A 72089-nucleotide genomic window follows, 5' to 3' on the forward strand; every position below is an offset into this window, starting at 1 on the left:
CACCATCCTTGTTTCTCAAGGGCCTTGTTGCTCATAGAGTTTGTCTAATGTATCTCAGTCGTTTGGTGAACTGACAATGGTGGCAGAACCCAAATCCACTCTTTGGTCCCTCAAAAGTCATCATAATCCTGGTTATCTTAGTCTGAGTTGGAAAGTCTGGATTAATGTCTATAATTATGAATTATTCCTTCTAGAATATTTAAAATCTGAAAGCATGAGAGAAAAAGGATGTGGAATAATTCATCTGGATGTGGAAGTATTTATGCTGAAAATGGAATGCTGATTTCTGGATATAGAAGTGAAAGCCAACGTGAAATATGAGACTTTTCTGTACAGACTCAGCCAAGCAATTCACAAATGTGTTCATTCAGTCCATTCAGACATTGTATATCGACTATCTATGTCCATTTATATTTGAAAATGTGTTTTTTCTGCTTTTTTGTAATTGCCACCGTATTTGCATTTTAAAATGAATTTACAGCATATAAGTTCAATGCCTAACGTAAGATATATGCTCAGTAATCTTAGCTATTATTATAGAAAGTAGCAGAGTTTCTATCAAAAGAATTTAAGAAGAAAGGCAGACAAGGCAGAATGGTAAGTGAAGAAAATATCTACTGTATGCAGGGCACCCTGCTATGTCATTGCATATACATCATCTGAATTAATCTCTACAACCAAGTTAAGATGGTAATATCCTTATCTTCACAGGCAGAACAGTGCCTAAGCTAAGAGAAGTTACATAGTAGTTTTGTCTACCTTCTGATAGCATTAATGATTCAAACCCAGTTGAATTTTATTTGTAGGATTCTAAAATCCATGTCCCTCACACTGATACTAAGAGACTTAGGTAGTTCTCATTTAAGTATTAAATCGTGAATTTCCTAGAAAGTTGAAAAAAAAAAAAAAGATAAAATTACTGACTGAGAGAATCCTACCACTTTCCATGGAAATCATATTCTCTCCCCTGCCCTGTGAAATTCTGTGGGAATTAGTGAGGGGTCCTGGGCCCACTGTTTCTGTGGAATGGGAGGTACATAGTAACTGGAGTCTGCAGATCTCTAGAGATGTAAGTTACCCACTTAAAGCTTGGTCTGTATTTGAATGACCAGTGTTTCTCATTTATTTTTCTCAAGGACAGATGATTTAGGGTTAGGATTATAGATCAGAGCTAGAATTTAAGACAAAGTAATCAAGCAGCCTGTCTGAACAAGAAGAAATGGAAATGTAAGAAAATGGATTCAGAATCCAGACTAGAGGCAACAACCATGGCAATCTTTTCACGTGTGTAAGTGTACTATTCAATAAAGATTAAGAGGAAGACTGATCCAACTAGAGTGAACAGGTTCCAAAGATTAATTAATTTAATTCATTAATAAGGAAACTAGCACAAAATAAAGTTCATTCAAAGGATATTTGCAGAGCAGAGTATCTATAGGCATCACAGAAAGAATATTAGAAAACTTTGCTACTTTCAAATACAAAACTAGTCCATGTCCTATATGACAACAAAACTAATAATACCTTTTCTACTGGAAAAAGTAACAATTTCACAGTTTGGGCTATAATCAATAGTAAATGTCAAAACAAGCAAAAAACATTCCCATAGAGAAGTAAATAATCTTTGGGTGGGCTTGTAATACAATGCTTCTGGATGACTTTTTTTAAAAATTATTTTCTTAATTTTTTATAAACATATATTTTTATCCCCACGGTACAGGTCTGTGAATTGCCAGGTTTACACACTTCACAGCACTCACGATAGCACATACCCTCCCCAGTGTCCATAACCCCACCCCATTCTCCCAACCCCCTCCCCCCAGCAACCCTCAGTTTGTTTTGTGAGATTAAGAGTCACTTATGGTTTGTCTCCCTCCCAATCCCATCTTGTTTCATTTATTCTTCTCCTATCCCCTTAACCCCCCATGTTGCCTGTCTACTTCCTCATATCAGGGAGATCATATGATAGTTGTCTTTCTCCGATTGTCTTATTTCACTAAGCATGATACCCTCTAGTTCCATCCACGTCGTCACAAATGGCAAGATTTCATTTCTTTTGATAGCTGCATAGTATTCCATTGTGTATATATATATATAACCTCTTCTTTATCCATTTATCTGTTGATGGACATCTAGGTTCTTTCCATAGTTTGGTTTTGTAGACATTGCTGCTATAAACATTTGGGAGCACATGCCCCTTCAGATCACTACATTTGTATCTTTAGGGTAAATACCCAGTAGTGCAATTGCTGGGTCATAGGGTAGTTCTATTTTCAACATTTTGAGGAACCTCTATGCTGTTTTCCAGAGTGATTGCACCAGTTTGCATTCCCACCAACAGTGTAGGAGGGTTCCCCTTTTTCCACATCCTCGACAGCATCTGTCATTTCCTGACTTGTTGATTTTAGCCATTCTGACTGGTGTGAGGTGATATCTCATTGTGGTTTTGATTTGTATTTCCCTGATGCCGAGTGATATGGAGCACTTTTTCATGTGTCTGTTGGCCATCTGGATGTCTTCTTTGCAGAAATGTCTGTTCATGTCTTCTGCCCATTTCTTGATTGGATTATTTGTTCTTTGGGTGTTGAGTTTGATAAGTTCTTTATAGATTTTGGACAGTAGCCCTTTATCTGATATGTCATTTGCAAATATCTTCCCCCATTCTGTCAGTTGTCTTTTGGTTTTGTTAACTGTTTCCTTTGCTGTGCAAAAGCTTTTGATCTTGATGAAGGCCCAATAGTTCATTTTTGCCCTTGCTTCTCTTGCCTTTGGCGAAGTTCCTAGGAAGATGTTGCTGCGGCTGATGTCGAAGAGGTTGCTGCCTATGTTCTCCTCAAGGATTTTGATGGATTCCTTTCTCACATTGAGGTCCTTCATACATTTTGAGTCTATTTTTGTGTGTGGTGTAAGGAAGTGGTCCAATTTTATTTTTCTGCATGTGGCTGTCCAATTTTCCCAACACCATTTATTGAAGAGGCTGTCTTTTTTCCATTGGACATTCTTTCCTGCTTTGTCGAAGATTAGTTAACCATAGAGTGGAAGGTCTATCTCTGAGCTCTCTATTGTGTTCCATTGATCTATGTGTCTGTTTTTGTGCCAGTACCATGCTGTCTTAATGATGACAGCTTTGTAATAGAGCTTGAAGTCCGGAATTGTGATGCCACCAACTTTGGCTTTCTTTTTCAATATTCCTTTGGCTATTCGAGGTCTTTTCTGGTTCCATATAAATTTTAGGATTATTTGTTCCATTTCTTTGAAAAAAATGGATGGTGGATGACTTTGAAAAGACATGATGTTATCTTTTTTATTTCCCATATTAAATTAGCATTTAAAAATTACAATGAAGGACACCTGGGTGGCTAAGCCAGTTCAGATACCCACTCTCGATTTTGGCTCAGGTCATAATCTCAGGGTCCTGGATCAAGCCTTCTCCTGGCTCAGTGGGGACTCTGCTTGGGGATTTTTTTCCCCTTCTTCTTTGCCCCTCTCCCAGCTTGTGCTAACTCCCCCATCCCTCAAATAAATCTTTAAAAAATAAATAAATAAATAAATAAATAATAAAAAATAAATAAATCTTTAAAAAATAAATAAATAAAAAATAAAAATTGCGATCAACTAGAAATGAACAACAATTTCTTCTAGAATGCTCATGTCTTCCACCCTTCCAGACCTCCCACCTCCATATACATCTTTACTCTTTCCACTTGTGTTCATTAAGTTATTGTTCAACACATGTGGGCTTCTGTGTTTGCCAACAATCAACTGAAAGAAACTTAACATTTTCTAACAGTTATGATCAGGAAACATACAAATTTTATCTCATTTATATAGACTCTCATACTGAGAGGAAGGAAACCCAATATCAAAGAAGTATTTAATGCCAAGATCAGTTAGGAGATGTCAGAATTCAGATTTAAACCACATGTGTCTGATTGTCCAGTCTACAATCTTTCCACGGTGCTATACTATCTCTTAAGGTAGAAGTGGTTAAAGTGTTTAGCAAGACTGTCCTTGGTATCTATAGGAAGGGGGCAAAAAGAGAAAAAAAAAAAGCCTCACCCCAGTCCCTGCCCACCCACTCTATGCTAGAGGATAGTAGATACTGTCAGACTTTAATAACCACAGAAGAGTGTAATCAAATTGAAACCAGGTGCCACAAATGAACAGTTGTTGATCTGCTTTAAAACTTAGAATCGTTTCTCAGGAAACAGATGATATGAAGACTGAAAGTTGCATGCACTTAAAATGTTTGTTTCCCTCGGTAGAAAGATTGTTTACACTTTATTTCATGATTATCTGAAATATGTAGGCTTGCCTGACTTTATTATGAGTAAATATTAAATGCAGGTTAGTAGTCCCAAGAGAGAAGCTCATGAGTATTTTTCTGAATTATTCATTTGTTTTATACTTCAATCTTTCATGTCAGTAATGATCTATTGAAAGTTGTGCAGTTGTAACATCCTTTTCATTAATGTTTTCATATGACCAATATGGATTCTGTGTCCTTCTCTATTTTAGCATTATAATGTTCAAAGCTATCTATTAACATGTCACAGTTTTCCATTTGATTACAGGCCCCTCAGGAATAAGCATAAATGCAATGCCAAGTTCATATTAAGAGTATCGATTTTGTTCAAATGAACTGAACTGAAAGGTTTTTTTAGCTTTACCCCGAAGAATAAAATAGAGCTTAAAACCTGTCCAAGAGTAATCACAGAATTCAATAAATAAGGGTGGCTTTGTTAATAGGTTAGTTGATTGGTGAAATGCAAACATACCTGTATAATCTAGCAATTTTGTTAGGAGGTAATGAGGCTTAGTGAAAAGCACATGGGCTTCGAAGTCAGATTAGTTGCCAGTAATTAACTTGGACAAGTTACTTACATTCACTTGTTTGATCATCTGTGGTTATTTTTAATTTGCACTGTTTGCTGGGGCTGTGCTATGTTTTGGGGCAAAAGGGTGAGCAAGGGAGACCTTTTCTCTTGTCTGGGCTTTCCAGGGAAGCAGATGAAATCTATTTCTGTTGAGGAAGATACACCGTCGCAGAAGTGCAGTAAGTGTTCAAGACGTAGAAGCACAGGGGTCACATGACTTAGGCTAGGTAGATAGGGAAGACTTTCTGGAAAAAACACACAGCTGGGACTTGAGTATTGTAACTGGGATTAGAGGTTAAAGTGAGTGGAACAGACAGGGATTAGAGGTTAAACTGAGTGGAGGCCACATGGAAAGAGAGAAGGAAAATTTCACAGAGGATTCCATTCTTTTTCCCATTTCCATAGCCACTGCTTGTGGTGATTTTGCAGCCAACCCTATAACAGAAAACACAACCCACTTCCGGAACATGTTATGGTAAAGAATTTCCACTATACATGGCACCCTTATAGCGGCCATCTTCAATTTGAATTGAACTCATTTTATCTTTGGAAAAAAAAAAAAAAAAAAAAAACCTAAAAGCAAGATATAGCGCTATGGAGGAGAGCTGGAGGGAAAGTGCTTTACTCACAATAAATAATTTAGTTTTTACCTTAACCCGGTGGGGAAATTGACACAAAGAATCTAAACTTGCCTAAGGTCACATAGCTAGTAAGTGGCTGGGCTTGATTCAGATCCACACGGTCTATGTTCTTCATCACAATGAAAATCTTACAGTACTAATCATCCTCTGCATGTGGGTAAATGTAGACATTCAGTGCAATTGGGCAGCTCATTTGGACTTGGGGTCTGGGTAAGAGAGTCCCAGAGTTTATATGAAGATCTTAGCAATGAATTGACAAGATAGCTGAACAACCAGGGTCATGCTTATTTGCTCTGTTTTGGGTTCTGCTGCCTCCCCACCTGCCACCCTTAGAAGAGGCTTTATTCAGTGGACACAAGAGCCTCCCTGAAGGGCATGAAGGAGAAGAAGTAGTCTTCCTCTCTTCCTCTCTGCAATAATAGGGAGGCTCCCAGTGTTTTACTCGTGATAACCTATGAGGTCAGGACAACAAATTATTTTCCTTATACAAATGATAAAAAGCTCATAGTTTGAATACTTTTACTAAGATCAAAAAATAAACATGGTTCAGCTTTGGATTTTGAACTAGTTTAGTCCTAGTTGAACAGTCCTCTTCTCTGTGTATTTCCTAAGTCCTACAAAATGTTTCATATAAAAGATCTCCATCAGCAAAGAGTTTGTGGAACAAGATGTTATTTAATATGCCCTTACTTGTAGATTCACTATTAGTAAAGTCAAATTTCTGACAAGTCCAATAATAAATTTAAGTCTGTATTTTTAAGATCTGTTTACAAAGTGTCTGTTCCCTGCTCTCTGCATAAGGGGAGAACATGACTTCTCTCATGGAGTTTTAGGAGAAAGAATGGAGTTAGAAGAGAGAAAGCAAGGTTGTGGCCAGACTGTGCCCCTAAGGAGCAGTGTGACTTGGGTACATCCAGCCTGCTGCATACCCCTCAGTTTCTTATATTTAAAAGATGAATAATAATATCTAGTTGCTGAATTGTTTTGAGTTGGGCAGATTCTCAACAGCATGTCCTGGTACATCAAAGTCCTAAATGTATATTACCTCTCTCCCCCTCCTTTACCTTATTATTTCCTACCTTCCTCTTTCATTCTTTTCTTATGGCCACCTTTTTTCGCTTCCCTGCCTTGCCTGCTTTTGGCCCTATCCCCTGTCAATTAAATGCTAAAAGCGATTAGAGAAAAAAGGGACGATAACCAAAAATGGAATTCTTTTAAAGCAACCTTAATACTTTCTCTACAAAATCCTTGAAAGACTGGCCTAAAAGGAGAGAAGGCAGGCTGTACCTCTTTACCCTTGAAGATTCTTTCATTTCAACTATTTGGAAAGGGCTAACATGGCACCTCTCAGCTGTCGGCATGTTCTGCAGCAGTGAGCACAGCAATCCTGCTCTCTCTCTGGGACAGATCACAGGATCCCTAGCTGAGCCCTCCAGATTTATATTTTACCTGACCTAACTCTGGTGGAAGACTTTGTGTCCTTAAAATTGGTAAAATGGAGAGGTTTGGAAGCATGTAGCTTGGTAGGAAAGAACCTTAAAATAAAGGAGTCTGATAAGGGAGGTCAACTCATGAACAGAACTCAAAGGAAAAGTCTTTGAAAGCTACTGATTTTTACCCGCTTATGTTTGTCTTGGGTGGGGAGTGCTTCTCTCGGATCCTTGTTACATATATGTAAAATATGGATGGAAAAGTGCAATCACTATACGGGGAAGATTTTCACATGAGAGAGTCACACTGTCTAATGATCAGTAAACAACTGCCTTTAAATGTGCCAACACACCACCAGGTTGCCAGTGACTACTAGAGAGATGGTCCGGGCAACTGGAGTAACACGGGTAGGACTTAGTTTCTGGGCTAAGCCTAAAGTGACCACAGCTGAGACAAAGACACAAAAAGCAAAGACCATGGCAACCAACCTTGGTGTTACACAGATTTTCATGTGATCACTGGCTCTGTACCCTTGGCCAGTTGCTAACCGCTTTGGTCATCATGCCTGCTTCATAGAATATTTTCTAAATCCATGTAAAAGTGATCCACAGAATACTGGTAAAATCTAGCTATATTAGCTGGATTGAATGGAAAGGAAATATTCTAGTCAAAGTCTAGTCTAGAATGGAAAGGAAATATTCTAGTGAAAGATTCATCCACATGCCACCTTTACCTAATGGCCACTGCTTAAGTGTCCCTTGCAAGGGAGAGCCTAGTATTTCATTGTGACATACTACAATGTTACATTGTTACACATAGCTATAAGGAAAATAAACTCACAATTATTTAGGCCAATTTGAGCTAGGTATTTTAAATATGGACACTTAATTATCATTTACTTTTTTACTCTTTAAACAAGCTTTGAACAAAAATTCCATGTAACAGTTTGGTAAAAAACAAGATCATTTTTTGAGTGAGTCAGTCCTTAGAATGAGGAATTAATTTTACTGTTGCCCCTGTTGTTCCTATTAATAGTGAATACCTACATTGTGCTAGAAAATATACTAGATACAAAAAATGAAATATTGATTTTAAATTACTTTCTCAGGTTGCTGTTTGGACTAAGTATTAAAATACCTACTTTACAGATAAAGAAATTGAAATTCAAAATAAAAGTAACTAATTCAAGATCATTTGGCTAGGAAGAGCCAACCTGAGATGTGAAACCAAATATATCCCCAACTCTTTCATTTCAACAACCCTTCCTTTTGAATTTTCTTCTATCTTCCCCTTCACATTAGCAGCATGCCCACCTCGTGCCTCATGTGTAAGCGCATAAAAACTTGCCCTCCATACCAGAGTATTTCAAGATAACCTTTTCTGAAAGTCTGCTAATCTGCCCCACACCAGGAGGAAACTTCCAGATCCTCAGAGTTTAGAAAGGGGCATCCAACTCTTCAAGGGCAGTCATAGTTAATGGCAGCTGCTAATTACTGCTTCGGTGCCCTTCTGGATGAAAGGAACAAGGTCAAAGATTGCAAAGAAATTAAGACGATTTGCCAGTGGGACAAAAACTTAGGACAAAGTAAACCCAATGACCCAAGTGAAGACCATATGGAGCAATCCAAATACAATCCATGTGATGGATTTTTGTAAACACTGGCTACTGAGAGAAGGCGAGTGTGGTGATTCTTATTTACTCATTCACTCAAACATCATTTGCTTATGGCTTGTGGGAAGAGGACCAACATTTATTTGTTCCTTCATTCCTTTCTCAAATATTTACTGAACATTTACCATTACCAGGCAGTGTCCTAGGACCTGGAATAAAACAATTACCAAGATAAACAAGCTCCCCACTGCTGTGGGGCTAACACTCTAGTGAAGGGAAGACGGTCAATCAATTAGGATAAAATGGGAAAATGATCAGATAGTAATAACAGCTCTTAAAAGAATTAGAATAAGGTCATGTGGAGTGAGTATGTCGGGACTACTTTATGTGAGATACTCCCGGGAGTCTGGAAAAGGGCACTCCCTGGAAGGAGGCAGCCATGTGAATACTGGTTGAAGAAACTCCCAGTCAGAGGGAGCACCTCACACAAAGTCCCTATGGCAGGAGGAAGCAAGCCTGTGTGTTCAAAGAATTAAAAACAAAACAAAACAGTGTTTTGAGTGAAATAAGCAAAGGGGAAAGTTGATGAAGTCAGAAATGTGGGAAGGGCTGTGGGATGGGAACTTCACTTTTTCCTAAGACATGGTAAAGGATAGGGCTGGTGCTGTGGATGAACTGTTGGTCTATGGCGGTGAAAGCCAACAGACTGAACGAGAGAACCGGTGTACAGAAAAGGGTCAAGGACAAAGGCCTGGAGTTAGTCTACCATTCAGAAACAGCATAGAAGACTGAGCAGGAGAGATAGGAGGTAAGTCCATGAATTGTGATGATAGTGAAGCCAAGAGAAAGAAGTATTTTATTTGCTGTGGGGCGAGAAATCAGCCAGGCTGATCACTGCTGAGAGGAAAAGGGACAGAACAGCAAAGAGACCATAGGGAGGGATTGCTGACTTTGACATGAACAGTGTCTGAAGATGGTGGAGGTAGAAGCTTTGACTGGAATAGAAAATGTGAGAATATTAAGGGTAGGCAGACGCTATAGACATCTATTTTAAGAAATTTTCTTATTAAATAAAAAGGCCGAGTCTGGTCATAACTAGAAGAGAATGTAATAAAAGGAAAGATTTTTTTTTTCCCTAAACCGTAAGAATTATATGGCAGGGTTTTACTTTTGTCTGTTGATAATATCTGGAAAGGAAGAAGAAACCATTGATATTCAGGAGAAAGGGGTAATTTCAGGAGCAAAGGCTTGGAGATAATGAGAAGAAATGACATCTAAAGCACTGTGGAGGGGCTGGCCTTCAACAGTGCCTGTTCCACGGACAGCACTTTTGAAAGATGTAAGCTTCAAAGCCACCCTATGTGGGAGATGGTGTTCTCACCATTTTATACATAAATAAATTAAGGAATTTGATCACTAAGATCTTGCAGTTATCACTAATTCTCCCATCTCTGGATTCGACCTGCCCTCATCAGCTGGGACATTGAGTGTCCACTTCACGTGGGAAGGTTTAACATCAGTGACCTTCAACGATCTAGCCTCTGCCTGATCCCAGTGTGTCATCACGTGCCACTCTGCTAGGGCAGCCTTGTGGAGCCAATAACACCAGACAACTTGCCATTTAGAAACTGTATCTTGTTCTTCTGTAAATGCTGCCCTGGACACCCACATTCCTCTGTAGCAAACACACTGCCCATCTATCTTCCAACTGGTTGGTTCCTGTGTTTCTCTCAAGACAATTCAAGCATCCCTTCCTCTACCCAGGCATCCCTGACTCTTATTTATACTCCTTCAGTCTTTGTAATGTGATTGGACTTTTATATTCCTGTGTCCTCAAGTAAGCTGGAGGATCCTTGAGTTGGGAAACTTGTGCCCAGCCTAGGACTGGACATAAAATGGCCATTTGCTAAGTATTTGTGGAAAAAGGAAAAGAAAGATGATTCATGCTTAGCACCATGACTGATGTATTCATTTAAGTTATGCAAGTATTTGAAGAACAAGTTTATCAAAAAGCTTCACATTATTGCCATGGGGAAGTGAGCACTCCCACTCTTTTATTCTGTCCCATTTGAATATCCCAGGCTCAACCCCATCCAGGACAAGAAACTGGGAAGAGAAGAATGGGAGTAACCTTCAGGTAAGAGATGGGAATCAACATCCTAGCTCAGGTGCAAATTGTTTTGCTATACACATTCTTTGAAGAACACTGCCCCCCACTCCCCGCCCGGTCCTATGACCCAAGACAAATGTACAATGCATATTCAGCTGCTATTAAATGGAGTTCACAAGGATGAACATCACCATTTTTTTATCTTGAAAACACAAAATATGTTTAGCTTCAGTTGAGCTTCAATCGTTTTGTAATATAAAAGGAAATTAGGTAAATTGTCCAGCGAATGTTAATAACAATAATCTCTTTTGCTTGTATATTATCTGATTTTTTGGCATTTTTAAAGCAGTCTCATGTACCTATTCCTAAGTAATATTTCAGTAAATATGGGAATGAGAGTAAAGCAGTCTGAGTTCTACTCTTCATGAGGTCACTAACAACAGCCCTATAAGCTATACAGGGCAAGTTCTGTTGTTTCAGTTCTGCAGATTGAAGGATAGAGGCTGAGGTTGTACACATCTACAGCATAAGCTTTTCAACTTTGGGGGTAGAGCCTTTTCCAAATCAGAGGTTTATTTCACCAGAGTTGAGGAGAATCATTGACAGACCTTCCATAAGTGAAAGTAGGGAGTCCAAAGAGTGAAAGTAGGGAGTCCAAAGAGTCATGGTCCAAATGTGTGTTACCATTGCATGAAGTAGAAATGTTGGGTCCCTTAGACCTTAACATTATTGATGCATCTTCAAGAAAAAGTTCCAAAGGTTAAACAAAGGTCGTCATTCATGACAGTAGGAGAAAGGCTTTGTGGAATTAACACAATTGTACAATCTCCAGCAAGAAAAATTTGAGCTGTCTTGTACCACTTCTAAGTCCATAAATCTGTATTGCCCCCATTAAAGCACTGTAGACACAGAAGCAAAGACAGAAACCCAGGGAGTCCAGCAACCTTTTTATAGCAGAATCAATTAGGTGTGTGCTGTGCTTTTAAAATGCACCGCTTCATAATAAGGAGCTTAAGGGGTGAATAACAAGCTCATAAAATGTTAATAACTATAATGACTATAGCTCTGGCAACACCTTTAACAGTGTGGAAATGTCATGGGACCAGAGATAGTAAAATGCCCTTGGAAGAGTGCTGGGCATTCGGAGGGCTTGAGTAGACTGAAGAGGAACACTTTGATCACCCCCGCCCCTGCCTCAGCTCCCTTGGACTTGGTGGAATATAAGCTCTGGCCCGGTCCTTTGGAAGCAGCACCATGTCCCTATTGCTCCTAAATAAACAGATGGAATTGCTCAGTAGAGGAGCAGTGAGCCAGGAGTCAACATACCTGAGCCATGGTGCTGTAGTGCCACCAGCTCACTGGATGGATTTCAGAGGCTGGCTACTCTGAACCTCAGTATCATGTCTTTAAAAAAAAATTCAAAGCTTTCTTCATTCACTTTTTTTCAACACCGGGAGTTAAATGACACTATTATCCCATTTTGGCAGATGTCAAAGTGTTAACTGTTTAGCTGAGATCACATAACCAGCACCTAGAATCTCTGTGCTCCCCTGCTCCATGGTGCTGCCAACTGAGGGAGGTCTGAGCTTGTCTTGAGGGCAGAGAGTCTGTGATTCTGTGCACCACCAGTCACCAATCAAGGTTAAACCAGCATCTTCATTCAGAGTCTTGGGAAGAGTTTTTGTGAAAATAAGGTCCACTTAGCTACACCACACTAACAACTAGAATTTTTTAACTGTATAAGCATCTTGTTTGACTCAGAGATCCTATCTCATTACTCATTCTCAAAATTCAAATTAGGATTCTAAACCAATGTCTGACTGGCCCAGTGCTACTTTTAGTGGTAATATAAAACAAGTTTCATCGTATGGTAAGATGAAAATTCTATCTATTCCAAAAGTATACAAAGATTGCTTTTTTAGAACGCTCTCTGGCTTAGAATGCATAAGATAAAATCTAAGGCTGGACAAATTGATGTGTATCAGGGGAAGTAAACACCTGTTTTCAGGAACTATAGTCTCTCCTCAGCTGAGAAAACCTCTATGCTATCAAGGGCTTCTCTGCTTCATAAATACCTATGTACCCTGGAGTATGTAGCTCAAACAGGTCTGCTGTGTGGAACCTTCTCTGGCTGCAGGTCACCTGACTTCTCCCTTCATCAGCCTCTTCATATCTAGCACAGGCCTTGTGCTAGCAAGCTTTCAGGCAGTGTCTGTGAAAGGCAGTTTAGAACCAGTTAGGAGCACTGGAGCTAGAGTCTGATTGCTCTCACTTGGCGGATACTAGCCAGATACTAGCCCTATAACCTTTGCCAAGCGACGCACTCATTCTGTACTTCATTTTCTTTTATTTGCCTTGCTGTCTGGGAGAATAATAATACTTACTTTTGGTGGTTGTTGGTAGGACTAAACTGAGTTAATCCATTTACTTACAACCTGGAGCCCTTAGATGTTAATTATACTATGACAAGAACACGAGCTTTGGAATCTGAGTTCCATTTAAATCCCATCTCTGCCTTTGTTGCTTGTGTGGCCCTGGGTAAATCCTCTTCCTGCTCGAAATCTTAATTTCCTCTTTTGTGAATCAAGCAGACTATTCCTATTACTTATCTTGAGGGTCATTGTAAGATTTGTGGCTAGTGTGGATGATGTAGTATCTGAGAATGAGTTAGATAGGCAATGGCATTGGTGTTGGTGGCAGAGAGCGCCTGTGGTGTGGTGGGTGGTGGCAGCTTCAGTGATGGGAAGGCAGAGGTGGCGAGGTGATGGCGGTGAGGGGTGCAAGTATCGATGCCATAGTCTTGGTCAGCTCTTGTCTTGCTGGCATTGGGGCTGTGGTGCTGGTGAGGAATATGAGGTACTTAGATATCTATCTGCCAAGTTAGACTTACTCATCCAGGAGGGTAAGGGATTCTTTCTCACCTTGGTATTCTCCACATATGATCAGTAGGCCCAAGTACAAGCCATGTTAAGGATTTCATGCCAGTTGATAAGATTAGAAAGAGCCAGGCCTGGGCTGGACTGGGCAATCTGTGGGTCTGACCCTACTCTTGGATGCCCTGAAAGGAGTAGCACTTTGTATTCTGTATGGTTCCAAAGGGGAGGTTTGCAACACAATGTAACACATCTTTACCAAAGGTCAAGGTTGTTTAATCTGATCGATGTTTAACATAAAATATAGGAGTAGTGATGAAATTTCATGGAAGCCACATCAAAACAAGTTTCCAGACAGCAATGAGCATTGTAGGGCATACTTAATCATGTATATTAACAGCATATAGGTACTTTAAGGAGAGACTGCAGTGTCTTGCCCCCCAGAGTCTGTATCCTGTTAATGCCCAAAATAATATACCCTCAGCGTATGCATGGTGTCCTGGAAAGCTGTCAGGGTGGGGATGCACGGATGCCTAGCTCTCTCCTGCTGTCCTGCATTCGTAGGGCCACATAGCAACCCAGAAATCCAGCCTTCCCTTCACTATTGTGAGCCCTCCTGTTCTCTCTGCCTTGATCAGACCTGGCTGGACCTTGGGGTCTGTAACCAAACAAGGCTGGGAAAAACTGGGCCACGTTTTAGCTATGCCCCGGAAAAATACAAGCCATGGCATAATTCTGGCAAGCCTAAAGACATGCCAACAGATAAAGGTAAATGGGAAAACCCAAAATTATACTTTTAAATTGAAACATTTGCCTTTTCAGCAAGGAAGGCAAAACTCCTGGCTGCACCTAAAATATTACTTTTTGTCAAAGGTAACAGTCAGAGAAATGATGGTAACAGATTATGAGCATGCACGCCCCGGTATTTACTCCAAATACATGAGCAGAAATATGATGTAGACCGTGAATCTTTTGTATAATGTGCTCTCAAAGATATCAGCTATAAAAGTGGGTGTGTGTTTACATATCTATACAAAATATTTGAACAGAAAGTAGCACTAGTGTTTAAAAATTTAATATTGGCTACAATGGGCCTTTCTTAAAATATAAAATGAACTTCTCAATTAAAAATGAATTTTATGTTTTGAATGTTTTTAGAAAGTGGCTTTAGGAGAAATACTAATTCAGCTTTAATTGTTCTCCCCAACCAACCCAGCCTTCACTCCACAAAACATCACCTGGTTTTTAATGTATATCCTTTCAATTCACAATTGATGGTTTTAGAGTCTTAGACAATGGCCAGGCCAGGCATTGTGAATAAAGTTTTATGAGAATATAGTCATGTTCATTTGTTTGCATATCATCTGTGGTCACTTTTGTGCTACTGAGGGCAAAGTTGAGTAGTTGGGACAGACTACATGGCCTGCAAAGCCCAACATTTCCAATGCCTGATGTTTTACAGAAAATGTTTGCCAGTCTCTGGTCTAGACCAAGACTTCTCAACACTGTATTCGAATCACGTGGAGAGCCTTGAAGAGTCCCGGTACACAGGTCTGACCCTAAATCAGTTAGATCAGTATCTCTGAGGGTGGAACGCCAGCATGTTTTAAGTACCTTGGGTCATTCCAATGTGCAGCCAGGGTTGAGAACCATTACTCTAGGAAGCCAAAACTTGCAATACTGGTTCAGTAGAAATATTCTTTAAATGGGATTCAGGCTAGCTACCTCTAAGGTGGTTACAGATGCTCAACTGTGTCCTCTTCTATTCCTTAAAATCAATCAATCAATAGATAAATAGGAAGATAAACAAATAAATAAATAATTTTTTGAAAAGCCCCAACATATAGCTGCTCCCCTCCGGCAAGTACTTTTCTCACAATTCTTTACATTTTCGATGCCGGGGAGAATCCAGCCCCCAGTAAGTGTTGATATTCTTTAGCACCTGCTGTAGGATCTTTCTCATATAGGAAGGCTTTCCGAAGCCTCTGCTCAGAGTTCTCTGTAGGCAGCCTCCCTAATAATGCAGACTGTGTTGAAGGAGGAGACACAGATGGGGAGTGGAGGAGTGCCTCCAGGTTGCAGAAGGCAATGAATATTCAGAAAGACTGTTGTGTATGTAAATCAGAAGATTCTTATATAATAATAAATATGATTCTACCTTACAAAAATTTCCTTATCAACTACACTTCTATTTTTAGATTACGGGCCAGCTGAATCAGTGGGTCTCCAGAACAAACTGAACAGCTTCCAGAATCCTAACTGTGGTGGGAGTGCATAACAGAAAATACACCACCCTACGGGTACACACACACCCACACACCTACACACACAGAGGGGGCATGTACACAGAGGAATCAGAACTGCGTTTTAGTTCCTTTTCTGTTGTTTCCTCTATCCTGTGACCCTGAACTAGCTGGCTTATTTTTCTGAAGTTCAGGTTTTCCCATGTTTTTGGTTTTTCATATGTTTTTGGTTTTTTGTTCTTTTAAGTGTGATTCTATAAAGTCGGATCACACAGTTTCTCAGAGCACAGTTTGATGAATCTGTGACCTTAACTCATTTCTTAACCCACCCTGTTGTTATTCCCTGGAGAAAAGCCACCAACTCTCCCTTCCCCGCCATACACACAGGCACTGGGCCTTTGGCTTATGCACAGTTGAGTAAGTCATCCAGTCCATATTCCATTTTACATGTACTCATTTGACAAGTGTTTGAGCCTCTTCTCGGGGCTCAGCCTTGTTCTAGGTACAGGTAACCCCAGGATAAAAGAGATAAGAACTGTGTCCTCATGGAGCTTACATTCTTGTGGTGAATCTGAAATGCAAATTGCTAATAATAACTTACATATTTCATGTTATTTTTATTTCATCTTTATGGTAATGTAGCACTTTTACTATGTACATTTTATAGATGAGGAAATGGAGTCTTAGAGCCTGTTTACGATCCCAGAGTCAGGACTTTAACCTGTGTCCTTTGATTCTATGTCATATGTATGTTCTACTAGGCTCACTGATCCTCCCTTACCTCCATGCTGGTAACCTTTTACAGATTAACGCCTTCTATTACCTGAACATAGTAATGCATTTCCCAATATGGTAAAGATTTGTTTCTCCAGGTTGCCTCTAATAACTTGGCAGAAAGCACAGTGTCAGGGAGAGGTAGTAGGGACAGATATGATTTGGTAGAAGATGTGGGGATTGGAGCCAAAAAAAAAAAATCTAACAAGCTGAAGCCCCATCACTGGCCCTTTCTCAACCTTTCATATTCTGGACTTCAAACATAGTGCATTACTTACGTGACAGATTGTATTTTCCAAATACCTGTTCTTCCAGAACATTGACAATAATCCATGAAGACCCAGAATCTACACTGCTTCTCCTTATCCCAGGGTGGGCATTGTGAATTTCCCATCTACTCGGTTTCTGAGATTGAGTTTCTCTTGCGATAACTACCTTTAAAATCTGGCCACTCTTGGGGCACTTGGGTGGCTCAGTGGGTTAAAGCCTCTGTCTTCAGCTCAGGTCATGATCTCAGGGTCCTGGGATCGAGCCCTGCATCGGTGTCTCTGCTCAGCAGAGAGCCTGCTTCCTCTCCTCTCTGATTCTGCCTGCTTCTCTGCCTATTTGTGATCTCTGTCTGTCAAATAAAACAAATAAAAATCTTAAAAAAAAAAAAATCTGGACACTCTCTGTGAAGAAACTCAGCCTCTCTCTGCTTCAGTTCCTCTGCCCTCCTGACCCATCTAATTTCTGTTCATCCTTAGATATCTCCTCATCTGGGAAGCCTCACCAGATTTTTCAAGTTCAGGTTCAGTTTTCTCCCCTGGGAATCTCTTAACATACTGATGGTGGAATATATCATACCATGTGGAATTGCCTGTTGCCCTTCTAGACTGAGAACATCTTGAAAGCTGGAGCTGCGTGCTGCGGCTAGCACAATGCTAGCACAATGCCTGGCACAGGGTGGGCACGCAAATACCTGGCTAGGTGATGATCACTTGAGTACAGGAGCAGTCGGCACGACCGAGTGGCAGGCCAGGTATGACAGAATTATGGATCTGAGTTCCTGCTGGGCTTAGTATTTATTCAGAAGTAGAACCACGTCACCCAAGACTGTCACAATCTTGGGCTTCATTAACAGAAGTTTAGGATAAATAACAGATGCAGAAGTTTAGGATAGATAATAAAGGAGCCGATAACCCTGTTCTCTGAGTTTTTGTTCCAAGTTCATCTATAATATTGTTCATTTTCTCAAACTCCCTTTTAATATTTTTTTGTTGTTGTCTGTTCTTAAGAGACAAAATTATATCCTAAACAGTGGTTTGAAGAAAGGCCTATTTTGCCTGGAGAAGAAAAGACTCAAGGGGGGGCCCTGACTACATTATAAAATCACTGGATAGTTGCTCTGTAATGAAGGGGCAGGCTTGTGCTATTTGATGAATATGTAATGCCCAGATCAGGTGACATTCCTGGAGGAACACTCTAGCAAGAAAAAACATGTTTACCTCAGGAATGTGTGATTTAAAAGATAAACAGTTTTATGTCTTTGTATAATACAGGAAAACCTTCAGATTTAAAAAATGCTATTGTATGTGTTGGGAATAGTAGAGAGTTGTGTTTATTTTTCATATTAATTAAGGCTTATTTTCAGAATGAAAGACACTGCAGAGGCCGGAAATTGGCTCTATGATCCAGGGTATGTCTGATTTGTGTGCTGGGAGGAACAGAGGCAAGATAAATGCACCAGGGTCTTTGGGAACTTTCACGGACTGAGTTCTGCCAGTTCCTGAACATCAGCCCTTGGCAAGATTCTACCTGGCTGCTAAGTGTGAATGCTCAGTGCATTAAATCATCATCTATAATCCCTCATTACTATCCAAGTAAGATGGCTGCTTTGTCAATAGCACTTAGGCTTACTATGTAGAATGATTACCACGAACCCTGCATTTTATGTAAAGCTGGCATTGATACAACCCTCATCACTAGAGAGACTTGGAAATCCTTCAGACTAGAAGAATGAAGGCGTGAGGGCACTGGTGTTGATTGGGTGGCTGCCTTGGGTCAGGCACTGCAACTGGCACACTTAATCTTCACATCACAACCTCTTGAGATTTTAGCTCTTATTGTCTCCACTTCTCGGTTGAGGAAGAGAGGCTCCCAGAGGGCAAGTCATGCCCCTGGGACAACACAGCTGGTAGGTCTAGAGCTACTAGTTAAATCTGCCTGACCCCCATAGCCTGTGCTTTTCCCACTACACCACCCTTCCCTCTCTCAGCGGATGCTTCTCCAGCATCTGTTACACTGCACATTAAGGAATACAGACTACATGCTGAGGGAGAGAAGCAGAGAAGATGTCTGCACTCAAATAATGGAACCCATTATGGGACATTACAGAATATAAAAGACAGGGCACAGTAAGGTAACTCAAGGAAAGGAGAGTTTGCTTCCCTCCTGGGAAGATTTCCTACAGGAAAAACTAGGGAAGTTATGGGTCTTGGGAACAAAAATATAACTGGCGAGAAGAAACCTCAACATCCCCAAATGATAATAACTTGGAGCCTCTGACATTTTTCTCTTCCAGGGTGTACCTGGATTCCATTATCTTACCTCCTCCCCTGGCCTCCTTGGGGATCCTGAATGGGGAATTAAAAGATTGGTTTTCCTTGTCTCTTACCTTAGACTTGGGATCAGATCTTTTCAGATTAAAAATAAAAATGTGTTCTGCATTATTAAAGATATAAAAATCTGTATAAATTTATATAGTGAATAATAAAACACTCCATTCCCTTAAATAAATGGGAAAAATAAAAAAAACCTTTACTAATATGGTTGAAGCCCTCTCCTTCCCTGATAGCATTTCCTATGCTCCCTTTCAAAGGGAAGTACTATCCTATATTTGTTGTTGGAAATACTTACTCATATTTGAATGTGATTACTACATATGTATGTATATATGTAGACACTTCATGTATAATAGTTAGTAGGAGATGGCCCCTTACTGTGTTACTGTGTTAGAAGCCTTTGTTGTTCATATATAGGAATGAATTTGGTATTTACGCATTGATCTTATATCCAGAAATATTACTTTCTTATTCTAATAATTTGTAGATGCCCATGTGTTCCCTAAAATAGTTGTAGGTTTATACATATGCTTTAATTACATAATATCCTATTGCAGTTTATATTTCAATACAACAATTATAGTCACATTGGTGGCGTCAGGTGCCGTCCGTTTTATGGCATTTTATTATTGTGTAGTATGTTCATTGAATATGCTATAATCATTCTTTTCATGTTCATTTAAGTTGCTTATGGCTTTGTATAGCATTTTTTAAAAAGATTATTTATTTGATAGACAGAGATCACAAGTAGGCAGTGAGGCAGGCAGAGAGAGAGAGAGAGAGAGAGAGGAGGAAGCAGGCCCCCCGCTGAGCAGAGAGCCCTATGCAGAGCTTGATCCCAGGAACCTGGGATCATGACTGAGCCGAAGGCAGAGGCTTTAACCCACTGAGCCACCCAGGCGCCCCTTTTTATAACATTTTTAAATTTTGCTTTTTCATTTCTTTCTTTTAACTACTGAACACTCTTTTATGTGACTTTGTGTAAACCAGTGAGGGTTCTTCAGTCTAGGGTATATGTTTCAGAGGTTAATTTCTGTGTATGAGTTCTTGTTACGTCCTATGTTTACCAACACTTGGTATTGTCAGACTTTTTAATCTTGACCCATCTTAAAGATGTAAAGTTATATCCCAAAGTAGTTTTAATTTTCCTCTTTAGGTTTACCAGTGAAGTTTAAGATCTTTTTAGGTTTTTCTTATGTTTCTCCTGAGAACCTGATGTTCATATTTTTTTTTTGCCATGTTTTATTGAATTATTTCATTTATTTATTTGCCAATGTATTTTTTAAATTATTTTTGCATCCTAGATAATTATTTTATGACTTTCAGTGCTCTTTTTCCATGTGGATTTATTTGTATTAAATGTAGTCAAATTTTACCAGCTCTTGCTTTCTGGTATATGCAGTTTGTACCAGATTTAAGTAATCTTTTAAACCCTGAGGTCAAAAATACAGTCTTTTGCATTTTCTTTGAAAGTTTCCTTCTCACGCATTTGTATTTTGAACTTTTCTGAAAGTGACTTTTATATTGTAGATGAAGTAGAGATCCAATTTCATTGTTTTCCAAATGTGTGACAGATCAGCCCAGTATCCATTCTTCATTTCTATCCAGCGGAATGCCTCCTCTGACATATACAAAGTTTTCAGTATCTATGACTCTGGGGACTATTTTATTCTGTTAGTCTATTTGTTTTTCTGTAATAATTACATAGTCTTTAAGTTATTTTAGTCTTTTTTTTCTTTTTTATTAACATATAATGTATTATTAACCCCCAGGGGTACAGGGAGTTATTTTAGTCTTATTATAGTTTTTGATATAACAGGGCACATCTACTTACTTTACTTTTCAGTAAGAGTAGTGAGCACTCACTCACTAGTCTCATTTCCCAGTTGGGGCAGGTCACTACTGGCTAGTTCAACCCTGTGCTGTGCCACCTTGGGAAGGGGATAGGGGGCACTGGCAAAGTTATTTTACCTTCTTCAATGTCCAGACTTTTTTTTTTTTTTTAATTGCTTAAATGGAGTACTAGAATCTCTCCTTGAGGAAGCAGAAATTCTATAGTCCCTCTTGTCCGTGGGTGTCAGCCCAAGTCAGCACCCTTCTGTTTTTTGTTCTGTTTTGTTTTGTTTTACACCAAACAGGCTGAGAGGGGCTGTGGCCATTTTGCAACCTCTTGCTAGTTCTGTAGCTTGTGGAAGTTTGGTCTTTCTGCTTGTTCCCCACGGCACAGGTGGGTCTCCTCCCAAGTCACATGGCGAATGATGCTGGTTCCTACAATTCCCATAGAAGTAGTTTTGATCAGTGGTAGGTGCTTACTTAACAAGGGGAACCAAAAGGCCACCATAAGTCTGATACCACTTCTCCTGATATTTTAGACATGTCTCTTATAAATAGTGTCCTGGATCTGAGTTTCATTTTTGAATTTTTTATACCATCAAGTTGACTAATGGTTTAATATTACCATTTATTGTGATTATTGATATATTTTCATGTATTTATGTCACTTTATTATTTTGATGCTTTTTATGATTTTATTCTTCCTTAATGTCATCTTTTATTCCTTGTACTGCTCTGGCAATTTTACATTCTATTTCTACTTTTAAATGTTTCTTGTACACAGTATTTTTACCTTCTTCCAAAACTTTAGATTACTTTTAATGTGAACATTCACTTTTGAGTGTGCCAGAAAGACTTCCTGCCTCCCATATTGTTGTTTTATATTCTAGTTTTATCTTTTTTTTTAAAAAGATTTTATTTATTTACTTCACAGACAGAGATCACAAGGAGGCAAGAGGCAGGCGGGGGGGGGGGATGCATGCTCCCCGCTGAGCAGAGAGCCCGATGTGGGGCTTGATCCCAGGACTTTGGGATCATGACCTGAGCCAAAGGCAGAGACTTAACCTACTGAGCCACCCAGGAGCCCCTCTTTTTTTTTTTTTTAACTATTAAAGTTATACATTTTATTATCTTATACCATTATCATTTACTTATTTTGCATAGAAGTATAATAGTTGTCTTGCTTAACATTATGTCTTGCATCTCATATATTTCCTCTAGGTTTAATCTCTTATCTATGGTATATTCTATAGTATTCTTTAGTTTCTCTAGTGAGGATATATTGGTAGTCAATCTGTTGTTGCTTATTTAAAAAAAAAAACATTATTTAACTCTTTTCTTTTAAAGATAGTTTTGTTGATAAAACAATTCTAGATCAACAACTGTTTTTTCTCAAAGCTGAGATCTCCTCTTGTCTTCTGGCTTCCATTATTATTCTTAAATCTGCTATTAGTCTTATTATTCCTATGCTCTTATTTTTTCCTCTCTCTAACTACTTTCAGGATCCTTTAATCTTTAATGTCCTACATTTTCTCCATGAGACATTTGAATATTTTTTATTCATCACTTGGGATCTTTTTGTTTTCTCATTTAAGTATGTATTTTTAGCCAGTTTCAGAACATTCTCACCTGTATGATAAGATCATATTGCCTTTGGGAAATTGTCCTTATTCTCTTCTGAGTCGCCTATTGAATAAGTTAGTTCTTCTCATTCTCTTGTCATGTTTCTTCTCTTGTCCATGTTTCTTACATTTTATATCTGGAATTTCACAAACCACACAATGTAGTTTCAAACTCCAAACCTGCTTGAGGCATGGCCTAGAGTTATAAATTCTCGCTGAGATGTATTTCCTCCACCTTTAGAGTTAATGCCAATAAATAAACAACTATTATTATGACTTTCCTTTGCTGGCATGTTTTCCCCCCATAAGTGTCTTTTAATATAGGTATAGCCTTTCAGGTTCTCAGCTATATGTAGGAGTCCTTAGTTTTAATTCTTCATCCTCTGTGGATCTAAAGCCTTTAAAACTCAAGACACTAGGGGCCAGCTAGTCTTGGCAAATGCCCCTAAGCTAACCACTCAGCACTTACTTAAAGCTATGGTTTATCCTCTTTCTATTTGTGGTCTCTGGAAATTCTCTTGCTTGCGTATGAAAGGGAGAGTGCAAGTGCCAGTGAGCTTGGCTATAAACTAAAAAAAGATGTTTGTTATTAATCTAGTGTCTTGTACTTTTAGGAATTTCAGAAGATCTCATGTGCCATTTTACTGAAAATATGTTTTGTTTTGTTTTTTATTAGCTCAGGTGATGGATGTACTTTAAATATGAAACTGTTTACAGTGCAGAGAGTCTGTAAAAATTAAAAAATTTATCTGGAAATTTCTGTGTATAGTTCTATCATCTAAAAGAATTTGTCTTCTCAGTTTTACCTGGAAAGTGAAGAGTGTGACACTTTCTTAGTAAGCTTCATTTAGAATTTAGTTTAAATGTCACTTCCTCAATGAAGCTTGATCTTTTTTTTAAAGTATATCCTTCCCACCACACACATACATTATGATTATGTGTCACACTCTGTTTCTTTCATTTTTTAATATCCTTAGACTATTTGTTTGCATTTTTGTCTATCATCCCCCCAGAACGTAATAGACCATAAGCTGCAAAAAAACAGGGTTTATAACTATTTTATTTACCACTGTTTCACTAGTACTTTGGAGAATGTATGGCCCATAGCAAGAACTAAATAATTAACCGAATAAATGAATAAATGAAAAGATACTTTTTAGACAACATCTGTCTATTCAGTCTTCTTTACTAGCTCTTTCCATACATGTTTCTCAAACATATGAATGAATAAAGGGGATAAGAAAGTGTGGCACAAGAATCATTGTCATTTCCAAATGACCTATTATAAGCTAACTTAACAATAATCTTAAGTTGTTTCCTCTGACACAATCGTTTTTTAAACTTTGTGTCAAGTTACCAAAATATTAAGTTTGCATAACAAATTATACTTCAAGCTAATATCTTTCTCTAAATAATTACTAAATTTGAAATGGGAGCAAAAAACTATGCTTCTGGATAAAATCGTTGCTGTTGTTTATTGTTGTCATGTTAAAGGTATTTATTGAGCCAGTACCCTTGGAACTCAATTTTTCTTTTTATGCTATCACTGTCCAAACCACTGGATGATTAATAATGGCAATGATAATCCTAACAAAACATTTTTTAATTCAATCCTTACAGTTAGATTCTGTTGTTAGTTCTGCTGGTGTGTACACATTATAGATGAGGAAACACTCAAAGAAATGTAGCTACTTGTCCAAGATGATAGTAAGTGAGGTAAAATGTTTTACCTAAATTTTTTACACTAAAATTTTTAAAATTAAAAAAAAAATTACTGAGGTAAAATTGGTTCAATGTCCATTCTTCTGGACCAACACTCAGGCCAGTACTTTACAGCAGAAGTATCAACCAAGTGGCCCCAGTCCCTGAATGTTGTACTCTGCAACAAAGATGGCTTGTTGGAGAGCAAGAGTTAATTGAGTTGTAGACTACATGCTCAAAAGCACCTGGCCACCATGTGCACAGAAAATTCCATGAACTCAAGGCAGCTGAAGGTTAGAATACTGCACTTTTCCCTGAGTTTGTTACCCCTATGGCTGCCTTTTACCTAATATCACAGAGTTACATTCATGGAAAGGGTGGAAAGAGGGTGAAAATGAATGTGTATTTCACAAGGGTTTTATATCACACAAGCAATTCAGAAATTGCTCTTAAAAAGTAAGAAAAACAGTATGACTGATGTACTTTGTACCATGATCTATATTCTCTGCTATTCATACAATGGTTGGATTTTATCTATACATGAAAGAATATAAGGTAGAAAACATTAGCTCCATTCATAGCTAGGAAATTGAGTCCCAGAACCAGGGTAAGCAATATTCCCTTAGTGTAGCTGGCAAGTGGTAGAACTGGGATTTGACCCAGCTTATTTTATGGCTTCATGTGTGGCTGGCATTATATTGTGGGTATCATCTAAAAGAAGAGAAGGGAAAACATGAAGGAAAGAAACTTGATCTTCACCTTAGAATCCAGGAGTGGGGGGAATAAAAAGACTTCCCTGGGCTTAATGGTGCCTGTCAACGTAAATTTATTGTGTCTATTCTGGCCCAACACTATGCAAGATGCTAATAGGGATGAAGTCATCTTCTAATCTCCCATTGCACTTTGTCTTTGCCTTACCAGCATCATTGAGTACTGTGATGTACTGATTTATGAGAAAAACTTACCTTTATGTAGCACTCTGCTCTTCATAAAGGACTTTCAGGGATTATGTCATTTGATGTAATTTATGAACATGTTTTATTTGCTTTACTAGATAGTTACCTCCTGTGAACCATGTCTGATACAACTATCTTCCCAGTTTGACCCTCATAGTCCTCGTCCTAACTGAGCAAAGGAAATTGCAAATAATAGGTATCCCAAAGTCTGGAACTGGTGGTTTTGTTTTTGTTTTTTAGGTTTGTTTGTGCTTAAGAAATAGCAAGTAAATAAATGTTCATGGAATTTTATAATTACCTCCTCCTAATGCGGTGATTTCTCTAGACGCAAGGCTAATCTCTACCTGAATCCAAGTCCCATTACAAGCAATATTTCATCAACTGTTTCAAACCTCTTTGGGGATAAGCAATGACCTAAGGCCTACCCAAGTCAGCCCCTCTGATTGAGCAACATTCTGACATAGTGTTGACTAGAGGCTCTATCCTAACTTCTTTCCCTTTACCACAGCCCTGTGTCTCCCCAGGCTCTTCATAGTCAGGGTGAGGCCACAGTGGGTGTCAGGCTTTCTGTGAACAGTCTGTATTTTGCCCTGGTGGCTGTGGCTATGGTTTACATGTAACTTCCCTAGTATCAAGGAGCTCAGGCTTTCTATCTAGTTTACAATTCCAGGAATAAGCATTGAACTGGAAATTCATAGTATTAGGGACTGAATTTTGTCCTCCCCCCAAATTCATATGTTGAAGCTGTAACCACCAGCACCTCAGAATGTTAGCTATGTTGGGAAATAGTGACCTTAAAGAAGAAGCTAAATTAAAATGAGGTCATTGGAGTGGGTTCTAATCCAGTCTGACTGTGACCTCATAAGAAGGGGAGTTCAAGACATACAGAAAACACCAGAGATGTGCGCACACACACAGGAAGGGTCGTGTGTGTACCCAGCAAGAAGGTGGCCATCACGAGCAAGGAGAGAAACCTCAGGAGAAATCAAATCTGCTGACATCTTGATCTTAGGCTTCTAGAACTGTGAGAAGATACTTAGTAGTTGTTGAAGCCACTCAGCCTGTAGTAATTGTTAACCAACCCTGGCAAACTAATACAAATAGCATTTGGTAGAAAAGCTCAGATGTAATTTTTAATAATCTAAATTAATTTAATGTTCAAGTCCTCAGTTGTGTGAATTTTTTTTTTTTTTGCCAGTCCTCTGATGGCTCAGTATAAAAGCAAAGAGGTGGTAAACATAGTTCAGATGGCATAGAGTATAAAGCGAGAACTGTGGAGGTTCAGTGATGAAGAATAACGAGAATGGGCAGGACCGCGGAGGAGATTCTAGAGGTTACACTTAAGCTGAATCTTGTTTGATGGATGGAGCTTGCAGGAAAGAGCAGCAGGTCATACTGAATAAGGGAAAACCACAGGCACCTTTGTCTTTCAGCACTGCAATAGCAGTAGACATTCAGTGCTTACCAACTGAAATCGGAAAGACTGAATGAGCATGGGAGTACTTCTAATATTTATTAGGAACCTACTGTGTGCTGGGCATTGTGCTAGACACTGGAGGTACACAAATAAAAGGAAAAATAATCATTGCCCATGAAAAATCCACAGGCAAACAGGGGAGGCAAGCACATCAACAACTAATAATTATACAATATGATAAATGCCAAGACAGAGTGCCGGGGAAGTGGGTAAAAAGCCAATAACTGGGGCAAAACAGGGAATGCATCACCCACGAAGTGACTCATAAATGGGACCATGGGGAACAGCCACAGATCAGGACTTCACATGATTCCAGGATTCCCTGGATAAACACATTCTAGGTAGAGGGAGTCCAGCCGGACTCCTGTTCCAAGATACAGATGTGTCTCTGGGAGAAACAAATGGGACCAGATGTTAAAGGTCTTGTAGAGTATTTTCTCTCCAGCCTCCTTATTTTTCACTTGTTTGTGCTTATTTAGCTGGTATTTATTTAATTGGCAATAAAGGTTCCCAAAGATTATTCAAGCAGAAAATTCATTAAACTCTATTACAATGACCGCACAAATTAATAATATCTCATTGTTCTGCCTCAAAAGAGATTTGCAGCTTTGTGTATGTTTTCTTTTTTGGTTTTTTTTGTTTTTTTTGTTTTTTTTAACAATTGCTGGACAACTTCCTTAGAAACACCAATTACCATAAACTTTTAATTCTTCACTTAATCTGTCTTCTTAGACTTGCTGTTTCTTTTTTTTTTTTTTTTTTATTTTTTTTTATTTTTTATAAACATATATTTTTTATATACATATATTTTTATCCCCAGGTCTGTGAATCACCAGGTTTACACACTTCACAGCACTCACCAAATCACATACCCTCCCCAATGTCCATAATCCCACCCCCTTCTCCCCAACCCCCTCCCCCCGGCAACCCTCAGTTTGTTTTGTGAGATTAAGAGTCACTTATGACTTGCTGTTTCTTATCCGTGAACCATTCCTGCCTGCCTTTTGATTCCCTGCTGCTCTTCGGGAAGATGTGTGCTCAGGAGACCTGAGAATTAATGAGACATTCCTTAAGGACATTTGTGGGGCTTGCCTTTTTTTTTTTTTTTGGCTAAACCATTTTCTTAGTTGATGGAAGAAAAAGCAAGACATATGTGCTGATCCTCCGGGAAATTCTGCCAGGCTTTTCACTCTGCTCAGAAAGCATTTTTGGAGCCAGGTGTGTTCAATTTGTTGCAGGCCAGTACCTTGGCTTTAGCGAGAGGGTGGGGTGTCCATCGAGGGCGATGTTTTGACAGACTGTTTACCGCCACTTGGGCTCTACCTGCAGGCTGTTTGGGAGCAGCTGGTATAGAGGGCCGGCTTATTTCCATCATCTCCATCCACGTGGATAATTAGCAAGGCTGGCCCCAAGCCAAGTGGCAGAAGCAATTATGTCTGTGAGCCCCACAGCTTCCCAGGTCCCTCCCACTCCCCTCATCCACATCCTCCTGCCACCTCCTAACCCCAGGCTCAAGGAGTTCAGCACAGAGAGGCAATAAAGAGGTGGTGTGAACCAATTCCAGCTGAGCCATAAGCAAAGTCTGGGGTACTGAATATCTGCCTTGGTATCTGAGCCCATCTTTGAACATTTTTTTTTAAACTATTAGAATGTGTGTCCTTATTTTGAAGAGAAACGTATTCACTTATTCAGTATTTATTGGACACCTACTATGTTCCAAGTCTGAATCTGGTTTAAGTGGCTCTCATGGGATCATTTAGCCCAAGAGAAAAAGAGCCCCATTTCCTTCATTCCTCCTATCATGGTGGTTGAATCCTCTTCCAGGTGTAGTACATTCGTTGTATTCTTTGCATTTTCACTTGTTGTTCCTTAGGCATTCCCTCAGTCATAAGCCTCTCCCAGATTCACCCATCCTGTCTTCTCTGCTTTTGACCTGCAAGCGATCCATCATCCACCCACCTCCCACTGCAAGCCGTCAGGAGCAGCCGGAGTTCGTCCTTCGGTGGTGTTCATTGTCCTCTCTGCCTTTTCCTCTTTGATTTACCTGCTGAACTCCTTCCTCTTTCTCCATTCCCATGTGTCTCTGGCTGCACCCTGGCTTACACATGGGATCATGATGTGTTCACCTTTCGCTGTTAACACCTAGGCCAGTGACTGACCTATCAGGGCTCAATCAGTGTCGATCCACTTAGTGTATGGTTTTCTTTCAGATCAGTGGAAGGCCCTATGAGATCTGTGAAGGGAGCTACTATGAGAAGATGCTCGCACTACATGAGGGCCATATATACTGGCAGCTCCTGCTTTTGCCCAAGCTTTGCCATGGTTTCCATTGGTTTTTAAGTCTTCCAATTTTATGGCCTCCTTTTTCTGATACCTCTCTTCCCCCAGTCAGGGGCCTTTTTAGCATGTTAGCTTGCTCTGCTCATCCTGCTCCCCTTCTCTAGATGTGTAGTGATTTGGGACCAACTTTCTTCCCACCACACTGAGGTCCCAGGACTCTGTGTCTGTCATGGAGCCTATCTGACTAACCCCCACCCTCAGCCTGTGTTAGTCTATTGCTCACATACAGCTTGAGACACAGGACATTCATCCAGTCTCCTGGGCACACACCAGGAAGGCAATTGCAATAGCACCCACTCCAGAACATCCTGGAAGCTTCTCTGGAATTTTTTTTCCTTTTTTTTTTTTTTAAGGTTTCATTTATTTATATGACACAGAGGAGAGAGAGTGTATGCAAGAGGGGAGGCAGCAGGGAGCAGGAGAAACAGGCATCCCACCGAGCAGGGAGCCTGATGTAGCTCAATCCCAGGACCCTGAGATCATGACCTAAGTCAAAGGCAGCTGCTTAACTAACTGACGGAGCCACCCAGGTGCCTGGCTTGGCCCTGCATCCGTCTCTCAGAGCAGCTAAGTTCCTATCGTCTGCCTTCCAATCTTCCTTTACCACCTGCAGTTCCCCTTTTCTGTGGTTCATAGGGAGAAGCTTTACTCTAAGCCCTCCAGGCTCGTGATTTTTGTTTCTTTGTTTCTTTTTGGTTCTGTTGTTAGCAAAATTCTACTTAAATCTCAGAATTCTATAATCTAATTCATTATTACTTGTGAGTAATCTCTATTACCCTGAGTTCACTGCCTGTGGCACACTTGCCCTGTTGTATCTAAGTGAGCAAGACTAAAAAATAGGGGAAAACATTGTCTACTGTGAAGACAGTAGTCACTGTACAATAGTCAATGTGCAACAATTACCAGTTTTTCTTTCAAGGAAATCAGTGTTGTTCATTTCCATCTGTGAAGTAATCGAACTTGAGCACATATTCCGTCTAGAAGTTAGATATTGGTGGCCCACAGACCAAAGTTGAACCATGAACTTCCCCCCTCCCAACACTGAGTTTTAAAAATTTTTGTATTTGAGCCCTGTAGGTAGGCTCCCTACTCGTGGGTAGGCTCTACGGCTTCTTCTTGTCACATATAACACGTTCATGACCTTCATACTCCTGAAGGCATTTCAGTTCCAGTCTAGCCCTCTCTTCTTAGGATCAGAGAATAGCAGTAATCTGCTCAAGGTTACATTAACTAGTTAACGACTGCACTAGTAGTAGAATGCTGCCTGTCTGACTTGTCGTCCAGGGCGCTTCTGCTACACCAAACTTTCCCAAAATACCTAAGGTAGTTGTGAACCTGACATTGAATTTTTGTAGTCTATAGAATGGGGAAGGAAACTCAGGTTTACAGTAAACTCCAAATTGTGATGGCTCTTGTCCAGACCTGTGTCCAGAGGAAATCCTTCACACTGTAAGAGCTGACTCAGTCACGTCTTAAAGTCCTCAGTTGGAGGGGTGTCACATGTGCTCAAAAACTTATTTGTTGGCGAGTCACTGCCTGGCAGTTGGCACGTTCTTCCTCATCTGATCTACACCTCTCTCTCTCTACTGCTGAGCTTTGGCCATAGTGCCCTTTGAGAGTAACCCATGATGGCCCTATCCCTATTTTTCTCCCTACAGTGTTGTCAACCAGTGTTCCCAAAGCCATGCATCCACAAATCCTGCTTTCCTATGCACAGCGTAGAAACATGCCCTGGAAAGGCCTACCTTGGATAATCTGCTTGGGCAAATGCTTGCACGTAGGTCTCTAGGTCAAGAACTTCACCTGCGCTAGCTAAATGAGTCCATCCTTCACTGTTAGCCAGGAACCCTTCCTACTACAACGCTTGCATGTTTGTTTTCTTCTCTGAGCCTCATCTGTCCCATCTCTGGAAGGGTTGAACATGCCTTCATCCCCAGGCTGTTGCCAAGATTCTATGTGGTGCTATGTGTGAAAGTACCCAGCAAGCTGCAGGCTGCTGTACAAATGTTAGGTCTGTAGGTTTATGAAGCCTTCTGTTCTCAGCTTCCACTATTTACCAGCATCTCATGTTTATTCATTTTGTGGTGTGTGTATCTATTTTTCCTTTTAAAAAACAAACATGATATTTTAAAGTTGAAAGCCTAAACAAATCCATTCAAATTTGCATAGCTCTTAGGTTATTAGATTCTTGGTAAACGTTGTAAGTCTTCTGTGTGTATCAGTTTTCAATTTAATTCAGCTAACCACTACTGAACACTTACAGAACACTGGGCCTGTACTGGGCACATGCATGTGTCCATTCTCCGAAATCATTTAACCAAATCTAGATCACATTGTATTTTACTATAAATAGAAAATCTAAGAAAACATTAAGTGACATGAGCTGCAACTAATGCTGAATGTATCAGGCTTTAGTGTTTGAAAAGCCTCGTGTGAACACTGAGGGAGTCACACCACATAGACCGGAGCCTAAGCTCAGCACCAAATCATTGTGTAACCTGGGGGATGCTGTGTAAAATTTTGGAGCTTCAAATTCCTCATCTAGACAATGATAATTAAAGATGATAATGTTAAACTTTAGGTTTATGGTCAGGAATAAACAAGATCCCATATGCAAAAACTACCTAATGAATTTTAAAATCTTTGTATGTACTATTTTAAGAAAACTGATAATCTCATACAAGTAATTTTTTTAAAGCTTTACCATTATTTCTCATTTTGTATAAAGATTATCGTCAGAACTGAATTTGCCTGTTAGGAATTTGCTGAGACACGGCCGTTCTGCATTGCATGTGTCTTGATCCTCTAAGAAGTAGACCCCAAGACCAGATTAAGCATACAAGAATGCTATTGGGGGGATGCCTGTTGAAAGAAAACAATTAGGTCAACAGGGAGGACTGGGAGAGCTAACAGACAGCAAGGAGAGTCTGTGACTCCCAAGTGAACAAGAGACGGAGAGAGGGTTGGCTGAAAGCTTCCTAGACTGCCATGTGATGTAAGTCAAGTCCAGCAAAACCACTGGGGAGCCCTCAAACCAAAGGCAGTTGGAGGAGGAGGAGACGCCCCATCCCCCAGGAGCTGGTATACCTTATTGTCTCTGCCATGCTCAGTCCTTGACCTAGAGAAGCCTGTGGGAGTTTGTGGCCTTGGCATAAACCTAGCAAGGCTATGAAAGAGTGGCAGCCAGAGACTCTGGTCAATGACTCCCTGCCGTTGGAGGTCTCCAGGTTCATTGCCACAGCTGCCTTGCCCATGACCTTCTCATGTTTACAGCGGTACTCAGCTACTCCTTTGTTCTCCCTTCAGCAATGTCTATTCTTACAGATCTCTTTCAAGGCTCAACTCTCACTTATTTTTCCTGTAAACAAAATTTCAATAACCCTAAGGTTGACAAAACAGGAAATCAGTTCATCAACATAGTGGGTCAATTCTGACTTTTTGGTAATGTAATTTGACTCAATTTTTAGGGTGTAATGCAGTAGGTCCTGATGGCTAGCAACAGTACAGCTCCTACCTCAGAGTTAGCCACTGACCTTAGATTTGGTTAGAACTGCCTCAGCCCCTGCCTGTCTGTATGACTGTGGTCACATTACTTAACTTCGGTGATCTTCTTACCTCTTTTACAAAGTGAATATAATAGTACCTACCACAAAAAATTCTCAATATTGAGACTCAAATACAATAAAAGTAGACAGCTAGCAAGTAGCATAATTCAGACAAGTGATACATTTAATAAATCACTTGTATTTTTAGTGTAATTATCATCATTATCTTTTCTGATCATCAACCACATAATAAGCATTAGTGAATGAACTCTTGTGTAGTATTAATAAAATTAATATTTACAGTTTTCCTAACATAGTGGTTGGCACATGCCAGGTAATCAACAGATACTAGTTCCTTTTCTTCCCTCCTCTCTATTTCTCTGACAATGTTATTACTTTCCTCTTGCAGAAGTATTTTCCTGCATATTAAAAAATTCCATCCTCTTCAAAGAGGCCATTTGTTTCTTTTGTTTCCTTTTGGGCAAACATAGGCAATAACATACTGATGGGGAGTCCATGAATTCATTCAGCATTCTTTTATTCAGTGTTTGTTGACAGCCTAGTTGGTGCCAAACTGCAGAAACTCCCTGGGTATGTAATTGTTTTTGCCCTGAAGAAATTTGTGATCAGAGGATGGGGGAGGTAGGACTAAACACCAGGAAGTTGTCTGTGCCTTGGATGGTGGTAATCCAAGAACAGGGTAATCCACTATGTTGGGGGATGTGGAGTTGTCAGGAAAAGCTCCTTCTTTTTCTCTCCCCTTTTCTTCCTCTTCCTCCTTCATCATCATCACTATCATGATTACAGGTAATGTTTGTTGACACAGAAAGCTTTCGGGTGCTGTGCTAATTTCTTTGTGCATATTAACTAAATTAATCCTTATTATAATATTATGGGGTATGTACCTTCATTCCATAAATAAGGAGTCCAGGTCACAGAGAAGTTCATTGTCTAAGACTCACCTACCTACTCACTAGAAGAGCCAAGTTTCAAATCCAGATAATCTGGATCAATGGCCCACAGACATAACCCCTGAGATAAATAAATGACTTCATAGAGGAGAAGAGGCCAAGGCTGGATCTTGAGTAGTGACCAGTCCTAGAATATGGTAGGCAAAGGGAGCAGCATGTGCATGGCAGCATGAAGCAGCCTAGTCGTATGCATTCTGAGTCTTGCACAACACTTAGTGTTTTACACATAGTGGTCTTTTACTGAGTTTTTAAATGAAGGAAGGAATAGAACTCTGCATGCTCTGCACCCTCCCATCCACCAATCTATCCCCTTCATGCTGATTTCTCTCTGATTCCATATCAAGTTTCACCTCAACCAGGAAGCTTTCTGAGGCTACCCTGGCACACAGGGACTTCCTCCTCCCCAAACCCTTAGAATAATAAACATCTGTAATTCTCAAGTAGCCTTTAATTATAAGGTCTTATGTATTTTATTATGATTTATTTCTTTGTTTTATAGATGAGGGGCAGAGAGACAGGGAGAGAGAGAGAATCTCAAGCAGACTCCCCTCTGAGTGTGGAGCCCAACGCAGGGCTTGATCTCAACCACCCTGAGATCATGATGGTAGCCGAAATCAAGAGTCAGACGCTTAACCAACTGAGCCACCCAGTCACCCCATATGTATTTATTTATTTATTAAAGATTTTATTTACTTTCTTTTAGAAAAAGAGAGAGTTCATGCATGCAAGTGGGGAGAGGGGCAGAGTGAGAGAGAGAGAGAGAGGCAGAATCCCCACTGAGCACAGAGCTCCATCTCACAGCCCTGAGATCATGACCTGAGCTGAAATCAAGAGTTGATGCTTAACTGACTGAGCCACCCAGGTGCCCCTTTATCTGTCTTTTTTTTTTTTTTTTTTAAGATTTTATTTATTTGACAGACAGAGATCACCGGTAGGCAGAGAGGCAGAGAGAGGAAGGAATCAGACTCCCTGCTGAGCAGAGAGCCCAATGTGGGGCTTGATCCCAGGACCCTGGAATCGTGACCTGAGCTGAAGGCAGTGGCTTTAACCCACTGAGCCACCCAGGTGCCCCCTATCTATCCATTTTTAATGGAAGTATAATTGACATGCATCTTGTATATTTGAAAATCTTTATGCACATTCACCATGTGGACTCCCCAAGAATAGGGTCCATGAGGAGCAGTATGATGGAATTAAAGAGGCATCAGTTTGGGATCAGACAGAGCTGCATTTGAATCACCCTCTCCTTCTTCTGCGCACCATCTGTGTGACCTGGGAGCAATAGGTTACATATTTTGAGTCTTATATTTAATATTTTTTATGGATATATTTTTGTTATTGAGATAGAGTTAACATACATTACATCAGTTTTAGTTGTATAGCATACTGAATCTATATATATATTGCAAAATGATCAGTACAAGTCTAGTTAACATCCATTACCATCAATAGTTAGATTATTTTTCTTGTGGTGAGAACTTCTAAGATCTACTCTTTTGGCAACTTTCAAATAAATTACACAGTATTAACTGTAGTCTCCATGCTATATGTTACTGAGCCATGACCAGTTGTATTATTGGAACTTTGTACCTTTCAGCTACCTTCATTTTGCCCACTCCCTACCCCTTGCCTCTGGTGGCCACCAGTTTATTCTCTGTATCTATAAGTTTGGGTTTGGGGGAAGAAGGTTTTGTTTTAGGATTCTACGTATTAGTGAGATAATATCATGTTTCTTTGTCTGACTTTTTTCACTTGGCTAATTCCTTCAGAGTACATCTGTGTTGTCACAAATGGCAAGATTTTTTCCTTTTTTATGGCTGAGTAATATACCATTGTGTGTGTGTGTGTGTGTGCGCACATGTGCGCACGTGTGTGTGTATGTGTGTATTGTGTGTGTCACATTTTCTTTATCCATATTCATTCACTGATAGATGTTTAGTTTGCTTCCACGTCTTAGCTATTGTGAATAACAACACAATGAACACGGGGACGTAGATATCTTTTGGAGTTAGTGTTTTTGTTTCTTTTGGATAAATTCCCAGAAGTTGAATTGCTGGACCATTTTTAATTTTTTTGAAGGAATTCCACACTGTTTTCCCCAGTGGCCACACAAATTTACATTTCCGCCTACAGAGCACAAGCACTCCCTTTCTCCACATCCTCCCCAACAGTTGTTGTTTCTTGTCTTTTTGATGCTAGCCATTGTGACGGGTGTCAGGTGACATCTCATTGTAATTTCGATTTACATTTCTCCAAAGATTAGTGATGTCACACATCTTTTTATGTACCCATTGGCCTTCCACATGTCTTCTTTGGAAAACTGTCTGTTCAGAGGTTGTCTGTTCATTTTTTAATCAGATTGTTTTGTTTGTTTGTTTGTTTGCTTGTTTTTCTTTTTCTTTTTTATTTTTTCTAGCTACTGAGTTGTAGGAGTTTTTCTTAATATGTATTTTGGATATTAATCTGTTATCAGATACATGAATTGCAAATGTTTTCTGCCATTCAGTTCATTGCCTTTTCATTTTGTTGATTGATTTCTTTGCTGTGCAGAGCTTTTTAGTGTGAAGAAATCTCACTTGGTTATTTTTGTTTTTGGTGTCAAATCCAAAAAATAGTTGCCAAGACCAGTGTCAAAGAGTTTACCATCTATATTTTCTTCCAGGATTTATGGTTTCAGGTCCTGTGTTCAGGTATTTGATACACTGTGACACAATTTTTGTGTTTAGTGTAAGATAGTGCTCCAGTTTCATTCTTTTGCCCATGGCTGTCAGTTTTCCCAGCACCATTTATTAAAGAGATCGTTTCCCCATAGCATAGTCTTGGCTCCCTAGTCTTAAATTAATTGACCATAAATGTGTGAGTCTGTTTCTGGGCTCTGTACTGTATTCCAATGACCTATGCATCTGTTTTTATGCCAATACCATGCTATTTTGATTACTATAGCTTTGCAGTGTAGTTTGAAATCGGGAACTGTGGTGCCTCCACCTTTGTTCTTCTTTCTCAAGTCTGCTTTGGATATTGGGGGTGTTTTGTCCTTCTATAGAATATCTGATCCTAACAAGTAAGATAACATAGTCCTGTGCCTAGCACACAGTCCCTCAGTCAATGTGAATGTGTTCTCTTTTGTGCTTCTTCACTCACATATTTGCAATGAGACTCTTAGTAAATATACTATAAGGAATGGTGAGAATGGTGTAAACACATTTATTCCCATCAGAGACCACTGATGGGGGCCCACTGAATGGGAGTTTTGTGCCTCAGGAGCCTGTTCTCAGAAATGAAAAAAACAAGTGAGGCGCTGTGTGCTAGCGGCAGTGAGGCACCTCTGCTAGTTAACAATGCCTAAGTAGAGGTGATAGGGATGGACTCTGTGCAGCTCTACTTGGGTTTTGTGAAGTGTATGCTATTTTTGCCTTACCTACATTGCCACTTGAAATACTTTTTATGTATTTGAAGTGAATTAGGCATTCCCTCGCACACTCATTTGTTTATTCAACAAATATTTATTAACTTCTTGCTATGTGCAAGGTACACTGAGTCCATCTGGGGACACAAAATTAAAGAGAGAAGGACGCTGAACAGCAGTGAAAAAGCTTTGTTTTTGGAACCCAGCAACCTGGGTTCAAATCCTGACCAAGTCTTCATCAGTCTGGCAATTTGTGAAGAACCTCTGAGAGTCAGTTTCCTTACCTGTAAAATGGACATATTAATAGTGATGGTCTAATATGGGTTATTATAAAGATTCAAAGAAATAACCTAAGTAAAATATTCAACATGACACCTGCTATGTACTGAACATTTAAAATGTTTGATTCTATTTATGTGCAGTATATCACATCATCTGATTATTTAAAGCTAACAAACATACATTTTTTAAAAACTAGATGAAACCAAGATCACTAATCAAGAAAGTGTTTTTTTGAACCAGCCCTTGAAGGAATTTGCATTTTGTTTCCATCTATCTGGATGTCTGCCTTAATTATATACTTCTAGAAACTCATAGAGAGTTATTTGGCCAAAGGTGTAGGTGGCAGGTGGGCAGGGGTGAGTGGGAATGACTGCACAGAGGAGGTGGCATTTTTTACCCAACAGGGAAAGGTAGTCACAGAAGAGAAACAGGAAAAGAAAAGGAGGAACAAAGTTGTGAAAGTCACAAAGTATGTGAGGTATTGCAAGCAGTTGAAAGAATTGAAAGTGGCCAAATGTCAGAGGATTCCAAATGGCCAAAAATGACTGAAGTGTCATTTCTGGGGTCAGTCAGAGAAGAGGAAGCTAGAAAAATTGATTGAGGTAAAACTGAGCAAAATCTTGAATGACAATAAGTATTTGGTGTGGTTTATAGGTTCTCTAATCCAGCATGTCATCTTCTAGATGGGAAAAGTGGAGTTGAGAGAGAAATTCAAGAGGCTGGCTGTTTCTTTAGTGCTTTATGTAAAACACACACACACACACACACACACACTCACTCACTCGAAACATTTTGGCTTAAAATGACGTAATTTAGTACTTTCTACAATTCAGTTGGTCCAGCCAGCACTCACCTACTTCATGTTGTGGTCAGACAGGGCACTGGTTAAGTTAAAGGATCAAAGTGGCTTCAGCCACGTGCCTGGAATCTGTACTGATACCTAGTGGAGTCTCAACCACAGCCTAATTCTCTTCCATGTGGAGGACCATGGAACAATGAGCTGTGAAGCAACATGACGACACAGTTGCTTAGGCTTCCTCACTGCAGCCCAGCATGGCGGTCTCAGGGCAGGCAGATGACTTCCTTGGCAGTTCTGTATTTCCAGAATAAAAAGGTGGAAGTTGTCAAGCCTTCTGAAGATCCCGTTCAACAGGCAGCAGAATGTCAGTTCTCCTACATTCTGTTGGTTAAAGTAAATTATGAATAAAGCGATCATTTGTTAAAATACCTTGTGTATGAGGCTCCCCAAGGTCAAGGAGACTATACAAAAGCATATATGCCAAGAGGCATGGTTTATTTAGGGCCATGAAAATAACAATCTTTCTCATTGAGTAACGTCCCCAGACTCAGAACCAGTTCACAAATAAGACCTTTGGAATTAGACCCAAGTCTCTATCTCTTTTCTTTCAAAAACGACATGATGCCTCTCCATCTCAGCATGATGGGGAAAATGCACAGCCAACCCATCACCATAGGCCTTGAATAAAAGCAGCTATTACCCAGTAGCTGCTAGTTATATTCTTTATCCTAAGAGTCCAAGAATGCAGTCATAGTCATCTTTGTAGAAAGCAACTCTCTGACCTTCATGGTTGGATGAGGGAGTGAAAAGCCCCTAGATAACTAAGGAAATTACCAGTGACATAGAATCCACTTTTGATGCCAACTGGCAAAAAAATCATTAAAAACAGTTACCATCTTCTGGCCAAAGTGTGAGAGCTATTCAATTCAGGACTAATGAACATGGCACTATTGATCTTCTAAGACCGTGCAGGACTGATCAGTATCAAAGCCGTAAATTATATTTATGAAGACATTCAAATAGCACACAATGATTACTTTTTCTCTTGAAAGCCAGGAGTAGCCGCAGAAGCATCAGTTTTGCACAAGGTGATAGAACTACCTCTTCCACAGTTATCTGACCAAGACAGGAAGACGGATATTCATTGGCAAAAAGCACAATCTCATTTTGTTGACTTGATAGTTTCTGCTGTGTCTTCCTTCTTGAATGTTTCATCTCTTTACAGAAGACAATATGTGAAATCATTCTTCATTTACTTTCATCTTTTTCATGTTTTTTTTTTTTTAATTTGGCAATTTAGCAAACCAGCAAGAATCTGTAGGAAGATCTATTTGAGAACAGGAAATGAAGCCATCAGCTAAAGGAATCACAAATATTCAAAGAAGTAAATGCTAGTAAAATGTCCATGCTAGAATAGACAATCCCTAGAAAGAAAGTCACATTCTCATTTTTCTTATAGGGAAACCGAGCCTCCAACTTGTGAAGTAATTTGCTCAAGATCATACAGAGGACATTTTGCCTGGTGCTAACTGGAAGCTGAACACCCTACCTTCTTTTTTTTTTTTTTTTCTTAAGTTTTCATTCATTCATTCATTTATTCATTGAGAGAGAGAGGAAGAGCAAGCATGAGCAGGGCAAAGGGAGAAAGAGAGAGAGAGTATCTCAAAAAACTCCACACCCAGCATCAGTCCAAAGTGGGGCTCCATCTCACGACCCTGTCACCATGACCTGAGCCAAAATCAAGAGTGAGATACGCAACTGACCAAGCCACCTAGGTGCTGCATGGACACCTGTCCTAGAGAGGCCAAATTCCCCTCATAACATATTGTCTGTCTTGCCCCATAATTTGCCATCTTACATGGTTGAAACCTAAGGATATGTGTGATAAAAAACAAGGAACTGATTAGTAGAAATCCAGGGTTTTAAAGTCTAACACCAAATCACTGTGTGGGCTTTGACAAAGCACTTCTTCTCTGGACCTTAGATTCCCCGTTTAAAAAAAAAAAAAAAATTAACCTAAATTAGTGCTAAGTCCCTGTTCATCTGAAAATGCTGATTGTATTTCTTGATTAGGTTTGAGGAGACCTGGCTCTGTGGAGGCTGAATAGGAACATTACACTTTAAAGGGAGTGGGGTAAAAATCAGCTCCAAACTTACTATTAGAGAAGGCTTTAATCCCCCAAAGGAATGGTTTTGCAGTGGCTTCAGAGGTCAGCAGCTGTGGGAGGCTAATTTAGGTTGTCTCTGGCTCATTGGCAATCATGAGGCTTGATATGCATTTGAAATAAACTAAACATTCCTAATCACCTCGAGAAAGGGATAACTCATTATAACTGCACGCTAAGGAACTCCAGTGACATTTATTCCACATTTGTGTACAAATAGATTACATTATTTAACTAAATCAGTTTGGGCAGCTGGAAGCTACCAGTGTACTCATTTATCCCTGTGGAAGATTGAACAGTGATTAAAAGAGAATACCTCTTTAATTCCAGATGTCATAAACATTCCACAAGGAGAAGGTTTTGTAGTACTCTGTGATAATGGCTTTCCACAAACCAAGCATCTCCTTTAATGTCACAGCCACATTTGGAGGTGAGGAAAGGAGCCACAAAAGCCAGAGAAGCCCATTTCTGTGGCTATCTGGGACATATCAGTTCTGGGTTTCTCTTCTACTTTCATTAAGAAACTTGCTGTTACACATTCCCTCCCTGAAGTGCCTAAGATGATCATAGTTGAGACCAGAACCTTCTGTCTGATGGTTTGGTTCCTTAATTTGGCCATCTGGAATTCCAAAGAGCACATGGTTTCAAAATGTGAACTTTCACATGGGAACAAGGCCACATGGATGGGACAATCTGCCGTTTGGGATGCATCTCGGTTCTTGGAGCCTTGGAGGCTTTTGTGCTTGTGTCTTTCTCCATTTTTTTCCCCTAAAGAGGGAGTCACATGGATTAGATTTGAAACCTCTATTCCCATGGTATAGAGAATTTGTTTCTGGCACAAACAATCCAGTGCATTATACCTGGTGGGCTTTGTGAGAGCAACTTGAAAACTGACACAGAGAAACTAAAATTTGTTAAATATCTATGATGAGTCAGACGTTGTATGAAGTACATTACATAATGTCCCTTAATTCTCCGAAGTGGCTGCAAAGCCACTCCATAGACATGTGACCTGAGCAATCACGTGGGACCCACACTTAGAAGAGCCATATTCTATTGTCACTATCACAAATTCTTAGTAATATTCTAACAGAGCCTCTCCCGACCCCCATTTTCACTTTGTACTGAGCCCTGCAAATTCAGTTGCTGGTCCTAATTGGCTAGTTAGCTATTATTATTTGTGGGTGTGTATGTGATTAATAGATTAAAAAAAAATAGAATTTCTGCTGAGTTTCAAATTTGTGTCTTCCAAACTCCAAATTGCATGTTCTTTCTTTTTGTTTTTCTGAAAAATAAAACTAGGCATAATGTATGACATCATATCAAAAGACATGCTGAATCTCTATCTTAAAATATACCCCACCCCGTGCAAGGGGGTGCAAGCTTTTGGTGTTAAAATCTAAATATTTAAAACTACATAAATAATTAGCATATGTCCATGAAGCAAATATATGTTGAGCACCTACTAGGTACTAGTCACTATGTTCTTACACAGCAAATCAAGAGATGAATACATTAACACATTAAATAGTTATTAACTGCCAGCGTGTGCTAGGTGTTCCATTAATTTTTAGAAATAGATGATGAAAAGTTAGATATTTTGTCCTGCTCTCTAAAGTTTGACAGCATAACAGGAAAGATAGATATTTTTAAAATAATAAAAGTAAAGAAAATGTATACAGCATGGTATGAAAGATAAATGCAGGAAGTTGGGGAATGAATTTTGGTGCCCTTTCCCTGGAGACATCACAGCTGAGCAGGGAGACAGAATCACAAATGGTAACAAAAGAGCAAAGGAAGTGCTAAGATAAGGGAACCAACAAGGTGCGGGCATCCAGAGGAAGCAGCATTCAGTCCAGAGTGGCGGGTGGGAATCCAGAACACCACCTGCTTGGGGTCCTCACCAAGGCAGCCTGGGAGTCTGGCACATGGCAACTCCAACTTGCCACCATGCGGAGCCTCAGTTTCCCTTTCAGTAAAATTGGCATTGCGCAGAGGGAGGCCAGGCTCTGTGACTGTGATTTTCCTCTTAATTCTGAGGGCACTGTGATTTAATGATCCCAGAGGTGGTCTAAAGTGTGGTTGAGAGAAGATGAAAGCAAAGCCTGGTGAAGGGAAGAAAGAAAAGACTTGGGGATAGAGGAGCGCATGGCACATTTTAACAGCAGCAACAGCATTTACCAAAGGGAATGGCAGGCACCGTGATGGTGTTTTACATGCTGTATTTCGAATTCTGACTGCAGTGGCATCAGTGGCATCATGTCTTCATTTGCTAATCTCATTGCAGCTGATGTGCAGCTATTCAATGTCTTTTGCTTTGTGGCTTTTTTTCTGGCTGATTTCCCCGGTCTGATCTGCATCTTCACTCATGGAAGCAGCTACTGCAGACTTGTGACTTCTGATACCTCTGCCTCTAGCACACTAGCCATATGGTAGCCAAAACTGCTTTATTAAGAGAAAGAGCTGACCACTTCCTGCTTTAGAACCAAATGGGATTTCCATCATTTCCAGAAGATGAGTCAAACCATTTACCAGGGGCTCATTATTATCCACAACCCATCCCAACCCACCTCATGGCCTTTACCACACACACCATGCAGACTGATGGAAAGAATTGTCCGTGGGGTCAAATCCTGACTCTGAAGTAGCTCAGCAACCTCAGGAAAGTTAATGAACTGCTCTGTGCTTCGGTTTCTTTCTAAGAAGGGGATTAAATGAGAGAGTAAGAAAGGCAAGCACCCTGCTCTAAGAATTTCCGCACTTGGCAGGGGAAAGAAAAAGAGGAAACACAGTCAAGAGGAAACACAATCAGCAAAGTAGAACATCATGTCATTGCATAGTGCCAGGAGGCTAGATTTTGGGTTTGTCTGGAAGCCTGAATTAGATTGTGCCTTGGGTTTAAAAAAAAAAAAAAAATGAGGAGAAAAGAAAAAAGGCTGGCTGGGCTTCAGGTATGGTAGGCATCCAGCTGGTTTTTGATCTGTATAGAATTTTCCTCATCCTGTACTGTAAGGTTTTTAGGAGAAGAAATTTGATTCAATTCACTGAGAATCTTTCCTCATCTAAAGAATGGGAATAACAATAGTAATTACTTCATCAAGTTGTTGTGCTAGTTAAATGACTGCATGACTATTAAATGACTGCAAATGACATCCATTTGGATACTTACAAAGTACCTATGTAGCCTGTGGTAATAGTTCCAGAAAAGTGCATGAGTTATTTCCATTCAACATGTAAATATCCTGATGCCATTACCCACTCTCAGTGGTTGCTCATGCATGGGTGAAAATGGTCAAAATGGTGTAGGGACATGGATTTATTGGCTCTGGTAAATCTCTTCACAAAATTGGACTTTGTTTTTATTTATGACTACAAGAAGAAATTGGCAATGTTTACACTGCCGAGAAACCAATAGATCTGTGACTAATGTATCATAATGGTCAAGGCTTGTCTCATGTGCTGAGACACTTCTAGACCATTCCTAACACTTAAGTATTCTTCAGAGTGCTGAAGCCTTACATTGGGATCCTGGGTAAGTTATATGTTGTGTCCTGAGAGACAGAGGGTTCCCTATACCATCCCATCATCTTCCTACCTGGTGCTATGTTTATGTGCTCAGTAAATCCCTTCTCGCTTGAGGGAGATGAAGCTAGTTATCTTGCACACAGTTTGACTTAGTAGGCGTATAGAGCTGGCTCCCTATCTAGGTTCACTTCCTACTAGCGCTATAACCCAGGGCAGTTGAACCTCCCTGAACCTCAGCTTTCTCATCTGTAAAATAAGAATACATAAATGTGCAAGGATCCTGTAGATTCAAGATGGCGGTGTCTGTCATCCGTCTTGCAGGAAACCTGGCACGTGCTTTGCCGGTAATCAACAGTAGCTGACAAAATTCATCTGCTATTAAAACTTTCTCTTGCCACCCCCATGTTGCCTTCAAATTCACAGCTCTTTATCCTTCGTGTTGGTGAGACCATTCTGGCATAAGTTGAGTGGGCCTTGTGTTCTAGATGCAGACAAGATCTTCCCAGCACACACAGTTCTTTTAAGAGGATATAGTATTCTTTTAACAGGTTTATTCCTGCATCCAGAGCTTCATTATGATTCTGTCATCACACTGATTTCATTCAGCTCATGAAACATCTGTTCACAGAGCAGATCAGCCCCTTTTACAGATATTAGTCTAAATGAGTTCTACTGTACTCATGGTAATCTTTCTCTCCCCTCAGCAACTGCCTAAATAAACATTTGCTCAATATGGAGTAAGTCTTTGAATTGAAGGGGAAAAATGATCTAGATTTTGTAATCTTCCCCAAGGCATGTTTCCTCCTTTTAAAGAATGCAACCAAGCAAAATAGAAAGGCAGAGTAACTGCTGTTATTTGGTGTTGCTCACCGTTGCAGGACTGCACAGCTATCAGTGGGTTCAGATGTTACCTGCTAATACACTGGACACAGGTGGCATTCCATTGAGTTCAGGTAAATAAGCATTTATTGAGCACATACCTAGTTCCAGGTTCTAGAGAAAAGATGATTGGTGCAGACCATGCCTTCACGAGGCTTATATTCCCCTAGAGATAAATGTGTAAGCAGGTATACAATACCACTCCCAGTTGGATAGTATTGATCTAGACTGTAGTCCTTCCAGGCTGTGAATGGTTAGAATCCATTAACTGTAGAAATCCAGAATATTCTCTTATTGCTAAAGCTAATGAATGCTTTAACAGTCCTCCTCTTATGTGACAGCCCCAAGGTATGTGACATTCTTTACAATGTCATCCTTCCTGGCACTCTCTCTGGTCTTAAATTTTGTGACACCAGCTTTCTTCTTAACACTCCTTTTCCTTTGTAGGCTCCTGGTTCTCTCCGACTTTTCAGATACTGGTATCCTTAAGGGCTCCAATCTCTACCCTCCTTTCTTTCTACAATGCCCTCCTAGGCAAGTTCACATACACCAAGTCTTGTGTTTCCAATTGTTCACTTGATGTTTCAGACTGCATGCTCTATGTGAACCTTAAATTCAACTCCTTCCTCAGACTGAATTCGTCATTTCCCTCTCCCACCAAAGTTGCTGTTCTCCTGTATTATTTAATCTATACTGTAAGCCAGAAATCTAGAAGCAGTCCTAGATGTTTACATTTGCCCGACTCCCTTGTCTAAATACTAACATGTCTTGTCCATACTCTATTCTTTATATCCACTTTCCAGGCCTCTCCCTCTGGTCCATTGTTTTTGTATTTTTTGGTTTCACATTCTCCGACATATCTACATCAGAGCTAGAAGAATATTTATGACAAATACATCTAAACATGTTCTCACCTTGTCCAAAAAGCTTCAGGGGTGTCCCATTGCCATTTCATTTCTAAACTTCTTCTCAGATCACTAGGGCTATTGCCAGTCTGATGCATTGCTCTCTCCTTTCCTTCTGCCATTTCCCCATCTTCCAACTTGTACTTCATGTATTTTTAAAATTAAACCACGAGTCCTTCCCCACATTACCCACATTCTCTTAGGCATCTGTATCTTTGCCTGTATCATTTCCTCTGCTCACATTCTCCAACACCTAGTATGTGAGAGTTCCACCGCCCTTCTTGTCCACACACAACAAACTCTTACTCGTCTTTCAAGTTCCTATACGAAATATTACATCAGTGAGTTACATCTCCAGTGAGTTAGAATGGAAAATTTTCCCTTTTTGGCTTTCTAGAAAACTGAGTCCCTTCAAGATACAGACCCTCTCTTTTCACCTCTGAAGATGAATGCCTTGTAGAACATCTCGTTCATGACAGCATTTCATAGATGTTTTTTGAATAATGTAATGGAAAAAAATACATTTACCTATAGAACTTTGCATAGGTGCTTGTGTGTACTGTATCTATAGATAGACTGCATCCTTATGATTAAAGCTTAGTTTATAGACTTGTGCTCATAACCCTGGCCTTTCAGAAGCTACTGATTTTGTTGATGTTATTTCAGCAATTATTGCAAAATGTGGTTATATATTGGTTCCATGGTTAAAAAAAAAATTAGGTGTAGTTCTCCACAATAAACTTTAAAATTCTTATCCTCAAATTGAGCATTAATGTCTTACAATTTACTGAAACATCTAAAAAGAAATATTCCATTATTAAACAACATTATATATGAATAGCAAGTGAATAAAAATGAAAAAAAAATGCGAACCTTCATGTACCTTTCTTCTGACTGCTAAATTTTATACTGGTTTTCTTTTTCTTTTTTTCTTTTTTCTTTAGAGAGAGAGCAAGCGCATGTGTGAGTTGGGGATGGGGCAAAGGGGGAGGAGGGAGAGAGAATCTCAAGCAGACTTCGTGCCCAGTATAGGGCCCAAGGAGGGGCTCGATCTCACAACCCTGAGATCATGACTTGAGCCTAAAACAGAATCAGATGCTTAATCGATGGAGTCTCCCAGGTGCCCTCCCTGGTTTTCTTTTTCATAGTTCCATGTGTGTTTACTAATTCCTAAACTTGGTAATTTTGGTTTGTGAATAGCTTTGTGACTTCAACCCACTTTGACCTCAGAACTCCTTTGGTTTCTTTTCTCTGAGAGTTTCTTTTCATTTTGATCAGATGCGTCTTGGGCTTCACAAGAAAATAAAAAGGATATCCATTACCAGATTTCCCATAATCTCACAGTGAGACAGTAGACCAGATGCACCTTACCAAGAATTATAATTTCTCAATTTTCTTATTAGAGACATTTAAGGTAGAACTAGTGATGTTACTAATTTAAGATTACTTATATAGTCATATAAATCATCATATATCACATATATAATACAAAAAATTAAATAGTATATGTAACTTAAATAGTAAATGTGACTTCATGTATATATGAAAACACTTCTCTGTGGATTCTTTTAGCATGTTTTGAACATCCAATTTGCTTACAAACCCAGTTCGTTTTTAAAAAAAATTTTTTTTGATTAATTTATTTATTTGAGACAGAGGAAGAAAGAAAGAGCGTGCTCAAGCCAGAGGTGGAGGTGAGGGGGGCAGAGGGAGAAGCAGACTTTCCTTCAAGCAGGGAGCCAATGCAGGGCTCCATCCCAGGACCCTGAGATCATGACCTGAGGCTAAGGCAGATACTTAACTGATGAGCAACCCAGATGCCCTGCAAACCCAATTTTTAATCACTCTTTTCTCTGAAAGAGATACACATTATGGTACACTAAACTTTAAAGTAAATAAATTTCTCTGAAATATATATATATATATATGCAGAAAAGTACACAAATTGTCCATTTATAGCTCAGTATGTTTATGGAGGCAGCATCCTTGAGCTCAAAATGTAGAACATGTAGACAACCAGAAGCCACCCCTTTACCCATCCTCTGTACCTTTACTCATCACTAGTCTCTGCCAAGGTCACCGTTTTTCTGACTTCTGTCACTGTGATGGCATTACATTTAATCACCGAACACAGAACTCGACAAGGTTTCCAAATAGAAAAAGGAAGGGGGTATAGGATTAGGTGATCTTTAAGTCCTTTCCAGTCTTGGGGTTCTGTATGAATGTGTTTGGTTTTTATTTCCCATAACTTAATCTCCATATAATTTTGGTATAGTCCTTTGAGTTTTCCTTCCCAAATATTGTGTTTTTTTTTTTTTAAATCTCTACCCTTTCTCTATTGTTTCCTTCCATTCTCTAGTCCAACTAAATTTAAACACTTAATATTAGCAATAACTTTTAAAAATGTATTCATAATGGAACAATATCACAAAAAGTTTAGACAATAAAACAAACAAAAAATGCATCCAAAAACCAGCCATCCTAACAAAAAAGCATGTCAGTTTGGCAAAGTATTTTCACGCATGTAAGGTATAGTTATTTACACTAGACACCAGATCTTCTTACATCTTACCCATTATTTTTTTAATTTTTTATTTTTTATAAACATATATTTTTATCCCCAGGGGTACATCTTACCCATTTTTTTCATGTAGAAACCTGGTTAGTATAAAGAATGGTGGCTGCAAAATATTAAAATTATAGATCCATCACAGTTTGTTTAAAGAGCAATTTAGGCGGCTTCCAGTGTTTTGTTAGTATATATAAAGCTATGTTGAACTTATTTTTTTCCTTCTAAGATTTATTTATTTATTTATTTATTTATTTATTTATTTATTTGACAGAGCTGGCACAAGTGGGGTGTGGCAGGCAAAATGAGAAGCAGACCCCCTGCTGAGCAGGGAGCCCTATGAGGTACTGGATTCCAGTACCCTGGGGTCATGATCTGAGCCAAAGGCAGGCACTTAACCGACTGAGCCACCCAGGCATCCCTATGTTGAACATCTTTTTGCATGGAGCTTCATTTTTCATTTGGATAATTAGGACAGATTCCCATGCGTTAAGGGTGACACACATGTTCTTGTTCAAGGGAGCCCCCAAACACTTCAGCTTTTCACTTTTCTAGGTAATTAGAGGAGTGATAGGTCCCCAGGAGCTGAGATTTGGATTTCATGGACTTTTCTGGCTTGAAGACCAGAAAGCAAATAAACTATTTCTGCCTGGACTAGATCAATTAGACACTCAAACATCTAACTGAGAAAATGGCCCGGGGCTAAACTCTAGTATAGCTGGGCTGTAGCTGCCACTATTCCCTGAACTGGTGATTTCTCTGTCCCCCCCTGGTTTGTAAAATAGCCATCCAATTGATTTACTGTGATTATCGCTGCAACTTGAGGTTTTGGCAAAAATCTCTTGTACAGAGTACAAGAGCTGAAAGGAAACGTTTAACTTGTCAAAAATGAGTCTGGGTAGAAAGGCGAGACAGAGAAAGTAAACAAGGCAGGGGGTGGGTGGGGAACAGGAGGGAGACTAGCCCTTGCAGTGTGGGGAGTGGGGAGGCTTTACAGAACTTGAGCATGAGAATGGATTGTCCTAGATTTCATTTTAGACTGTTACCTGAGCTCTGAAACTTTATTTTAAAATTTCTCAAATGCTAAGCTTGAGAAAAACTAAAATTGTTGGCTGATTAATTTAAGAGTATAAAATTAGGAATCGATTTTATTTTTGGCACTCAACTTTTATCTAATTAGGTCAATAGAAGTGGTTTAGAGGAAGAAACTGGTATAATTAAAATTTAGAGAAAAATGCAGTATTTACTGAAAATCTGAGAAATTGTCTCTATGTGCAAACTATTTTATTGGCAAAATGTGTCACTTACCTTACAGACTATCGACTATCCCATATTCCTTCCATTCCATTCCTAGAGGTGCTTGTGACTGTTCGGATGGACCAAACAGAATGATCAGAGAAGGTCCATATGCTGCTAAAACAACTGAATGAAGTCTTGAAACATGACCAAAAGTTCACACGGAAATAAAACATCACTTATTTAATGAATGTTCACCAAGTACGCCTGATAATCCAGATCTTCATTTTAGGGCTTGGGATGGGAGAATATAAAGCATCAGTCCTCAAGGGCCTGAGCTCATATCCATAGTTACAACCTACTAGGGTATGTGCTTCTGTAAGAGAAAGAGCTGAAGGGAAAAGGGAGGAAAGGAAGTACTATGTTTGGAGCACTCAGACAAGATGGAGAATCAGGGAAGACTTCCTGATGGAGGTCTCACATGAGCTCACTCCTCTAAGTAGGCATAAGGTGAATTTGGAAAGGAGTTGCAGGAGAGGAGCCATTTAGGCAGAAAGGGAAATAAGAAATAACACATTTGGAGAACATGGAGTATCAAAGGGAGATGGTGAATACATTAGGTGAGGCATAGGAGCCAGCAGATGAGGGAATAGAACGTGCCTCTAATATTAGTCTGTTTGCACTAGGGACTGGGAGTTACTGCAGGGTCTTAACCAGGGGATCCACAGTGTCAGAGCTGAAGGGAAGGTGGATCACTGTGAGTGTGGTGGGAGCATGTATCTCAGAAGAGCTACGCCTAGAGGGGTTAACTCCCGTGATGAGGCTTCAGCAAGGGTTCTGGGAAGAGGGTGTCAAGTTGTATCTGCAAAGGGCCACACGGTAAATGTTTAGACTTAGCAGGCCACACATTCTCTTTCAAGCTATCAAGTCTGCTGCCACAGCGTAAAATCAACCACAGACAGTACACAAATGAATGAATGTGGCTGTGTTCCAGTAACATTTTATTTATAGGCAGTGAAGTCTGAATTTCATATAATTTTCACATATGAAATATTACTTTTCTTTTTATCTTTTTTTTAACCATTTAAAAATGTGAGGAGCATCCTACTGGCTCAGAGAAAATGGGAGGGCAACTTCAATTGATGTGGCCGGAGTAAGAAGGAGATAAGTAGATGGATTTGAAAAGCAGTTATGATAGGACTCAGTAATGGACTGGCTTTTGGGGGTGTTAAGAAGGAGTGGGGTCCAAAAGAACTCTCAGTGTTGTGGCTTGAGACCCCAGGTGAGAGGTGGGGCCCCCACTCTCTAGAGGACATAGGGTATTTGGACCATGGGGAATGCAGAGGCAGACAAATGTCTTCCCTTCTCCATGATTCAGTCTTTAGGGATACTGGTATATGGAATCCTCCTGAGAAAAGTATTTTGAACTTTGTGGGCTTCAAGTAAGTTTGTTTGTTTGTTTGTTTGTTTGGGTATTGTTTTTTTTGTTTTATTTGTTGTTTTTTTGTTTGGTTTAGTCTTGACAAGTACTTGCTTACCATTTGGGGGCAAAAGATTTTAGAAAATGGCTGAGGGAAATTAATGTTCATTACCAATATCAATCTTTGAAAATATGTCACTTCCTTTGACATTTTCTGAAAACTGTCTCAAATAAGCCCCAAATGCAAATGTGACCCATATGCCAATGCTATATATCTAACTGTGTACACACTGCATTAAAAAGCTCTCCCAAGCTAGAATTTTTTAACATTCCTGCGTGGAATAACTCTCATGAAATAATTAGGAGGTACACAAACTAATGATAAATGTTAGCTTTTTGAAATGGGTTCTGATGAAATTATCATAATCTGATTATGCAGCTTCAAAGAACCTTTCCCAAGCTCAGTTTTTCCTCCTCTGATCCAATCTGCTACTGTCTGTGGCCAGAACAGCCTCTGCATGAGGATTTATGACGAGGGTTTAGAACTGCCAACAGAGTCACTTCTCTCTGAATCATAAATATTCATAAAGGAGAACAGGTACTTGGTACGGCTTCCTGCTTCCTGGGCAACTCCAACATTCTGGTCAAGGCCTCATCCTACTAAACAAAAGAGAACACAAGCAGTGTTCACATTGGGAAATAAATAAATTTCTTTCTTTTTCTTTCTTTCTTTCTTTCTTTTTTTTTTTTCCAACTATAGCCAGGTAGAGTGGTCTAGTAGGTTAAGATCTTGTGTTGGAGTGTAATAAGTCTGGATTCTAGTTCAGCTGTTCCCTTTACCTAACTACACCTTTGTCGAGTTACTTGAGTGCCTTGAGCAGACAAAAATCATGCCAACCTGAAAAGCATATCACCTAGAAAAGACAACATAAGAGTAGTTATTATTATTATTGTTATATTACTAAACTCTCCGGGTATAATTTTAGATAAACTCATTATAGGCAACACTTAATACTAAATCCTAGGATGTAACTAAGAGGTGAAATGAATCAATTATTTTTTTGTGAATGTACTGCAGTTAAAACTTGGCTTTTTTGCATGTTATTTTATAGTAACCTTGTAATGAATTAATAACCATCTACATTTTATAGATGAAGACAATAGAACTCTAAGGGATTAGTACAGTAACATTACAATATTGGCCTGGGTAATTTAGCCTCTGTTGTGATAATAAAAGAATCACCTTCTAGGCACCCAGGTGGCTCAGTCGATTGAGCATCTGACTCTTGATTTCAGCTTCTGTGTGATCTCAGGGTCACGAGATTGAGCCCCAAGTCGGGCTCCACCCTCAGGGTGAGTCGGCTTATCTCTCTCCCTCTGCTTCTCCTCCACAGCTCTCTGTTTCTATCTTCTCTCAGTTAAGTAGATAAATGAAATCTTGAAAAAAAAAAATCACCTTCTCACATGTGAGTAAAATAAAAGCTTTATTTATTATTATTATTATTATTGAGGTATAATTAACATGCAACATTAAATTAGTTTCAGGTATACAACATAATGGTTCGATATTTGTGTGTATTGAGAAATGATCACCACAATAAGTCTAGTTAATATCTGTCACCACACATAGTTCTGGAATATATTATTTTTCCTGAGGAGAACTTTTAAGAAATACTCTTAGCAATTTTCAACTATGTAACAGTATTATTATTTATAGTTACCATGCCATACATTGTATCCAATGACTTATAACTGGAAGTAAGGACCTACTGATATCCTTCACCCATTTTCCCTGTCTCACCCCAGATTCCACCTTTAATAAAAAACAATCTGTTTTTTGTACCTAAGAGTAAGTTATGTTTTTGTTTTGTTTTAGAGTCTATGTTTAAGTGAGATCATATAGTCTTTGTCTTCCTCTATCTGACTTACTTCCCGTAGCTCAAAGTCCTCAGGGTCCATCCATGTTGTCACAAATGGCAAAATTTCATTATTTTTTAATAGTTGAATAACAGTCCATTGTACACACACTACATTTTCTGTATACATTCATCCATCAGTGGACATTTAGGTTTCTTCCATATCTTGGCTATTATAGGTAATCTGCAATGAATATGAGAGTACCTAAATCTTTTAGTGTTGTCATTTTCCTATAAATACCCAGATGTGGAATTGCTGGATCATATGGTTGTTCTGTTTTGAATTTTTTGAGGAACCTCTATATTCTTTTCCATAGTGGCTGCACCAATTGACATTCCCACCAACAGTGCATAAACATTCCCTTTTCTCCTTGCCAACACTTGTTATTTATCTTTTTGGTGATTGCCATTCTGACAGGTGTGAGCTGCTATCTCATTATGGTTTTCATTGGCATTTTCGTGATGATTGAGCACCTTTCCATGTACCTGTTGGCCATCTGTATGTGTTCTTTGTGAAAATGTCTATTTAGATCCCCTGCCTATCTTTTGATCAGATTTTTTTTCTTTTCCTTGTGATTGAGTTGTATGGGTTCTTTATACATTTTGGATTTTAACCTCTCAGCAGATTTGCAAATATTTTCTCCCGTTCAGTAAATTGTCTTTTCTTTTCATTTCATTTGTTTCCTTTGTTGTGCAGAAGCTTTTTATTTTGACATGGTCCCACTTCTTTATTTTTGCTTTTGTTGCTTAAGTCTTCCTTATGATTATATAATTACAAAGAAGTATAACATGTTGCAGTAATATATTATTTCTAACTTTTGAAAGCAATGATGTGTTCATTGGTAACATTTTATACACACCACAATCCTCTCTGATAAATTGAACCAAAAGGATTATTTTTTCCATTTGCTGGATAAGTAAACCGACACCAAAAAATTGCTTATTCTGGTGTCACACACCAGCTTAAAAATTAAACTTCAGGGTTCCTGATTCTTGGGACTCTGATATGTCTCCTATACAGCAACATTTGTCTGAAGTGTGTGAGGTGCATCCCTCCCCGCTGAAAATATGTTTGAATCAAATATATATATCTAGAAGGCAGAGCATTGGAAAAAAAATCATTTTTTTTGTTGCTGTAAGACCTCCCAAAGGTCTAAAGGTAGCAGTGCATTATGAGTCTTTAAGTGCAACACTATATTTCTTTTCCAGTTCTTTGTGATCATAAAACCGTCTTCTCTTAGAACGTCTCATTGGACAAAGGACACCCTTAAGGGAGAGGCTGCCCCTCATTTCATCTGATATTAACAGAATATCAGATACTTGCCCCTCCTTGATCTCCCTTCAAAAAGAAATGTAGACAAAGAGCTGTTGCCATAGAGTTTTGAGTGTGGGATGCCCCTTCAGTATTCTTCAAGGAAGCAGAAGAACCAGCCAAGTTGGATATTCCTTCTCACTGACTCCCCCATCATTCTGTACATGCTCAACACAAACAATTCATGTTCATTTTCTAATCAGAATTCCACCCTATGACAATCATTCCGCTCATACCCCGTTTGTGAAATGCAGACCTCTTTGTACAAAGATAAAGGAGGTCTCTTTTCTCAGCACAGATTGCCTGTCTTTTGAAATACATTTTGTGGTCCATTCAGTCCATTTCCAGAGTATGAAAAGAACAGCACATGGTAATTAAGAGCAGTCACTGTGCACACAGCACTGTAATCAGAACGGCTGGGATGATGGGTGCACTTCTCCCCAAGTGTTTATTTGCAGATGCGTTCACTTTGATCCACATGCCACACTGCGGTGCCTGTGTTTCAGGCTGTCCTAATTTGCTGCCTCATGTTTCACATTTCCAGGAGCTTTCTCTTTCTTTGCTTGCACCAAGGAGGGCCTGGTGCAATGGGGACAGGTTGGGGCACATTGCTTCCATGCTGTTCCATCTGCCCTGTCTGCTCACTTGCCTGGCCCAGACAGGTTCCCTTGCTCCCACTACAATGTTATTAACCACAAAACCATAGTTACTCCCTTGCCAAACACTGTCATTTACATTGAATCCTTTGCCAACCTTAGAAAAAAAGCCCCACATCTATTATAAAATTATTTTGAGGCAACACGTTCTGTCCTTAATTCACAGAGAAAGTAGCCAAGGCTAAGAGAAATGAAATAATTTGCCCAAGTTCACACGTCTGATAGGACATGGTGGGAATTTGAATCCAGGTTTCTCTGGCTTCAATGCTATCCTTAGGGGGACAATGGAGTAGTAAGGCTAGCATTATGAGTGTTGGAATTAGATTACAAATCCCAGCCTTGCCCTTGATTAACTGTGTCACTTTAAGAACTTGACATGTCTCCTTGCCCCTCAATTTTCATGCCTATGAGAATGAAGGTGTGATCTACCTTCCAATGCTACTATAGGGATTAAGTGAGATAGCTCAGATAGTGAAGTTACTTACAGACAGTAAGCACCAGTTCCCTTCTGTTTTTTATCATAACATAAACCTAAACCTGATCTAGGTCATAGGTGGTTGGGTTGATGGGTAATTATTTCCTTCTTCTTCTCTTATATTAACATAATTTACAAAATTTTAATGTTGGTCATATAGGGCTCAGTCCCTAGAACAGTGTGTATGTGTGAGTGTGTGTGTCCTCACTTATTTATCCATTCATACAAAATATAAATAGAGCAATCAAAGAGGTCTAACAAACAATAAAAGGAAAGGTACAGTGTTATTTCCTCCCTCATTTCCATTCTAAATGAAATTTTTAAACCCTCCTGTGGTTTTACAGAGACACTTCTCACCAGGGCAGAGCAGAGCTGTCATTGTACTGAGGGGTGGGGAGTGGGACACCAGCCCACTTCTGTCCCTCAAAGCCCACTTCCAATTTCTTGCCCTACCCTACAGATGTGAGTCTGTGGGTTCACTTTCTGAGAGGCAGAAAAAGAATCTTATTTCTTGTTGGGAGGTAAAGAATGTATCTCTTACCTGTGGAGCTACCTTTCCTTTATTTTTTTTTTTTTAAAGATTTTATTTATTTATTTGAGGGAGAATGAGTGAGAGGAGAATGAGAGAGGAGAAGGTCAGAGGGAGAAGCAGATTCCCCAAGGAGCTGGGAGCCCGATGTGGGACTTGATCCTGAAGTCCAGGATCATGACCTGAGCCAAAGGCAGCTGCTCAACCAACTGAGCCACCCAGGGGCCCGGAGCTACCTTTCTTAAAAAGCGAGCTTATGGATGAGCGGATGGCACTGAATGGGGGAGCACTGGAGTGTCTTCTTGGCACTACACCTGAGAATTGCCACAAGAACTGAGTTTGGCCACCCCTTTACCCCATGCTGTGGCCCTGAGCTGTATACCTCAGATCCAGGAATTTCAGATTCTGCATTTGTAAAAAAGAGGATACTGCTTCAGAGGACTACTTCAGAAGACTTGTTGAGAGGATTAATTGAGTTATTGCAAAGATGAGCACCACACCAGCAGAAGTAATTACATCATGATGATGATTTTACTTATGGTAAGACTTAGAGGTCCCAATTCACTGTAGCTTTTCAGTATTGGCCTCACATTCTTTGAATAAACAGTCGTTACCCTGTTTTCTCAGCTGGAATTTTTGGAAATCGCATTCACTGTTTTCCTCTAGAAACAAAGAATGTCACGTATGCCACATTCTCATAAGGTCACTGAGAGGCTTTTCTAGCTACTGTGCATGGGGCCCTCATTTGTGAGGGTGCTGTGGCCTGTGCTGTGCCAGGACGACCCACATTCAGTCCCAACAACCATACAAGGTGGCTCTCTGCAGGGCTGTTTTCTTTCTTTCTTTTCTTTTCTTTTTTTTTTTTCTTCAAGTGACGAAATTGAGGCACAGAGAATTTAGAACATGCTCCAGGTCAGGTGCAGTAGGAGCCCAGATAAAACCCTACACAAAACCTCGCCATCCCCGGAGTCCTGTATACTTTTCTTGTGCCATTCTGCCTCTTCAGGGAAAGAAATCTGGAGGGATCTGCCACATGCCACCTGTCATTTTGCTAAAGGTAGACATGACAATTGATTCTGAATAAGAGAAGAGAAGGAAAGCTCTACTCTGTGATTCTCTTCTGTCAGTGTTCCGCGGATCTCGAAGGGAACCAGCCAAAATGGGACAGAAAAATAACCGTCAGAGATTTGGAGCTTTAAGTTCTTCTATAGTGAATGAAGACATAGGTTTCTTGGTGTTCTTCCATCAGTATTTATTTTCTAGACACCTATTATATGCAAAAATAAAATGCATACTTCATAATATCACTTGCCATGGGTTCTCAATGTAAGCTCAAGCCCAAGACCCCAGCCTCGGTCGTTTGACAAACTTCTCTGTCCCATGGGTGAATCCTTTTTTCTTTCAGAACTCAGTTCTCAGAACTCACATGTAAAATGAAATTAGCCACTGAAGCCCTTCAGCCTCATGTTCTGTGGGTCAGTGTTCATTTATTTGTGATTTTAATATCCTCTCCATTTCCCCCAAAGGGTATTCAGAGGCAAAGAAAAACACCAACACACAAGTATAGAGTAGTTAAAGGAGCAATCAGCAACCATGCAGAGAGAGGGGAGATAATTGTGCTAAAAAACATGGATGAAATAATTACTATAATTGAGCAATAAATAACATTGTAATTTATCTAGGTCTTTAATTAATTAGTCTGCAAGTCGGTACTTTTTTGTCTGTTTACTCCAGTTCCAATCTTAGATAGCCATGATAAGGAGGATCTAGGGAAACCAGTCTTGGACTAGAGCAGCAGGGAAGTGGGGAGGGACATACTTATTATCACTAAATCTTTAAACCTATTCCAAATGTTAATTGAGTTCACACATCTGAAAAATTCAAAGTGAAAATCTAAGTGTACCCTATAGCTCTCAAACCACTGCCTTATTTGCAAAGGGACACCTTATAGCGGCCTGAGAGCTGTTTCCTTTGTCCATTGGATGCCCTGTTTCATGTCTTTCTTCTTTCTGCCTTGGTGCTGACTTAGTGCGTGTTTCTCTGCCATCTCCTCACTGGACTGTGAGGCTGGGGACAGTGATGCCTGGTTCACTTTCGCAGATGAAAAACAGTAATCCGTGCATGAATGAATAATAGCCAGAATTATATGATACAGTCAGTCTAAACTGCTTATTCATTCACTCACACCTTCACTTATTCCACAGACATTTGTATCTCTCACGGCATGCCCAGCTCTGTGTTAGGCACCGGGAGCTCATCATTTAGCAAGCCTGACCGCAAGCCATCACTCAGAGGAGCCTTACCGGTAATCGTCTGGGGCAGGGCTCCTCTGCAGCAGCCCTGTGGACTTGCACGGCAGTGTGTTTAGCAGCACCCCTGAGCTCCCTCACTAAGTGCCAGTGACACTCCCCTCCCTAGTTGTTATAGTCACAAATGTCTCCAAATGCTGCCAGATGCCCTTATGTGGCAAAAATCTCCCCTGGATGAGAACCACTGTACTAGAGTAGAAGGGAATAACACAATGGCCCCAACTCAAGGTCAGAGCACAGCACAATGCTGTCCACAGACTTGGAGACAAATGACGGCCATCTGGGCCCTTGCCTCCTACTTTCTAGCTGTATGACTGGGGCCAGTGACTTAACCTTTGGGTGCCTCGGTTTCCTTATATGTAAAATGGGAACAGTAATATTACCTGCCCCTAGAATTATAAGGGGACAGTGGTCCGTGAACTTCTTGAGGGGAAGAGCCTGTGCTTTTATCTCCTTTTCTAGAACCAGAAGTACTGTGCCTCCCAGTGAGCATTAGTACTTACAAAGGATCACGAAGCATTGGATTTTTCTGAGTTCAAACTCTGGTTCTCTTACCCAGTTATTGAAACGAGTTATGTAAACTCTTGGCACCTCAGATTCTGTACTTACCAGTGTGGAGATAATAGTGACAAGGAATTACCAATAACCATTGAGGATTGTTGAGAGAAATACATGAATTAATTGATAGAAAAGTCTTTTTCACCAAGTCTGATCCATAATATATGTTCAGATAAAAGTTTGATTCTCAGAACAGATGCTGGAGAGCAAGGCAGAGGGGACTTCGTGCTCCCTGCTGCCTGAGAGGAGAGAACACACTAGGTTGTCTCTCTGGCCCGGGAAGACAGTTCATACCCAGAAACAACAGCTGTTCCATAACAACCTTGTTGTCAAATGGAATATTGACAATCCAACCTTTCCTGCAGCAATACGTAATGCATATGCATTGGGCCATGCAGCAGGTTTTGATAGCCATCAGCAATGATGTCCACCAGGCCCCTGCCCCAGCTGTGAGTGCCCGGAGGATGTCCAGATGAAGGCAGCAGGGGACTTCTGTTTCCATCCCCCACCCCGCCAGCAGGCAGTTGTTCCACTTCATCTCAAAGCCGCACTCCTTCAGCTGGACTTTGAATTTCTTCAACCCAAATTATCCGCTTCATCTCATTATGAGCAAGAGAAGTCCTTGTGCCTAGAAGTTCCAAAATTGCCATCTGTAAAACTCCTCACCTAGCTGTAAGCCCCCTTCCCGAGACCTGGCCCCCATGACTCTGCAGCCATTCTCTCCCCCTGCCCTGCCCTGTGCCCTACTCTCTGGGCATAAGGAATCCTCCCAGACTCTGGGTGCTCTTAGGCCTCGATGGTTTTACACATGGTGATTTGTCCCCCTAGAATGCCCTCCCCCGTCCACCCAGGGACTTTGCAGTCATCCTCAGCGCACCTTGAATGCCACCTCCTGTGTGTTCACCGGGCAGCCTTAAATGGCCTTTCTGAGGGGCTGTGTGTGGTATATTCACCTCTCTGATAGGAATTCATGACCATATTATCAAAAGGCCTAGACATCTGTTGGGTCTCCTGGCTCATGAGCTACCTGCAGGCCTGGTCTAGGCTTTCCTTTTACTTTGAACCAAATCTGGGCATGTCTCCCTTCCCCTAACTCCGGCACTGTCAGCACTGTCCCTGCTTTGGGATTCATCACCCTCCGACGCATGCTTCTACAAGTAAGATGTATGCACTCCAGCCATTGTGTGAATTTAGCAATTTCATTTCGGATTTGCAGAGACATGGGGCGAGGCCTCGGTTGAGCCTGCAGTGCGTCGCTTTCCCTGACTCGCGCTCTCCCAAGCTTCTCCTGTATGCCTTCCCCGCTTCCCTCAGCGAATCAGTCCTGGTGTTGCTTCACGCAGAGCAGCTTCATCAACTTCCCCGAAACCTTGGGAACAGGAGATATCCAGTCTCCCCAGGCTCCTCCTGCCATAGTAGACTAATCAAAGCAAAACCCAACATAGTGGGTCTCTCTCTAGGAAAACCATTTGCCTGCTGTGAAGAGAATAAATTTTTTTCACAGTCTCATCATAACTGTATTCTTAGCAAATGATATGGGACCTGACTCAAAATAGATATTTATGGAAGGTCTGGGTGAGTTGATCTCTGAGAGGATATGGGTGAAAGTGATTATAAACCAAAAAGAATCTATAGCGTTAGTTACCACATCAGTCCTGTTATTTCATGACAGCAGTTACTAAATCGTTGGGTACAGGCTGACCTATTTTGGCCTTCTCTTTATAAGAAGATGGGAGCCCAGTCAGAACATGTCCGGTTCCTCCTGTGGTTCCCCATCCTTTTAAAGGAGATCAGGCACTTTGACTGTGGCAGCGAGGTCTAAGGCAGGAAGGAAAGTTGACACATTCGGGCCACTAAGAGAGGGATACTCTCAGTGGGAATGGAGTCTCTGGTTCAAGGAACAAGGAGGCCCAGATTCGTTTCTTAGTGCCTTGTGAGAGGCTAAGATCAGCAAGTACATGCCAGCTTGGAGAGGGAGACCACATGCTGCTGCAGAAGGAGCAAAGGGATCAGGAGGTGGACAGACTTGATTCGAATGTGACTTTGACAAGGCAACTCAATTCTCTGTGCCTCCATTGCGTCGTTAGTAAAATAATGGTGATATGACACCTCATTTGTCCTGGAGTCCTGGAAAGTCAATTCTCTACCTCTCTGGGTCTTCAATAGAGATCTAAGTGGAGAGGACAAAATCAGGCTAATACCTGATTATTCATTTAGACATCTGCCTCAAACACATGTGACCTGCTCTAGCTCTCGAAGGCTGGACCCGATTATGCAGGAGGCACCAGGATGCCTTTGAACTCTCAATTTCAAGGGTTAAAGTAAAAATTGTGAAGGACAAGCCAGGTAGGAAAACAGAACTCTAAAGGCATGAATCCCAAAATATTCAGTGCAAGGAGAGAGACTTCCTTACAAGACCTGAGCTAATCCATTCTCCTGGCACAGAAAAAGCATCTGTGACTACCAGCATGGTGACTTGGCCCATTTATGTCCCTGAACTAATGGATTCTGCCACCGTGGGTAATAGAATCCATCTCTCTGCCTTTCACTGCCTCCCTCTCTGTCTCAGGGTCCAAATTCACAAAGAGAGGAAATATGCACGAGTCATCCAGTCACTGGCCAGTGCAGGTTGCTGCTGATTTTCACTACAGGCTTCCAGACTGTGACCCTCATTGGGTCAGCCAGTCAGCAGGGGCCAACTGATTGTGGTCAGGGTAAGGAAGGAATCATGGTACAGTATGGTTTTCTGCCATAAGACTTCCTAGGTAGAACATATATATTCATGGGTTGTTTTAAGTATAAATTCCCAACACAAGGAAAACGTAAATAGTGTACACTTAGTTCCTTTGTTGGCCAGTATGGCTAATTGGTGCAAATTAAAGATGGTACCCTTCTAAGTATGTCCCCCCAAAATGATTGAAGAGAATAGGCATCTCTCTGATAGCTATGAGATGCCTATTGCCCTCTGGGTTTGTGAAATGTGATGCCTTTGAGTTTATAGGAAATAGTATCATACCTTATGGTACAGTGATGATCCAGTAATAGTCAGCCTCACCCTGTCCCAGCTGATCCCAACTCATCTGAGAAATTCCAAGTTATGCTGCCATGGAGACCAGCCTACTGGTTATAAATAGGATCAAAGCCATGCAGACCTCATTTGAGTCCTGATTCTGCCACTTACTGCATTTACCATTGACCTTGGTAGATTAAATATTCTGAATTTCAGTTTTCTCATTTGCAATATAGCAATTATAATACTATCCACCCTCATAGGTGTTATTGTGAGGATGAAGCAAAATACAGACAGTGAAGGACATATCACAATAATTGGCACACAGTCAGTGTGTCCAGTGGAACTCTTTGCAGTACTCGTGGTGCCGGTGGGGAGCAGCAGCAGCAATATTAACCTAGAGACCTAGACCCATAATCTACAGGCAAGGTTCTGAAGTAGTAACTGCTGTCCCTTGAAGACCAACCCCAGATGATTCCATAACTGTAGAAGCTGGCGTCTCAGGGCTCCTGGGTGGTTCCTTTTTGTTGAGGAGCTGACTCTGGATGGCTCAGGTCATGATCTTAGGGTTGTGGGATTGAGCTCAGAGTCTACTAGAGATTCTCTCTTCCCTCTGCCTCTCCTCCTGCTCGCTCTCATTGTCTCTCTAGCTCTCTCTTAAATAAATAAATAAATAAAACATTAAAAAAAAAAAAAAGAAAGAAAGTTTGCATCTCTGACTGCTTAAGCCCTGGGAAGCTAGACTATCCAACAAATCCCTGCCTAGGTTCCATCATTCAATGTCACCGTCCTCCCTGCCACCCACAGTAACTCAGGCCTGCTCCCAGGCAGTTTCTTATGTTCCCCCATTTTCCTGTTCTTCTCGGCCTTGGGCAGACAGAATCCCCCACTGAGAATCTGGCTTGACGGTAATATAAGTTCTCCTTAATCAGGCACTTCCCATGTGCCAGATACTTTACCGGAATAATCTTGTTTAATACTCAGAACAGCTTATCCCTGCTTTACCCATTTATAGAAGACTATGAAGAGCTGTAAAGGTTGTAAAAAAACAAACAAACAACAACAACAACTTTGTAAGCCATTCTGCTGGGGACAGTTGAGCATACGTACGCAGCACATTCTCCTATCTCCCTGATGTCTCTCATTCTGCACTCTCATGCTTTGGAAAATGATGATGACGACGACAGTAATTCTTATATCCCTAATTATATCAATGTCGTCATCTTACTGCTCACAAAGAAGGAATTTTTTAAAAACAAGGACCTTTCATCCACGAAGAGAGATAATTTTGGGGACAGGAGGCTGACATCTATACCCTTGTCATCCCCAGGGCAGGAAGCATGTAAGAACAGCTTCCAAAGGACACCATGGCCTTTAGCTCTATGACTCTGGCCAGGAGATCTGCTCTGAAACTCCTCCAGACTGACTCCTGGATGACTTTGGCCCTTTTCTTCTTACCCTTTTAGTGCTTATCTTGCAGGAATGAAAACCTTCAATTCTTCTGTGACTTTGTTATTTTTATTCTCCTGTATAAAATGTATAAAATGTTCACTGAGTCCCTTTCTTTTCATCGAACTCACTACTGTCCTGAAAGAATGTGCCACTGCAGTCTTCAAGTGAAGACAAATGGTTACTGCTCCAGAACCCCCAGTGTAGACATTGGGTCTAGGTTCATTCTACTTCCATTTCCATTAGCTCCCCAACTGCTGCAAACACTGCCATTCTCATTTTCAATGAGAATTTGCTGTGTTTACCTTCATTTAGAACATGATTTTTCATAATCATGTTCTAAAAGTCACAGGTCTACTGCTAAAGACATGCTTTTTATTTTTATGTTTTTAAGATTTATTTATTTTAGAGTGAGAGTGTGATCACAGGGGGAAGGGCAGAGGGAGAGAGAGGATCTCAAGCAGACTCCTGCTGAGCATGGAACCTGATGCAGTGCTTCATCTCTCCACCCTGAGATCACGACCCAAGCTGAAATCAAGAGTCAGACACTTAACTGAATGAACCACCCTGGTGCCTCTAAAGACGTGCTTCCTTTAAAAAAAAAAAAAAAAAAAAAAAAAAGGTTTGTATTTAGATTCCAGTTGGTTAACATAGAGTGTATTATTAGTTTAGGTATATAATATAGTGATTTGATGATTCCATACATCACCTGGTGTTCAACACAAGTGCACTTTTTAATCCCCATCACCTATTTCACCCATCCCCCCGCCCACCCCTCCTGTAACCATCAGTTTGTCCTCTATAGTTAAGAATCTGTTTCTTGGGGCACCTGGGTGGCTCAGTGGGTTAAAGCCTCTGCCTTCGGCTCAGGTCGTGATCCCAGGGTTCTGGGATCGAGCCCTGCATCGGGCTCTCTGCTCAGCAGGGAGCCTGCTTCTCCCTCTCTCTCTGCCTGCCTGCCTTTCTGCCTACTTGTGATCTCTGTCAAATAAATAAATAAAATCTTAAAAAAAAAAAAAAAGAATCTGCTTCTTGGTTTGCCTTTCTCTTTTTCTTTCCCTGTTTTCATTTGTTTTGTTTCTTAAATTCCACACATGAGTGAAATCATATGGCATTGGTCTTTCTCTGACAGACTTATTTCACTCAGCATTACCTCTCTAACTCCGTCCATGCCATTGCAAATGGCAAGATTTCATTCTTTTCAGTGAAAGGTGAGAAATATTCTGCTCTGTGTGTGTGTGTGTGTGTGTGTGTGACTGTGTATACCACATTTTCTTTATCCATTCATCTATTAATGAACACTTGGGATGTTTCCATAATTTGGCTATTGTAGATAATGCTGCTATAAATACTGGGGGTGTATGTATCCCTTTGAATTAGTATTTTTTAATTATTTGGGTAAATACCTAGTAGTGCAATTGCTGGATTGTAGGTTAGGTCTATATTTAACATTTTGAGGAAACTCCATATTATTTTCCAGAGTGGCTGTACCAGTTAGCATTCCTACCAACAATGCAGTTGGATTCCCCTTTCTCCACAACCATGCCAACACCTGTTCTTTCTTGTGTTGCTGATTATAGTCATTCTGACAGATATGAGGTGATAGTTTACTATAGTTTTTGATTTGTATTTTCCTGATGATGAGTGATGCTGAGCATCTTTTCATGTGTAAAGACATGCTTTTAAATTCTACCCTAAGGACATCATTTTAAGAAGTCTTATTATACTCAACAAATACTCATAGATTGTTACAAGTGCCAAGACCTGTGCTAGGCCCTGGGAATAATTGACATAAAAAAAAATCATAAATAAAACAAGATCCTGACCTCAAACTGAACACCTGCTAGCAAGCCACAAAATTGCAGAGATGAAAGGGGCTTACAAACAATATAGGAAAACTCTTAAACTTTCAAATTAGAAAGTTCCCCATAGAGAAGGAAATTAACTTGTCTCAGGCTACTTACTTAAGGAATGGTAGAGCCAGGACTAGAACCAGGCTTAATATCTCTCTACCTTATTCTGAATAGTCTGTCTCTAGAAATTTCTTTTAACATCCTAATCAGCTCACTCTACATAGTTTCCCTTTTAGTAATCAAGTTGCCAAAGTGAGCAATGAACACACAACCCTTTATAAGCTACCTCGTGTAGGACCCGCCTCTCTCCCTCTGAGTCAGGTGGGTGATCTTCATCAGTGCCTCAAGGTCCAGGCTTTCCCTTCCATAGATCTCGTCACACAGTTTAGGAACTATCTGTCTTCATAGTAGACTGAGTTTCATAAAGACAGGGGCCAAGTTCTATTTATTCCTTTCTCTCCAGTGCTCAATATTGAACTTGGCACAGAGTAAATACTGAGTCATTTTTGCCAATTGGATAAATAAGCACGTGAATGAAAAAAGTCATACCAAGCTTGAAACTCAACTTTTGTCTGTTATCTCTCTCTCTCTCTTCCCCACCTCTCTCTATATGTATCTAAACATATAGATAGATAGTGATATACAGGTAGATAGACGTCTCCCTGCTAATAATGCCTTTACTGACATGGTGATAGAGAGTGCAGATAAGAGAGCTCATCACATATAATGTCTTCAATTGCAGTAAGTATCTGTTCCTGCAGAATCAGGGTTGGCATTATTCCATCCATAGGATGGGGGAGAAAAACAGCTAAATAAAAGATATTATAGTCACACCAGGAGGTTTATTTTTAACTCACTGTGTTTATTTATGCTTTGCATCTACTGGAAATGAAATCAAGTGAAGCCTTAAGACAGAGGACTTTGTTTCATTTTATTTTAAAAATGAAGGGGGAAAAGTGAGGTCAGGTGTGAGATTATGACATTCTGTTTCCAGCAATTTTCACTAAGTACAAGAAAAGTATAGTTTGGAAATTGGAAGACTTGGGTTCTCTGTTTCACTCCACTACCAACTTGCTTGGCCTCTTTCTTTAGCAGGGGCTATGACTTTTCTCTTTTAGACCCTCAACTTCTCAATCTGTCAAATGGACAGATGGAGGCATAGACTATGTCAGATACTTTCTAAATTCTGTATTGTCCCTAAATCTCTAAGGACACTTTCTTCAATATTTCTTTTAAGATTTTATTTATTTATTTGACAGAGAGCAAGAGTGAGCATGAGCAGGGGAAAGGAAGAAGCAGGCTCCCCACTGAGCAGGGATCCTGACACCAGACTCGATCCCAGGACCCTGAGATCATGACCTGAGCTGAAGGCAGATGCTTAACCAACTGAGCCACTCAGGCACCCCTCTTCAATGCCTTCTTGAGGCCAGAACCACTGGATTGAGGCCACCCCAGGGACAGTGAAATGCACCCCCTTATTACTGCTGAGGCCATTGTAAATAGTCTTAAAGGTAAGATCCTTCTTGGGGCACCTGGGTGGTTCAGTCATTAACTGTCTGCCTTCAGATCAGATCATGATCACAGTGTCCTGGGATTGAGCCCTGCATCAGTCTCCCTGCTCAGTGGGAAGCCTGCTTATTCTTTCCCAACTCTCCCTGCTTGTGTTCCCTCTCCTGCTATCTCTCTTCCTGTCAAATAAATAAATAATATCTAAAAAAAAAAAAAAAAGAAAGAAAGAAAAAGAGGCTTCTTGTTCCTTTGATTTGGTAAAAAGAGCAACTTGCTTTATTAAAAATACAAGTTGTTACTATTTATTTAGCCCTTTCTTTACTGTCAGGCATTATGCCAAGTACCTTTTATGCATTATTCCATTTAGTCCTCATAACCACCCCATAGGTAAATGCTGTTTTGTTGTTATACAGGAAGAATTATTCATATGGGGAGATTGGCTTGAAGTTCAGTGATGTATGCCAGGTCACAAAGACCAAAATTGTCAGAGCCAGGATCAGAACTCAGTGCTCACGGATGCCAAGGTCCTTGCTCTCAATATGTCATTATATTCTAGGTGTTTGTGGCCCAGTTATCTTCCTGGGGTTCTTTCCTGTCATGGAAATACCTTTTATGTATGTGTCTTATCCTGTGAAGCAGGAGCTTACTCATTTCTGGTGTCCCACAGTTGGGAACCAGGACATAAAAAACTTGCATGCCAGGTTGTTAGGATTTATCTTGATGGAACCGGATGTCAGGCTCAATCTCACGACCCTGAAAGTTGATCTGAGCTGAAATCAAGAGTCAGATACCCAACTGACTGAGCCACCCAAGTGTCCCTCCTCTGGAGCTTCTTAAGGTACCCATATGTCAATATTTCCTTCTACCTTCACCAATAATAATGGTCTTCTCAAGAAAGCTATGGGGCTCACTGTTCTTTTACTCTCTACAGCCCCATTTTGACAATGATTCCATTTCTTCAGGTATTCCTTGTAATTTACCACCTCTAACTCTCTGTTTAAATCATTCTCCTCTGTGCCCCCTGCTTATTTCCACTCATCTCAAGTCTACACAAGAAGTCCTCAAGGTCCTCCTCTGTTACCTCCCCCATAAGCCTATTACTGCATCACTGAGAACTCACTTCTCTTGGGTTCCTACAAAGAAAGGGAAGGAAAATTGGTCTGGGATTAGGGAAGAAGTGTACTAACCTGAGTTAGTACCTGTTAAATGTCAGGCGCTATGCTGGTTGCTGTAATTTTTCATCCACCTGGCAAATAAGAATTAACTGATGTGTCATATGAGACTCTAAAAGAATGATGAAATTTGTCCAGGGTCTTAGAGTCAAACTTACTAATGGGTTCATGATTCAAATATGGTTCTATTTGACTCCAGAACTTACTTTCTTTAATATATATATATATATATATAGTCACATTGTGTCTACCCAAGTAATATCCACAATAACCTCACAAAATGAATACTTTATTATCTCTATTACTTGGATCTGAGAGTTAAGAATCTTACTCAAACCTGCTGAAAGTCTCACAACTAGTAGAACCAAGCAAGTCAGAAACCAGAGTCAAGGTTGTACTTCTGTTATATAACAGGATGGTGCTGTACATTTCATTACATGAAGTCCCATAGATTTCCTAGGTCTCTGACTAGACTATGCACTTCTTGAGGGCAAGTATATGTCTGGTTTATCTTGTACCCAGGATATAAAATCTTAATAGCCTAATATTTGTATGCAGTTTTTACTGAGTAAATGTGAGTTGGATTGTGAAGTAAGAAAAGGAATGATTCATCTACCACGTGTGCATGGTCTTCTATTATCTATAGAGTTTTCACTGTCCTACCTTCACATGTCACTTTTTAGGACCCTCCGTTTCCTTATCTGAATGGTGGGGTAATGCCTTCCTGGATTCTTGCTGGATGAATTTTACAGACAACGTGACTTAAATGTTGGTATTTAGTAAGTACTCAACAAACAACAGATACTATGAGAATAGGATTATATCCTATTTATCCCTATTGGGACGATGACATCCTCAGGAATTCCTAATGGCGTATACAAACTCAGAGTGTACTTAGTCACAATGTGGAGTCAGGGGAAGGATCAGAAAGAATGGTGACCCCTGAGATTGGTCAGTCTCTCTTTCTGTCTCTTTCTCTCTCTCACACACACATGTACACATCTTCTTCTTCTGGAAGAGTTGAGTTGCCTCACACTGAACTCCTTACTGATCATTCCCTACTTGCACATACTGCCTTCCACCCAGAGAATGTGGTTGTTTGCAGCCTCTGGCTGAGGAATCTTGATGAGGAATACTTACAGGAAAAGAAAAATGTCAGGTGTGTGAAGGAACCTAAGGGTGCAAGCAAGGCGTCACTTCCGGAAGAAACCATCAGATAGGGTCCAGCACAGAAAGGGAATAAAACCTCTAAGATGACAGGATAAATAAACAAATTGGAAAGGGTTACATCCAGTCTTCACCTGAACAATTAGAAATTCTTAATGGGTAAGGAGGTATCTTTTGGGGGATGAAGAGTGTTGAGTGTTGCCTCCTCCACCATTTGGCAACTAAATAAGGAGTGTGATTCAATTGTTTTGATTTGCTGAATGCCTCGTAAAGCATCATGAAAAAAATGGGGGAGAATGGGGAAAGGTATGGCTAAAGCATGTGGCAGGTTGAAGTAAGTGCATGGGGTTGAAAGAGCCTTATCACCGTTTGGTCCTGCCAGTTCCTGATTGTGTGCCTTACAGCAAGGACAGCCCTTCTGGAAAGTCATGGGTAAGATCAGGATTTCCTTGGAAAGGTAGGAGTGCTCAGGGGAAGGAGCAGAAGTGCAGGGAGTTTTAGATGTAAAAATCCTTTTACTCACTTTAAATTTTCTTTTTAAGGCTCACTTTGGTGCTTGCATGTCTCTGATACCTGCCTATCCTGTGGGTTAACCCCCACCCTGTTTCCTTACATGTATATATATTTTTTAAAAAGAGCGACAGTAGGTGTTAAGCTCAGAAACTTTAAGCAATGGTATCTGCCAAGTGAGATATTTCTCGTTAATTGTGTTTATCTTTAACGATGCTGCTTTTCTATTTATTGCATTGATAGGACTTTAAAGATTTTATTTATTTTTTATTTATTTGACAGACAGAAATCATAAATAGGCAGAGAGACAAGCAGAGAGAGGGGGGAAGCAGGCTCCCCACAGAGCAGAGAGCCCAATGTGGGGCTCGATCCCAAGACCCTGGGACCATGACCTGAGCTGAAGGCAGAGGCTTTAATCCACTGAGCCACCCAGGCGCCCCAAGGTTTACTAGTTCTAATCTGCACTGAACTGGCCCCACTCTGCCAGATACTAGTCACATGTGTCTGAGAAACATACTTCCCTTGAGTTTCTTGATTTTAGTTTCTTCATCTACAAAATGGAGAATGCGATCTTTTATTCTCACTGCTACTCTAGTGTACACACACACACACACACACACACACACACACTCTTAATTCTCTTAGTACCTGGAACATAGTAGCAGGGCCCATAAATAAAATTCACAAAGTCCCTTTCCTTTGCTTCCCATCCAAACCAGACCCTCTAGGTCTTGTGTCCTGACAGAAGGTAGCCCATCCCTTCAATGGCAACCAGGTGCCTGAATGTCTAATTAGGGTTAGAAGTGCCAGATAATTCAGTTGACATCAAATCATAATGCTTTGGGGAGTGCATATGCCAATCACCAAACCAGCTATTCAAGGGTCCTTGCAAATGAGGCATTTCTGCCTTACCTGCGTCTGTGCAGGGTCCCCGTTCAGTGCAGACCTGTTTCTGGAGGAATTGGGTGAGCAAAGGGCAGGGAGAAGCACTGGACTGTGGGCTGCTTGCAGACAGTTCAGATGGCCCATCTTGCATTTCTTATTTCTTAGCAGGACCCATGAAATAGCATATTCAGACCTTTTTGTCTGTTTATTTTAGCATGAAGAAGGAATAATAAAGAGCCAGTGGAGTTGGTAGGCACAGCAGACTGCCTTCCCATCCTGGTGCCACTTGCTGTGATGTGAGACCAGAGGCAAATTACTTAAGCTTTCTGCCTCTCTGTTTCCTCAACTCAAAAAACAGAGCTCATCATTTTGACTTCACCAACATGTGATGAGGATTAAGTGAGGCCCCGTCTGCTTCCATGCCTAGCGCAATGCCTGAGGCATTCATGTCACAGTACCAGGTACTCAGCCCCTCGCCACTCCCCCACTTCATGCTTCAAGTTTTCCCCAGCCAGATAGACTGGATTTTAAACCCAATTTCTTATATTTCCCAGTGTGTAACTTTGGTCAAGTCACGTCACTTAACGTCTCTAAGCCTCAGTTCCCCCACTGTGGCTTGGGTGCCAGGGTAGGGGGGCAGGTAGGCAGTGCCAGTTTTTTGTGAGGATTAGGGCATGCAAGCGAAGTGCCTGGTTTGTGGGAGGTAGCTACAGTGTAAGTGTTCATGCAGACGTGGTAGCACTTCATAGTCAAGGAAGGTGATTGCAAGCCTTACTTCCTCTATGTGGCCTTTTATAACTCCTCTCTTTTGCTGGATTCCACACTTCCTAGACCTTTATAACTTGTGGTGCTCAGGCATGGGCATTCTTTGTACTCCCTCCTTAGGTGGGCTTGTGGAATTCTTTGGTTTTAAATGTCATCTCCAACTGATGATTCTCAAATTTATATCCCCAGCCTGGGCCTCTTCCCTGAACTCTGCCTGTGTAATATTCCTATTTGAAAAGCGGAAAATCTTCTTAGATTGGCACCATTCCAAATTGTGATCCTCAGTTCCACCTGCATCACCATCAGACCCGCTCTGCTGCCAATCTTTCCCCTTCTCAGTATCCCAGGCCACAGCCACTGGAGCCGTATTTGTCTCACCTCTCTCTCCCACAACCCATGCCCAGGTAGCAGCAAATTCCCATCGCTCAGTCTGCAAATACCCAGAGTCCAACCACTTCTCACAATCCTAGGGCAAACCAGAATCATCTCTTTCTGGCCTTGGTCCCCTGTAATCTATCCATAAGCTCAGTCAGATGGTCCTTTAAAAATACAATTCGTATCTAACCATTTTGCTACTGGAATTTTAACATTGCCCCAACTCAGAATAAAACCCCAAGTGCTTAGCGTCATGTACAAGGTCTTACATGAACCAACCTCTCTCCCTCAGTTTCACACTACCTTTCTGATACCGCTTCCTTCCACTCCCCGATTGTTCTGATCTGTGTGTTGTACCTTCACATGCAAGCTCCCTTTCACTCAGGACTTTTGATTTCCTCCTTGCTAAGCCTAGAGTGGCCTTCCACTAATGATCTCTGTGTCTTGCTCTGAACTATCGTTACAGTTTCTGCTTACATGTAATCCAGTTAAGAGACTTCCCATGACCACCACCACCTCTCCCCACTGGTGTTACCCTTCCTCCAACAGCATTTATCTCCTACTGGTATATGCTCTTCTCTCCATTATAAACTCTTTGACTGAAGAGACTTGATACCTAGTACTGAATGCCTAGTAGGTATTCAGTAAATATTTGTGGAATGAATGAGCGAATCTATCTAATTCTGTTTTCTTCATTGCACGAACACTTTTGGCACACACTACTCAGAATTCTACTTTGGTTGTCAGCTATTATGCAAAGGATAATATGCATAAATTGCATTTGTATAGAATTCATAGTCTGCATAGCCCTTTTTACAATAATTATTGCAATTATTACAAAAAA

The sequence above is a fragment of the Mustela lutreola genome, chromosome 1 (assembly GCF_030435805.1).
Source record: "Mustela lutreola isolate mMusLut2 chromosome 1, mMusLut2.pri, whole genome shotgun sequence".
In the NCBI taxonomy this organism is placed as follows: Eukaryota; Metazoa; Chordata; class Mammalia; order Carnivora; family Mustelidae; genus Mustela; species Mustela lutreola.